General features: G+C 52.6%; 1 protein-coding gene across 1 annotated transcript; it reads left to right on the top strand.

Moving 5' to 3' along the window:
- Positions 1-13,310: 13,310 nt before the first annotated feature.
- LOC122382983 (tyrosine-protein phosphatase 99A-like) lies at positions 13,311-58,178 on the top strand. The gene is made up of 14 exons (XM_043369010.1): positions 13,311-13,548; positions 40,768-41,076; positions 47,656-47,779; positions 50,858-51,039; positions 51,474-51,664; positions 52,290-52,404; positions 52,681-53,165; positions 53,809-54,065; positions 54,316-54,596; positions 54,726-55,063; positions 55,329-55,492; positions 55,670-56,258; positions 56,489-56,614; positions 56,767-58,178. Exons 1-14 carry the CDS (start codon positions 13,440-13,442, stop codon positions 57,577-57,579), a joined length of 4,083 nt encoding a protein of 1,360 aa, XP_043224945.1. The 5' UTR covers positions 13,311-13,439; the 3' UTR covers positions 57,580-58,178.
- The last annotated feature ends 13,911 nt before the right edge of the window (positions 58,179-72,089 follow it).

Raw genomic sequence — 72,089 nt, 5'->3', positions numbered from 1 at the left:
CTAGCGGTGTACCAAATTTGAACTCAATCGGCCCGGCCGTTCTCGAGATCTGGAAGCGTCACCCTGCACGTGCGCACGTGCAGTTGCACCCCAATCGTGGCACATGGAAATACATACTAAATGACTGCAACCTACTGATCGGTATCAAGCGTTATGCCAAATTTGAACACAATCGGTCCAGCCGTTCTCGAGATCTGGAAGCGTCACCCTGCACGTGCGCACGTGCAGTTGCACCCCTACCAAGACACATGGAAATGCATCGCCTGGAAAGTGTCTACCTCCATGCCAAGTTTTAGCGCAATCGGCCCAGTAATTACCGCGAGCTATTGCGCTTATTACAAAACAGGCACCTCTTGGCTTTGCACGTGGAACGTGCGTTAGGGGTCACCCATATGCATCGAGAGTAGCACACTATGTGAAAGAAGGGAAAAAGCTACCCCACACAAAAAACCGCACGTGTATCAGCCCAGTGGTTGCCGAGATATAAGTCGTACAAAAACGTCCCCACGGCGGCCGGCCGCTATTTAGCAGTAAAATCGTGTCGCATCCTTCTATGGGAGGTATCCCCGTCACCTGTTCGTATACTGTCTGAGCAAAGGCCATACGTTACGGTCCAAACTCCATAGTGAGGCGGACATACGAATTTACGAGAGTTTAGCGACGAAATGATTCACTTAATTGTTAAGTAATGGGTACCATTAGACCATAAATTTTATCTAGCATCTCACCGTAGATGCAGTAAAAAGTGCTTTACTTTTCAATGTATATAAAGACTTGCTCAGCTCAATCAGTTCACTCTGTATTGGCTCAAGCCGTATCATGCGAACGCAATACAAACTAGAGCACCGACAGCGCAGCGCTCCCCAACTCACTGCTCGCCCAGTCCACCCGGGCCGCCGCCACGACGGCCCCCCGCAAGTAGGCATCCCGCACTGCACCGACAGCCGCGGGCGACCAGCTGACCGGCCAGCTGACCGGCCAGCAGCCGGCGGGCGGCAAGCCGCGGATGGCCGACCCGCCGGCGCGGCGAGGGAGGGGAGGGACGCAGCTGAAAGACCCGACTACATATATATCAAAGAAACATTATATGTAATCATCGATGACGCGACATAAATCTGCTTTATTGGGTTTAGCGGTGTAGTCTGTGATGCCATCACAATGAAAATAGCCTAGTTTTGTAGAGCATCAAATTCTGATTCATACCATAGATCAGAGGGCTGTTCACGGGCCCTGTGTGCGGTCGGACCGCACATAGCCTCCAAGCTCCGCCCACTGCGTCCCTACGTCAGCCTTCCGTCACCGCACACAGCGATCGCTGTGGCCGGTCGGGACTGGCCACAGCGGACCGTCCACCGCACGCAGCCGTGACGTCAGAACCGCCTACCCATCCCCTACCCCCACGCCTGCTGGACGCACCGCACACAGCGCACGCAGCAGTGTGCGGTGCCCGTGAACACCCCTCTGGTAAACAGGTTAGTTCACATTCCCGCCGCTATGCGGGCGGCGGCGGCGCCACCTGTCCTCGTGTCCGCCTGACACCGTAACGATATAGGTCTGAGCTCAAATCTCGGTAATGTCGTGCTTTTTTACTATATTTCTCAAAAACGGCACCACGTGCAATAAAGTTGTATATATCATTGGAAAGAGCATCAAAAGTTGTATAACCTATCAACTTTTCACTTAAATATATCTCAACTGTAAAAAGTTATTAAGCAGCAAAGACGCTCCCATTCACTTTCCATGTTAAAATTTTTCATTTTTAAACGAGCCTAAAAAGAACAAACGAATTTGCACAGCTTAAAGAAGCATAACAACATGTTCTATGGTCTTTTCTCAACAAGTCCTGAAAGTTTAAACAAAATCGTATCATATAATTTTGTACAATGAGCGAATGAAAAAGTCTCTGCAAAAACGCCCATTGACTTAACATGGGGAGCGAAAAAAGTTCAACTTTGACCTCGTGCAAAGACACGTTACGAAGTTCTGAGGGGTATACGGCGCACACTAGCGTGTACCCAAACGTGTTTGCCATAAAATGCTGGGATGAAAACCACCCCTTCCTTGGCTCGTTTTCCCGCTATTCGCGATTGCGCAAAAAGTGTCCCAAACCCCCATTGACTTACTATGGGAAAAATGGAATCGCACGTGCCACGTGCCACGAGGTTTTAAGCGAGTAGCGACCGGTGCCATCAGGTAGATCGCCTCCGGGAGCCCATACACTGAACTTTTTACGAAAATCGCAATGCACGTTTAGGCCCCGGTCAAGTTGCCCCAATTCGCGGCCAGACTTGCAAAACATAGCCCGGAGAAGGACCGCTCCGGTTGTTTTTCAATAGAAAAACACAATTCTAACGAATAGTGTTTGTCTTTTCAAACAACCTGCGGTTACCGGCATCTGCGATGCCGGGCTCCGCATCGCGGGACCGCAGGTTGTTTGAGCAAGCACCTTTGTAAACGCAGCAAAAACGCCCGCCGCCAAACGAGAGGATGAGCCTTGCACGTGTAGACCGGAGTCGGTGTGCTACAAACTGACGTGCACGGCACCCTACTCGCTGATCTATAGCGGTGTGCCAAATTTGAGTGTAATCGGCTCGGCCATTTTCGAGATCTGGAAGCGTCACCCTGCACGTGCGCACGTGCAAGCTGTGTCCAATTGCATTGTGCATGGGACCCTATTCGCCGGTCTCTAGCGGTGTACCAAATTCGAGCTCAATCGGCCCAGCCGTTTTCAAGATCTTGAAACGACCCCTCCACGTGCGCACGTGCAGTTGCATCTCAACCTTGACACATGGAAATACATACTAACTGACTTGTGCACGGCACCCTACTGATCGATCTCTAGATGTTTGCCGAATTTGAGTGCAATCGGTCCAGCCGTTCTTGAGATCTGGAAGCGTCACCCTGCACGTGCGCACGTGCAAGATGGGTCCAAACTGACTTGCGCACGGCAGTCGGCACCCTACTAATCGGTCTCTAGCGGTGTACCAAATTTGAACTCAATCGGCCCGGCCGTTCTCGAGATCTGGAAGCGTCACCCTGCACGTGCGCACGTGCAGTTGCACCCCAATCGTGGCACATGGAAATACATACTAAATGACTGCAACCTACTGATCGGTATCAAGCGTTATGCCAAATTTGAACACAATCGGTCCAGCCGTTCTCGAGATCTGGAAGCGTCACCCTGCACGTGCGCACGTGCAGTTGCACCCCTACCAAGACACATGGAAATGCATCGCCTGGAAAGTGTCTACCTCCATGCCAAGTTTTAGCGCAATCGGCCCAGTAATTACCGCGAGCTATTGCGCTTATTACAAAACAGGCACCTCTTGGCTTTGCACGTGGAACGTGCGTTAGGGGTCACCCATATGCATCGAGAGTAGCACACTATGTGAAAGAAGGGAAAAAGCTACCCCACACAAAAAACCGCACGTGTATCAGCCCAGTGGTTGCCGAGATATAAGTCGTACAAAAACGTCCCCACGGCGGCCGGCCGCTATTTAGCAGTAAAATCGTGTCGCATCCTTCTATGGGAGGTATCCCCGTCACCTGTTCGTATACTGTCTGAGCAAAGGCCATACGTTACGGTCCAAACTCCATAGTGAGGCGGACATACGAATTTACGAGAGTTTAGCGACGAAATGATTCACTTAATTGTTAAGTAATGGGTACCATTAGACCATAAATTTTATCTAGCATCTCACCGTAGATGCAGTAAAAAGTGCTTTACTTTTCAATGTATATAAAGACTTGCTCAGCTCAATCAGTTCACTCTGTATTGGCTCAAGCCGTATCATGCGAACGCAATACAAACTAGAGCACCGACAGCGCAGCGCTCCCCAACTCACTGCTCGCCCAGTCCACCCGGGCCGCCGCCACGACGGCCCCCCGCAAGTAGGCATCCCGCACTGCACCGACAGCCGCGGGCGACCAGCTGACCGGCCAGCTGACCGGCCAGCAGCCGGCGGGCGGCAAGCCGCGGATGGCCGACCCGCCGGCGCGGCGAGGGAGGGGAGGGACGCAGCTGAAAGACCCGACTACATATATATCAAAGAAACATTATATGTAATCATCGATGACGCGACATAAATCTGCTTTATTGGGTTTAGCGGTGTAGTCTGTGATGCCATCACAATGAAAATAGCCTAGTTTTGTAGAGCATCAAATTCTGATTCCATAACGACTCTCGCTAGTCCATTTTCAATTGTAAATAAGCCTTTTATTGCGATGCAAAGTCCCGAAATGGTGCCGACGGCGGCCGGTCCCCCGATGGTACCATACCATAGATCAGAGGGCTGTTCACGGGCCCTGTGTGCGGTCGGACCGCACACAGCCTCCAAGCTCCGCCCACTGCGTCCCTACGTCAGCCATCCGTCACCGCACACAGCGATCGCTGTGGCCGGTCGGGACTGGCCACAGCGGACCGTCCACCGCACGCAGCCGTGACGTCAGAACCGCCTACCCATCCCCTACCCCCACGCCTGCTGGACGCACCGCACACAGCGCACGCAGCAGTGTGCGGTGCCCGTGAACACCCCTCTGGTAAACAGGTTAGTTCACATTCCCGCCGCTATGCGGGCGGCGGCGGCGCCACCTGTCCTCGTGTCCGCCTGACACCGTAACGATATAGGTCTGAGCTCAAATCTCGGTAATGTCGTGCTTTTTTACTATATTTCTCAAAAACGGCACCACGTGCAATAAAGTTGTATATATCATTGGAAAGAGCATCAAAAGTTGTATAACCTATCAACTTTTCACTTAAATATATCTCAACTGTAAAAAGTTATTAAGCAGCAAAGACGCTCCCATTCACTTTCCATGTTAAAATTTTTCATTTTTAAACGAGCCTTAAAAGAACAAACGAATTTGCACAGCTTAAAGAAGCATAACAACATGTTCTATGGTCTTTTCTCAACAAGTCCAGAAAGTTTAAACAAAATCGTATCATATAATTTTGTACAATGAGCGAATGAAAAAGTCTCTGCAAAAACGCCCATTGACTTAACATGGGGAGCGAAAAAAGTTCAACTTTGACCTCGTGCAAAGACACGTTACGAAGTTCTGAGGGGTATACGGCGCACACTAGCGTGTACCCAAACGTGTTTGCCATAAAATGCTGGGATGAAAACCACCCCTTCCTTGGCTCGTTTTCCCGCTATTCGCGATTGCGCAAAAAGTGTCCCAAACCCCCATTGACTTACTATGGGAAAAATGGAATCGCACGTGCCACGTGCCACGAGGTTTTAAGCGAGTAGCGACCGGTGCCAACAGGTAGATCGCCTGCGGGAGCCCATACACTGAAATTTTTAAGAAAATCGAGCCACAAGTTTAGGCCTGACCCAAGTTGCCCCAATTCGCGGCCAGACATGCAAAACATAGCCCGGAGAAGGACCGCTCCGGTTGTTTTTCAATAGAAAAACACAATTCTAACGAATAGTGTTTGTCTTTTCAAACAACCTGCGGTTACGCCTCCGGGAGCCCATACACTGAACTTTTTACGAAAATCGCAATGCACGTTTAGGCCCCGGTCAAGTTGCCCCAATTCGCGGCCAGACTTGCAAAACATAGCCCGGAGAAGGACCGCTCCGGTTGTTTTTCAATAGAAAAACACAATTCTAACGAATAGTGTTTGTCTTTTCAAACAACCTGCGGTTACGAGTATGCATTAACATGGGCCGGGCGAAATCTACAAAACTCAGTTTACTAACCACTGCCTCCCGGGACTGAAAGCTATTTACGTACTGTGAGATTCACATCTTCCCAGCTCATCCCATTCCAACCCATCCGCACCCTCTCCCTGAACCACCCGACCTCTGCCACTTGATCTATTTGACCTCGCTCGTCACGCGTCAAATCAGAACGCGGTCAAAAAACGACCCCTGCCAGTCAGTATCAGCAGGGGAGCATGCATTCGATCATGGCCACGGCACATGATTCAAAGCCACAGTTAGAGAGAGGAGATATTTCGGTGAGAAAGTCGAGATGGTGAAGTACCTAATAGGAAGAGAGATACGTTCTGCCCGAGGGCTGGAAATGATCTTCTACATGTGTGCAATGTGCATGGTGTGGGCGCCAGGATGGCTCGGGTTTAGCCCAAACTCACCGGCTCTGCTCCCGCAGGTCAGTAATATGAGATAGTTGCTCAGCTGAAAACACAAAGGTCTGATGTTGTGTTTATTTCCACCGCTGTAATTAAAAAGTTTCATGTGACGGAAGGACCTGTATCACATGCAGTCAGTGCATCTGCTACTGATGTAGAACACATTTGACATTTCCACCAAAGAACCAGCCAATCGGATTACATGTAGGAACCTCACTGAGTTCATTAGACATTATTGGTATTGATTAGTAGGTTAATTACAGCTTTAAGGTCTAAATAAAATTCTGTTCAATAAATCGATGAATAAATGCATTTATTCAACCATGCCACAAAATGTGTTCATGTTTACGCAATTACCTCAGCATTTGCCCAAACCAAACGGAACACAGCCTCACACAAACTCAAAAGTTGGACTGTCCCCACCTGCATCAGAGCTATCTATCCCTCCCCGCCCCAGCGCCGGGGGGGGGGGGTAGCCTGCGGGTCGCCATGCGGCCACTGGCTGGCGACCACCGGGCCACGCAGGCTGATGAAGTCCTGTCCAGCCCGCGGTGATGGTCGCGTGGGGACAGCACTGTCCCCCGACGGAGCACAACTCACAAGTTGGTGGGTCGGTGACCGCAGCGCGTGGCTGGCATAGCTCGTGGCTGCCACAGCTCTCGGTAGCAGTCTGAGCTTGGATTTAGGTGTGGTACTGCATCGGTGCAACCGTGGAATTTGTTGCAACTTTGTTAATTTTAGAAATAAGTATAATGCTTGAACGGAAAAACAGAGCGACGAAGTTGCAAAAAGGCGCTCGAAGCTGGATAAAACCAACTAAAGCGATAGCGCATGTTTGCCCGCAGCCAATACTGCCCTGTCTCTTGTATCACCGGACAGTAGTTCACTGCTGTCGGCCGTGGCGGTCGCCAGTTTGGGCCGTTAGCGCGGGTCAAACAGTGGGTCAAACAGTGGGTCAAACAGTCGGACGTCCCGCCGCCCGGTAATGAGTTGGCGGAGTCGGACAGCCGTCAGTCGGCGGCCCGGGCGGAGTTTATTCCGCCGTCACTCCGCCCCGCACTCCGCCCGCAGCTGAGCCGACGCCCGCTCATCAGACTCGCCCCAGTCAACACCCGCACAGGTGGGCAGAACAAAAGGATGCGTCGGCTAAGTGGTGCCGCGTCCGAGATGAGCTGTTATGCAGGCCGCGGGGGCGTGAGATGGTTTATAGACTGCAAAGTAGGTAAGTAAGTATCTGGCCACTCTCGGCTGCTCTGGAGGGAATAGGTATATGAAAAGGGATAACAATCGATTTTCCTGCAATTAGTGCCTGTGAAATTTGAAAATGTTGTGTCTCAGACCTCCGCATAAGTAATCATATCCTCTTTACAGGCACCGAAACGCGGGCATCAGATTCACCGCAGCGAGCTTCCATGACTGGCAATGTCACGCAGACGTCAGCAGTCAAAGACAGATGTTCACCAAATTAGCGTCACGCTCGTTTTGCATGGATAAGCCGGAAAATCCTGCTTTCCTCCCTGAATAAATGCATTAATCTTCATAATGATCGCTTGTGGAACGAAGATGAGACGCTTTTAATCGGCTTTCTCGTCGGTTTTCACCTGGAGGAGACGTCACGCAGCTTAGCAGTGCCTGGCCCGGCGTCACCTGACTCTTCACCTGGCCCTCATAGTTCTCAGGCTCATGTCAAGGTCAGAGGCGGCCTGTGCAGTGAAGACACGGCAACGAGCGTCCAAATCCGTTTCGGCTGACTGAGCTGCGGTCAGCTTCTGTTGCCACCGCCGCCCATCTTCCGCTCCGTTTTCTTTGTGACATGTGCAGAGGAGTGGCCAACCACCGCAGGTGAACCGGGGGATTTTTTTCAGCAATTGTGCAGTAAACCGCTTACCATAATCTGGAAATATGGCTGCGGAGATGCGGGCTTATGGTGTGGATTTATGTGGTCATAGGGTTGTTTCGGTCTCTGCAGAATTTAAGATGTGCTTCTGCCTAAAGTCAGCGCCTGCATTCAGGATGTTTGAAGACGATTTGTGGCTCATGCCTATAAAAATCAAAAGGTTAGGAAAAGACCCTGCATGTTCAGAAGGAATCAAGGAAAAGCACCAACCAAAGCAAAGCGACCTTTCCTTCACGCATAAAACAATTCGATGCCAATGGAGAACTGGTACCTATGGGAAATAATAACTTACGATAGGTAATTAAAAAAGAAATATATCAAGACAAGATGATGATGTAAATAATAAACCAAATTATTACAAATGCATTCAAATATATTCAAAAAGACACACAAAGCTTTCGGTTCATGGAACCTTGATCACTGTGCAAATATTCACTGTCATTTCCAGTCACCGTGCAACCAAGTCACTGTCAACCAAGTCACTGTGCAAGGTTCCATGAACCGAAAGCTTTGTATGTCTTTTTGAATATATTTGAATGCATTTGTAATAATTTGTTTTATTATTTACATCATCATCCAACCTGTCATGGATACTCAATATCAAGACAAGCCAGAATGCCATATACCTAAGCCTGAACACGATACTTAGGTACCTACTGACAAATGCCTTTTGATGTTTCCCATTGGAGTGTCAAGCATATGTTTACTTTGGCTGAACGAACCCCTGTCATTGCTGTGTGTGTCTGCTGGTTCGTCCGTCGTCGTCACTTTCTCCCGGGCGATGTCACAGTCCCTGGCCCCGAGAAGACCCCTGACTTTATGACGCCATTTTAGTGCTATCAGATCCACAAGCTGTCGGCGCTCTGTCCTGTCGGTATTGTTCTGGCGGGCCGTCCCATTCGTTACCTGATCACGTCTCTCGTCTCTACCCAGTGCCATCCTGTCGCTCTCTATCTCCGCTCTGTTCGCACCATCGGTCTCAGACAGTGTCTCTGCGGCATTTGACACATCTCGGCCGTCTCTCGGTCCGTTTTTCTGGAGCCGGTTGGTTTTCCGGGGTATACACAGGCCGGACTGGGGCGATCCATCATCAGCAGACGGAGGGAAGCAGCACAGGCAGCATGGGAGCGGCCACGGTAACCTCCGTGGCTCACCGATGGCTCGGGTTGAACTGCACAGTGCACAGGGTCGCAACTTGCAGTCCGTACACTGGACAGTGGACATTGCACTGTGTCAGACTGGCATTGGAACGGTATAGGTCATGCGTTTATCGACGGATGCGTGAATACGGTGTCAATTGCCAACCCTAGATGAACATTTAACAGGCCTGGGTCACGTCCGAGACCCACCAAATTGACGCTAAACAACACTGACTGGCCTTCGCTATAAGCTAAACACCGAGTGTCAGACGGTGTCACGGCTGAAGCCCGGGTGTCAGCCCATGTCACCGGCTCTGACACGCTCCCGACCACACGCTGCTGAGTGAGCGTGATTTGACGGACAGAGGTGTCCCAGATCCCCTCAGAATGGTGAGCAGGTGTCCGCGCCGGCCCATACATTTATGCATTGGCGATCAGCCGACCACGCTCTTAGTGCGCATGAAAAAATGCCGCTTGTTAATTTGGTAGGCATCTGCCGCGGACAGCTGGCTGCTTTCGACTCGGTTCGGATTTAATGTGACAGCAGTGATGAACGCCGTGCCGGCCGAATCGACCGTAAACCGATTACGGCGGCCGACGCCAAGGCGTAACCGAGCGCTCAGATCCGTCAAATGTAAATACCTGCGAGCGTGAACTGGACGCCCGATCGGCGAGGGTTCCCGCGCCCTGGGTCGCAGCCTCCCGCCGGAGATGGACAGGCTGCTGGAGCCGTGACGCCCTCCGTGGGCCGCACCCGCCTCCCGCCGGCGGCACAGACAGCTCAGCCGGGGTCAAGTCAAAACTCCGTCCAGCGCCTCGCCCGCCGCCGCACAGTGTGGCCAAACACCAGTTTAGCGCGAATTAAATCCCAGCGCTGCTCGGATCCGTTGAAAATGGTTCCCTGGTTTACAAATTGACACTTAAACCTATGTGAGACCTTTTACGATGCATTATAAATGCTTGCTGACATATAATGGCATAGTTCCGCCTCTAAAAGTAAGGAGAACTAGCTTACGACGGGTGATGTGCTTACCAGGCCAGGGCTGTGAAGTCGATGGAGTTACTCCGACTCCGACTATACGGCTTTCAAAAGTCAATTTCAACTCTGACTCCGGGCAAAACTGTCGACTTATACGATCGACTCGGACTCTGACTCCGCACCCATGGCAAGTCCACGCAGTCAATGGATTTTCGGTGACTCAGACTACGAGTCTTGGTCCGGATTCCAAAATCGATTCCAATTCCCACTCTGTCTGCAGGGTCAGAACTGTTGACTCCTAACGACTCCGACTCTGATATTGAAATCCTGGAATTTAACCGCAACTAAGAGGCATAAAATTGTGGGTCCCAGCAATGATGGGCATGTTAGGAGGAGGAATCGTTTACGAAATTCCCATCATTTCTCTGGTAAATTCTTATGATTGTCCAAAGTTTGCTTGAAAAAAAATCAACATCTGATTATGTTTCTGTGTGAATGTTCCTGGTGAAGCACATGAATCGGTAGATGGTTGCTGAAATACACGCACCGATAGGACTGAACCTCAGCAATGGGAGTAAAAACAAAGACTTACACCATAAGCACCTTCATGTCATTAACCCTCGCCCGTATTGGTGTTTTGCTAGCCGCGAACGTAGGTCGGGTCAGGTCAGGTCAGGCCAACCAGTCCTGCCGGGTATTCATAATTAATAGGTGTCAACCGCCAGTGACAGCTTCGTTGCATGTTACGAAGGCACCAAAACTTCTTCCTAAATGTTCAAATGGTTACTTAATTCGAAATCAGCTCCAAAAACTAGCCTGGAAACATGTAAAACTAAAAAAGGTGAACCAAGGTCATCAAAGGTCATTGAACTGACCTGACCTTCAAGTGATCTTGACACCGACCATAATGCATGGGACCAACATCCCCGCGCGGGGCTGGGGGGGGGGGTAAATTTTACCCCCCCTCGCGAATTTTTGCGATATCTCAAAAACGGCGGCGCGCAGCGCCGCCAAACTTTCAGTACCTTTTCTTACATCAATTTGACACGTTCCCTGAAAATTTGAGCGAAATCCGTCGGAAATTTTTTGAGAAATTGACGTTTTAGTGACGTCATGTTCGCCATTTTCGCCTCAAAAACGGCAAAAGTTCAAACGCCGCTAACATCTTCATTTTTAAAGGAATCAAGACGTAACAAAAAAGGTTATACGTAATTTTACTTTGTCTATCAAATGGCTATCTCGGTTTTTTGAAAATTTTGGATTTTGGCCTAAATTTTTTCAAAAAACTGAATTTTTTGGGAAAATCATTATAAAATCCAAAATTTTGAGTCTATCGATAAAACCGGAATATATGTCAGAGAAGTGGTCTATGTGCACCTACATACCAAATTTTAGAAGAATCGGTTCAAAAATGTGGGAGTTATTCAAAAATTTATGACGTCACGACACACAAAATTTTTGAAAAATGACTTTTTTGGAAGTACTAGACCTCGTACGGAAACAAAAATAGCACCATTCGATTCGCCGTGAAAAACTGCATCAGATAGACACCTTTTTAGGCCTTAACAACCAACTTCAAAATTTGACCTCACTTGACCTGACCTTGACCTGACCTCGACCTGAAATTCATCCAGAGGTGGTCCATATCACTTATTGAGTGTGCCTATTGAATTCTATGAGTAAAATGACCCATAAAACATGTGTCGCACATGCCCTTTTCTATATTTTGTTTTTTGGTGACCTGACCTGACCTGACCTGACCTTGACCTTGACCTCTGAATGATATTGTATGCAACGAACATTGTCTTGGTAGCCTAAGAACACGTTTTGGGCGATCAGTCTCAGTCCATGACTCCATTCTTCGGCAACTACGGTGCAAGGCCGATACTGTAGAAACTTGCAATTTGTACCCTTGACCTGACCTTGACCTTGACCTCAAACTTTAAATTAAGTACATGTTTTTAGTAGTTCGTGATGAGAGCTTTCGATTGGCGTTTGAATTTTCCAAATCGGACCATTAGTTTGGGAGATAACAGGGGGGGTAAAATTTACCCCCCCCCCAGCCCCGCGCGTTCGGCTGGAGACCCCAGCCCCGCGCGGGATAATATCACATGTTTAGACGCTTGAAACCACGAAAAGACTGCAAACGCGCGGCTAATGCAAGCAAACATACGCCCAATCGCGCTTCCGGCCAAACATGGTCTCGAGAAATAGGTCACAGGTCAAAGGTCATTGGGGTCAGGGTCGTGAAATTTAATGGGTAGGTGTAAAATTGACAAACTCGAGGGTACTGAAAATTTCGTCGCGATCGGCCGCTTTTTACATGAGCTTTTTGCGAAAAACCGAGAGGGGTCCTTTCGACCCCCACCCTCACCCCCTACATGGGCGAGGGTTGAAAAATTGTCAAGATTTATTCATTGGCGACCATATTCTGCAATATAACAAGTCAGAAATACAGCGGTTGAGCCATCCGCGTAACGTTACGGAGCCGCCGCCGCGCCCACCCTGAAGCCGGACCTCCCCGGGCGGGCCAACCCGATACGTTCAAAGCTGAGCCAAAGGCCGGGGGGCAGGTTGGGGCAGGGTTTCTTGAATGGATCATGTCCAGAAAAGTGTGGCGAATCTTCTCATGGTAGATTTGGCGTGGAGTTTTTTGGCCATTTTCTTATATCTCTACGTTTTTAAGATGGACAGTGTTTTCAGGGGATGTTTGAAAAGGTCATTTTCAAATGAGCATAACTCATCGGTTAGTCCAAGGATACCTATAGAATTCGGGTATACTATCAAATATAGGCGCAGTAGTCATATGCCGCTCCAATTATTTCCAAACCTTTCCGACAATTACGCCAAAATGTGTTGTAAACATGACGCGGGTTTTCGACGATTTCAGCACAGCCGGGACCGGCATTGCGTAGGTCCACTTTAGCTAGCTTTTTGAACACCGAAAGGAAGACATTGAACCAAAGTATTGTGATATTGACATACTTTGGACAATTTCCTATCGACTGATAGTTATAAAAATTCAAAATTCCAAAATTCGTTTTTTGATTAAATTCGCGCTAATCTGGCATTTGGCCACACTGTGCGCCGCGCCGGACCGCGAGGCGTCTTCGGCGGCCGGCTGGCAGTGGTTGCGATTTTGTCCGCCGCGCGGCGCCACGGTCGCCGGTGCGGTACCGACTCGGCGCTCGGGAGGAGGCGGTCAGTGAAGTGGTTGGACGGCTCGGGGGAGGGTGTGCGAGGACTGTGTGTGTGCTGCTCGTGATGTGCCACAGCGCAGCCCTCTGACCGAGTGTCACCACGGACGGCAGCTGCGCCTGGACTGAGATGGCGTTCGCCGGAGCGCCCCGCTGTGTGGGGACTGAGAGGGACATGTGGAGAACCTGCTGCATCGTGCTGCTGACGCTCGTCACTGCTGTCATCGGCGCCCCATTAGGTGAGTTCATCAGCCGGTCAAATCTCTCAGTCAGGTGGAATCCTGTGCTGTCTCGTGGTCCGCCATAAACAGCCAATCAATGCCATAAATCACTTCCATTGCAAGATTGAGACGGCTGCTGTTTTTAAATGAGCCAACCATTCATTCAATGCAGATTGGCCGGGAACATTACCCCGGTGCATGAAGCGTAGCTTACTAGCGCTCGCCCAGCCGTGGTGCCGTCATTAAGCCGCCAAATGGCGAGCCGAATGAGACGGCCTTCTGAACTGAGTGGTTATTGTGCTGCGAAATGGAAAGCACTGACTGTGACTTGCTGCTACTGGTTTACATGACAGTGGTGTTCTAACGACAGATCAGTGTGCACCAAAACGTTGAAGTTTGAGCGAAACGCTTATAAATAATGATAATATTGGTTCTCGGCAGATTGCTTTAACCACCAGCACTTCAATTTTGCTGTGATAGTAAATTATTTCTGAGCGAGGTAACTAGTAGAGTGCATTGCTTTGTAGGCAATCTTTTTGCCATATACAGGCGATTCAGAAAGTAGCCGAAGCCGAGGGAATTTATTCTGAATTCATTACGAGGCCATGCTCAGCATTGGCAATCAGTTCTGGCAGCAGCATGGGACAGTCAATATGCCATGATAGACCCAGGGTCATACCAAGCAGGTCAATTCGACACAGGCGCAATTGGTTTGCGGTACCGAAATGAATGGACTTTCTGTGTACTGTCGGGTTACTGGTCAGTATTGATGGTTATATCACGTTGCTTTATTATGTTTTGACTTTTGAAGCGCTTTATTCTTTAATGATTTGACCTTGGCTTAGTTTGAAACCCATCGGATATTGCCTCCGCGTAGGAATTGCTATCAAGCAATCATTTTAAATAGTAACATTTAGGTATTCCACACACATATTCCCATGTTTAAGATGTAAAAAGAAGACATTCTAAAACATGATAGGATCTGAACCTGACCTACCCCTAAACGGCATGCATTAAATAGAGCCTGGTAAGTTATTTCTATTATATCAAAAGAAATGCTCTTGCTGAGGACGACATCAGTCTCGAAGACGTAAGTGGATGCCCCACGAATCATTCCTGCCGGAGTAAATCCAAGTTTAATTATGCTTCTCGGTTTTAGAATGCAAATTTCTAGGACACATTTCCTAGAAGATACGTATCTTTCTAACGGGACAAAGCTCACGGATGTGATGTGTTGTTTCAATTACGTGTTCCAGCTGCATAAGCACACGTCCGTTTCGTTTTGATCCTATTGAATAAATCTCCTTTAGGGCTGAGTCTCGTTCGCACCTTTGATGCCAACGCGAGTACCGCGCCGAGCATTGTGTCTTGCTGTAAACTGTGGAATAACGAGACAGGTATGACAGGAACAGAATTATTTTGGCGCTTAGCCCACAATAAACGACCCATTTTTCTGCCCTGGCACAATGACCATGTCATATAACGTCACTAAAATAGCGGAATGCCACTATAGGACAAAAATAATAACGTCGTTTTGCGCCGATACTGAGGCCCCAGATGGTGACGCGCAGCTGCATACACTGGCTCCGAGTATCGTAGTATCCCGGCTAATGTGCAGCCACTGAATAATTTTCAATCGATCGGCTGTTGCAGACTGCATCGCAATATCGAAATAAAACCATTAAATCCCAGACGAATAAAAACTGCAAGACCACTTACTACTCAGAAGACACGACACACCGCAAAAAGCATCACATCAATGCGCTCTCTTGAAATTCATCCCAACACATATAACGCACCAGACACGCCCCGCAGCACACGCCACACACCATCCCAAGCCGCACAGCCCTCCAGGCCGCATATGCCCGCATATAACACTCGGTATCACCGCAGCTTCCAGCCCCTCCAGACACGATATTTCATCGACCGCGGCGGCACCGGCGGCCCAGATAGCCCAACTCTGCCGACCGGCTGCCGTCGACGCGTCGTATCTCCACCGACGCCCGCGTTGACGCCCCTCTGACGCTGCGACACGACCCCGTACGACCCCGTACTAGTGATGTCAATTTCAGAAATTTTGGAAACCAATACCAAACCGATACCGACCAAAACCACTGAGAGTATACCAAAACCGAACCGATTTTCAGAAATAGGGGGAAATACCGACTAGATACCGAAATCAGGGAATTATCAAACAAATGCTTCAAACTTTCTCAAGACATATGATAACCCTTGAAAGGTACCTAATACTTTGAAATAAGGTAACAAAAACAAATCAGGCAATCTGTTAATTATTTGCATTGCAAAAAACATTTATAACTTATTTTGTAACTATTAACAAATATTCAGGTCAGTTATTTTACTGGAATGTGGATTCAAGTCAACTGCATGAGGTGTTAGGAAAATAATTTGAACCCTGAATCTTGTCCATGCCTGAACCATCAAACCTTCTTTCAATTCAAGTCATTCATTTCGAGTCCGGTCAAGACAGGGTTAAGTGTGTTATCATGATCCAAAAGTGGTGACCCAATTGACAATGATGGGCTACACTTTGGGCTGGCTACACCATTAATGTAAACAAAGCCCATGATACCTACCAGGGATGCGGAGCCGGAGCCGGAGCCGGAGCCGGAGCCGCCGGAGCCGGCATATTTTGCCCGGAGCCGGAGCCGGAGCCGGAGCCGTGAAACAATATAGCCCGGAGCCGGAGCCGGAGCCGGAGCCGTCAAAAAAGGGGGCGACTCCGGCTCCTTTTCTTAAGAGGAAACAATTATTTACCTAGTTCGGTTTGACAGTACAAGGCGTAAAACAATGTGGTATTCAAAATAGCCTTGTTATGCAAATACAGAAGCAAAGTGTACCAATCCCATCGCCTTTTTTCTTCCACCCGTATTTAATTGATCGCAGGGGCTGTGCTGAGTAGAAGCCGGAGCCGGAGCCGCCGGAGCCGGAGCCGCCGGAGTCGGATCATTTTACTCGGAGCCGGAGCCGGAGCCGGAGCCGCCATGACATTTCACCCGGAGCCGGAGCCGGAGCCGGAGCCGAATTTTTTCTCCGGAGCCGGAGCCGGAGCCGGAGCCGTCTGAAATTTCCACGGCTCCGCATCCCTGATACCTACAGTTAAACCCAAGTAGCATGGTGATTGGTGACGATACTGACGCAGCCAATTTTTCTTCATAAACAAATGTGTAACACAACAAAACTTGATAAATAATTACTTACGAGGCACACTGATAGATAGCAGACACCACTGTAATGATATCGCGATGAAATCTAAGTAAAATGTCCATAATTTTACGGAAGCACTGACAGACGTCACGTGTCATCTCTTCCATAATGGCGGCCTTACAGGCGGCGGCCATTTGCATTAATGATTAAACTTTATAAAATAAAGTTTTTCTTTTCTTTTTTGCTTAAGTCCACTTAAATCAAAATTCCTTGTATATGAAAAGCGATAATGTGAACACATATATATTGCACAAACCGGTTTCGATATCACTTCATCAGTGTGCAAATATATAAATAAAACACTCAAAATACAAAACGGAGACGAAATAGGTACAGCACGTACAGCAGAGCAAATTAATTTCAAATACATTCATATGACCTCATGTGATTGAGATCCCAAGACGCTTCCGCACCACAAGAACGGCTAAACTTTTTCCCAATCGTATGTCACCAGCTTTGGAATTTACACACAAACAAGATTCAATGAGGGACGATTCAACCGTTTTTCTATCGGACCTACTTAACCTATCTCGTATGATCTCAGTGCGATCCCAATCAGGTAGACTACCACACTTTTCGGCATGTTTCACCATTGCATTGTTAATATTGTGGTTCCTAAAATCTCTCTTGTGCTCCATTAACCTGTTCTTAAGCCCTCTCGACGTTTCACCGAAATAAGGTTGTGTACACCCCTTGCACGGTATTTTATACACTAAACTTGTTTCACTACGGTCACACTTTTTCTTTTTTGCTACAACCTGACCAATCTTCTCCCCAGCCTTTTCCACAATCTGAATATCGGAGCACTTCAACATCTTTGATAATGCTTCACAATTCTGTGACCTGGGTACAACAACTATGGCGTTCTTTGTCTTTCCGTTTGTTTCGTTTCCCGTCCTATTCTTGATCCTTTTTGCCTTATTATAGCATTCAATTATAAATGCCCTGGGGTACCTCAAACCTCTAAAAACGTCAGTGATATGATCACATTCTTCCTTCAGATTTTCGGGACTACATATTCTCATCGCTCTGAGGAAGAATCCAATCACTACCCCCGATTTCGTTCTCCTGCTATGAGCTGAAAAGAAATGAATATAGTGAATATAGAAAGGTAAGAAAATCTTGTTTGTGTGTAAATTCCAAAGCTGGTGACATACGATTGGGAAAAAGTTTAGCCGTTCTTTTGGTGCGGAAGCGTCTTGGGATCTCAATCACATGAGGTCATATGAATGTATTTGAAATTAATTTGCTCTGCTGTACGTGCTGTACCTATTTCGTCTCCGTTTTGTATTTTGAGTGTTTTATTTATATATTTGCACACTGATGAAGTGATATCGAAACCGGTTTGTGCAATATATATGTGTTCACATTATCGCTTTTCACAAACGTCAAACTGTCATACCACAATTCCTTGTATAAATTTTGACATCTTTAAATTAATTCAAGAAAGTTGTAGGCCGCTTTTGCTGAAACATGAAGCACCAGAAAAACATAGTTGTTCAATTATTTTCAATTAATTATTGAGCTATATCGGTTCCTCAACCTGGCGCAGCTGCGACATTGAAATGTTTTAAGATGTGTTCAGTTTTGAAACTGCTGTGTGCGAGTCAAGCCAAAAGCCAATCATATTTTATAAGTGCTTATGATAAAATTGCTAGCGATCTGTATCTGTTGAGAGAGCAGGAAAGAGAATTGAATTGAATTGAATTGAAAATTGAAGAAAATAAATTATCCACAGGATCATGACAGCATCGCTCACTACAAGGCTTTTTGAAGTTCAGCGAAGTTGAAGATTTGTGGGGTGATGCGGGTGACGATGAAGTGACAAATGCTGCCTTAAATATTTGATGATAATGGTGAAGCTAGTGCTGTATTAAACAGGGTTTTGGATAATGTAATTGCATTGCAGTAAAATGGAGAGGAAGACAAGGTCAAGATCAATCACAGACTCCTCAAAACATAGTCAAATTTGTTGCTAATAAATGCTTTGGAAATTTTGAGAAAGGTAGTTTAAGTATGTTTTCCAGCATACAGTGAGTTAAACATTAATTCATGTTTATGTCTTGCACATTGGCTTTCTTTGTAGGATAATTATCCTCATGGTATTGGAATTTGCTAACACTGATAAGTTGCCATTTAACATTGGTAGACTGAATGTATTTGATATAACAGTTGATGTGTTTGCCCATTTGTTAGGACATCAGGCATTTGGGAGAAATGTGTCATGATTGCCATTTTTCTTCATCCAGTGTCATTTAGCAAAATCAAATTTGAGTTCAGAAGGTTTATCAAAAATGCTTTCAAATATTTTATGACAGTAGTTGATTTTCATGATACCGACAAAATACCAAATGCTTTTGGTATATAATACCGAATACCAGGGATGCGGAGCCGGAGCCGGAGTCGGAGCCGGAGCCGCCGGAGCCGGCATATTTTGCCCGGAGCCGGAGCCGGAGCCGGAGCCGTGAAACAATATAGCCCGGAGCCGGAGCCGGAGCCGGAGCCGCCAAAAAAGGGGGCGACTCCGGCTCCTTTTTATTTTTTGAAGAGGAAAAAATAATTGACCTAGTTCGGTTTGACAGTAGGTACAAGGCAGTAAAACATATCGTACTATTGGTCTCAATATAAGTGCCCAGGCGACCTGTAGTTTTGATGCGGTGAATACCCTCATCCTCGCCACAATGCGAGTGGGGGTGGCGCTGGCTGGGAGGAGGGGTGCACTCGGCCCGAGTTGTGGCGAGGGTAAGGATATTCACCGCATCAAAACTACAGGTCGCCTGGGCCCTTATCTTGAGACCAATAGTACGTCATGGGCCATCAAGTGAATGAAAAAGCCGAATATCCCCAGTATCCCACAGTACGCAATCAACTTCCTGTCTGCTCCTCCCCCCCCCCTCACGTCTATTGCATCCCCAGAACATGAGGACCGGTCATCAGGTGACGGCCATTGTTTTGAAGCCAGTGCAGTGGACTGCGACTCCCAGCACCGTCTCTTCCCACCCCCCCCCCCACCCCCCAATGCAGCCGAGATGGGTGTCAGCTTACGATGGTTCAGTGAACTCCGATTTGCGGCGACTGCGTTTCCAATGCCATCGCTTCCTAGTCCTTTGTTCTGCCAGTTCTCTCCGAGGTGCGTTTGCGCGGGGACGCGGTGAGCCGGTCATGGCAAGAGTAGGTAACGCGTATAACTAATCCAATTTTTCTTCCACCCGTATTTAATTGATTGCATAGGGGATGTACTGAGTCGGAGCCGGAGCCGCCGGAGCCGGAGCCGCCGGAGCCGGAGCCGCCGGAGCCGGACCATTTTACTCGGAGCCGGAGCCGGAGCCGGAGCCGCCATAACATTTCACCCGGAGCCGGAGCCGGAGCCGGAGCCGATTTTTTTCTCCGGAGCCGGAGCCGGAGCCGGAGCCGTTTGAAATTTCCACGGCTCCGCATCCCTGCCGAATACCGAATCGGTATTGGTTCGGTATCGGTATACCGAAATTTTGGTAACCGATTGACACCACTACCCCGTACGATCTCCGTGCGATGTCCGTGTAGCTCGGGTCCGGCCGTGCCGCGAGGCCGATAGCGTCGCCGACGGTTGCTCGCTGCTGCTCACAGTCGCCAATGAGCCTGTTTGAGAGCAGAGACAGCAGTGAGTGGAGGTAACGGCGCGGTGACGATGGCGAACGGCTGTAGTTGGGCCCTGAGAGCAGGAGCGGCGCCAGGGGTCGCACCGGGGTGGGACGCATTTTTAGAGCATTCCGAATGCTGCAGTCTTGAAGTATTTTAGAATGTTTACTCTCGAAGGGAAAAGTTGTGGATATGCCTACATTACTGTACCGTCCAGAGATCTAAAGTGGGTTTGTGACTTAAAACGTTTACATTCTTATCACGCCCATTGGTTTAGACATCGAAATGCCTTCGCCTTCTTTTAAGTTTTGCTAGAGATGATTCGGATGAGACCAGGAACAATCATCATTGCTGGTGACGTCAGTGACACCAGGGCTTTGGTAAATTGGACCGCACTACCGAAGCAAAACACGATCAAATAAGCTCCCCGACAAAGCCGGATACGACTGAAAAAGACGTGGCGTGCAATGCTGAGAAATCGTACCACACAAAGCTATATTTGCTGGTGCGAGCGGGTTCATTACGCGCTCGCCACCCGTCTATTGATGCTCTGAATGGCATCCCACTCGGCAGCATTCGGGAAAACAAGCACACTCAGAGAGCTCTGTGTATGCGCTGCATGCGAATCTGACATCATTTCCGGCGGTGACAGCGGGAAGTTGGGTACGAGCTCCGTTCCATTAGGCGATGCGGATATGGTGCCGCTGATGGCGCAGGTATCTCTGCCGGTGCGCTGGTCTCCATTACTGCTGTGCTGTGCTGTACAGTGCATGTGCTGTGCTGTGCTGTGCTGCGTCTGTGTGCGTCTGTCGATACCGGCGATGACGCGCGTCGGTCACGACTCTGCCCGGCCGCGCGCCGGCCGGCCGGAGCCGTGATGGATGACGTCCATCCCGACCGCAGCCGCGGCGCGACCGAGCACACGCCGCTGACCTCAGGGAAAGTGAATTCCCCACTTGGGTCAACATGGACACCGTGTGTGCTCGGTGGGAGGCGCCGGCGCCGGCGTGGGCCCCGGCTGTGAACGGCGCGCGCGGCGAAAGTGATCCGACCTCTCGGCGCGCCGCCTCGTCCCGCCCCGAGGACAAATCATCGTGGCGAGATCAGAGCCGGCCGCTGACAGATGCCGACCGCGGGCCGCCAGATACGAAACCAGAGTCATATTTGGACCGGGTCGCCGGGTCGGCGAGAGATGGTCCGAGCGGAACGCGGCCTGACCGGGGCTGCCACAGACCATTCCGAGCGACCTCGAGAGGTCCGTCATCCGCTCAAACATGCGTGATCCGCCGAGAGCCCCGAGAGCCAGGTGCTTTTTATCCCGCGACAGAGACCTGTTGCATTAATCATTAGCATAACCCTCTTACTCAAAGATGAATATCAACTACCTCCAAGCGGCCGCCTCCAACCGAGAGCCTTGGGCCGGGCGAACGGGGCGCCGCATCCGTTTCCAATTCTACCAACACGATCGGACACTGGAGACCCTGTGTTTCTCAGGGCGCCTGAGAGCGAATTTTATTTACCGCCACGCCTGGGGCCACTCCCAGACTGTTTGTGGGAGCTCCAACCCTTGCCGGGCATTTGGTGAGAAGTTTTCAGCAGCTCGCCGACCGCGGCGCCGTCGCCCCGGGGTGCGTCGGTGGCCGACCGGTGATTGCCCACAGTTCAAACAGAGCCGCGAGCTAGACACGAGCGGCGAATCAGTGGCGACCACTTCCGGGCGCGGCGAGCCAGTCCGCGGGAAAATCACCCCCGAATCCCGGTAATGCTCCGGCTATCGGTCGGAGCTCCTCAGGCAATCATAGGCGAGCACGGGGCGGGCAAAACCCGATAACCAAGCGGCTGCTGACGTGAAAAGAGGCAAGATTATTCCGGGAATGAAGGTGACGGCGGCTTATAGATGAGAGATGCCGAGATACGTCGCTTTTGGTCAGCGGCTCGGGCTTTGAGAAGGCGGCAATGCCGTTGATGACGCTCGAAGGTGTGAATCGGACATTGTCTATTTGCTGTAAATCAGCCAAGGATGTCCTTAAATGGCTATCAACTTTGACAAATGCGAGGCTTGGAGAGGCGAGTTGTCCGGAGCTTTGATCCCCTGAGTATCTTATTTCAAATTAATACGACGAACAGCACCAATTAGCGGCCCTATCATAAAGTTAACTGCGCCGTAATGATCTGTCGGCTACGCACATGTGAACGAACGCACCCCCGGGTGGGAGGGTACCGTTCGCTGCGGTGAAGAAATGCATGGAGTGGGTCGATAAGGTGATCTCGCTTTCCCCGAACCCCTTCCGCAGACGAAAGATATATGATGTTTCCTCTTGCCTTTTCAAGAAAGCCACAAGAGCCGTTTGGTTGAGCATTCCCTGCTCATATCTCCATAAGATCTCCTTTAGACCGGACTAAAAGACAGATTTCTGACATCTGAAAGACGCAGATATCAATGACAAGAGTGTGGTTTCATTTTTCATCCCTGGCTCGTTTTCCACAACATTCAACCCACGTCCAGTGGCATGACCGGACCAATGGTCTGAACATGAAAGCACGCACAGCCATTATTTGCCCGGACGAAGCTCGATAAATGTCACAACAACTCTCGTTCTAAGCGTGGTCCCGTCTACTCTGTCGTCTTGTGGTGATCTCAGTCAATGCACAGCCCTCAGCGCGGCCCTCGTGTGTAACTACCCTGGCCTGCAACAGCGCGCGGCGTGGCACGGTCTGGCCATCAGCAGCGTGTCCGGAGAGATGTAGTCAGCTAGTAACGCAGCCTCCCCAGCCACTCATTACCTCTCAGAGACGAGCATTAATCACTGGCGCTGACCTCAGCCCGGAGAGGTCAGCCCCGCGGCCGGCGACCATGTGAACTGCCGCGCCCCGAGTCTGCATTGTCCGCCTCCGCGGCGGGATCGAACTCATCCGGCACTGACGCGGCGTGTCAAACAGTCGACCGCACTCTGCAGGAGTAATCACCTGCAGTGAGCGCCGAGCGATGAATGCGAGCCCACCCGGCCGAACAACAGCGGTCGCCGTGTGAGCTGAGATCGATTCCACCAAACACTGCACGGTTAGTGCGTCGTGAATCTCGTCGCTCGGTGAGCTGTCGTGAACTCGCCAGCCGGCCGACGGACTGCCCGCAGCGGTGCCACTTACGCGCTAGCCGCGTGTCGTAAATTCCCCGGAGGACAGCTCGTCCAGAGCGCACGGAGGACGTGCACGGCGCTGCCCACGGTGCGCGTGCACGACCGGCTGTGCACGGTGTGTGATGGCGGCTCCTCGCGGCATGCACAGCGCGCACTGACGGGTGAGCTGACGGCTGAGCTGATCCTGGCTGAGCTGACGGGGGAGTAAAACACCGGCTGACCGTCTGTGACAGTCGCTGTCTTTTTGCCATCGCCGGGCTTCCGTTGTACCATCAGATAGGGTTGTTTTTAGACTGGCGATGGTCGGATAGGTCATGGGACCGGCAGGTGACGTCCAGCGCCGCTGCCTCCCTTCTCTGCGCGGCCAGTCGACTGTAACAGGTGGCAGGCGGGCGACCCTGGCTCCCCGGCGGGCGAGCCGCTGTAAACGTGCCGACATCGCCCCGGGCCACCGACAACCGCCCCGTGAAGGCTCCGCACATGTCTGCGAGCCGTACTCAGGCAATCAAGGAGTCTCATGCAGTGAAACCGCCGAGGTGCAGTCCTGGGACCTCTGCGAGTTATGGCGCTTCTGCACTCGCCCGGCAGTCGGCAGCCAGTCGGGCAATCTGCTGTTAATTTCTGGAGCGATTCTTCGCCGTCCATCACCGCGGCCGTTCGCAGCCGGGGGTCTGTGGCGCCGGAAGTTTTCCTTCCTGAGAAGCGCGAGCCGTCGCCAACAGACATCCGGCGACACACTTGTTGCAGACAAAGCCGCCGCCGCCGCGGCCGCCGCGTCCCCTCCCTCCGCCGCGCGCTGCAAGAACGCCGACCGCCACATCCTCCTCAAAATTAAACTATTCGCCCCGGATGCTTCCAGTCATCGCGAACGGCGGCTTTCGCGGCCGCAAATCGCCTGTGAGTCGCTTAATGATAGTCGGGCCGCCCACACATCGTTCACACGCGGCGGCGTGTGCGGGTCTCCCCCCCCCCGTCCGCTGAACCGGCCACCAGGCACACAGAGCTCCGAGTGCGCACTTATTAGCCTCACTTTAACCAGAGCCCGACTCTTTGAGTGAGCTCAGCTCGTCCGTAAAAAAGTCACACCACCGGCCAAGGTTACTTTACTCACCGTCCAGCGATTGAGCTCGTACGGTCCATTGGGGATTCCTGATGAGGCGGTGAGCTACTGAAATGCCTGCTAAGCAGCCGGATGATTGCCACGGATGATGTGGCCTTTCGTGGGTGGCAGTAGCATCACCGGCATTAACCCTCGCCCGTAAACGGCGATCTGCCACCTTCGCCCATGCAGGGGGGGGGGGGGGGGGTTGGTGCGACCCCCCCCTTGGCGTTTGAAAACGGAGCGTCGTAGAGCTTAGCGGAAAAGACCAACGGATTGCCCTCGCCGAGATCTCGCGATTGGTGGTATATTTTTTGGTCCTAGGTCAATATTTGACCTACTTTTGACCGGTCAAAGGTCAAATTTTCGGAAAAATAGACTTTTTTCAACTTTCGGTGGCGATTGCGGCAAAACGGTGGAAGATATCGACTTGAAACTTTCACTATCGTGTTCCTTGATCAATTTTCTATCGTTTGGCATGTATTTCGTTTCCCTAGCTCTAAAAATGGCGCGTTGGGAGCGCCGGAAGTCGGCAAGGTCACAGTCGGCGGCAGAAATTCGAAAAATCAAAATTTAAATTTTTGAAATCTGATTGTATTTTTAGATTTGGGAGGTCCATTTTCTCCCGATAGAAGCTAATATTGCTGCATATTCCCATTGAGGTGACAAGAATTAGCAAAATAGTGGTTCGGGCGCTTTTCAAAAATAGTACCGGACGCTGTTCCTCTTATGACGTCATAGCTCCGTGACCTGACCTGACCCGGTCAAGTTTCTTATACCATATGATAGCCAATACTTGCCCCAACATGCATGGGAAGTTTCATCACGATCCATCAACCGATGTCCGTACCACCGGCAGGAAACCTCGGGCGTTGGCACTCAGTTTGTGAAAATCCGGCCGGAGGCTGTTCCCTTTGTGACGTCATAACTCCGTGACCTGACATGACCCGGTCAAATTTTTTTTTTATCAAAAGATGCGCAAGGTTTGCCCCATAAGGTACCCAAATTTTGGCGGCGCTGCGCACCGCCGTTTTTGCACTATTTCCGAAAAACCTCAGGGGGGGGGGGTTGCACCAACCCCCCCCCCTACATGGGCGAGGGTTAAGTTGTTCTCGTTATGGTCAGTGTCGCCTTAGCTGGGGACCGGGAATCATTCACTGTCAGTGCAAGGAATGGATAAATGCCAGTTCAGACTAGCGTCAAACGGGACAGATTATTTATTATTTGTCGAACTATCATAATCATGAGCCAACAATAGCTGTAACTATATATAATAGCTGAGCAATATCCACTAAAGCTGCATGAATATCGGTTGCATGAAGGATGCGAGGATACTGCTCGTTTAATTCTCTCCGTCTTCCTTATTTACATCACATTCCATAGTGAAAGTGTGCCACCTGTCCTTAAAAGACCATTGCACTAGCCACAGACCTCTCACTCGTGCAATCTTGCACTTCTCATCACGTCACCCCATCCCCATCACCACCGTCCGGTCACCTTCCGTCATCGTCCCTCCCCTCACCTGCCTCCTCGGGGCGCCGGCGGCGGTGGCGTCCCTCCCAGGCGGCGGAGCCTCGGGGCTCGCGGCGCCTCCCAGACGGGCGCCGCAACTGGACCGGCGCCGCGCAGCCTTCTCACCATTAGAGCCGCTTCCTGCCGCCGCGCTGCGACCATCATTGTCAGCCACATCGGCAAATTACCACGTAATTCAGCCGGGTGGCGCTGACGCGGCCGCCGCGTTTCCCTCGCGTTTCCCGGGAACAGGAAATGTATTCCGTGTGTCCGGTGGTGTCCGGTGGTATCCACAAATCCGTATGTGTCCAGAATTACCCACGTGCTGTGAAGGGTGCGCTGGCGTCCGATACTGTACGGCGCTCTTCGAAATTCTTTGGATTTGTTCAGTGGTCGGTCTGAAGTCACGAGGTACTGCCGTCGACTGTCATTGTCCCTTGTTACATGTCTCCTTGTTACGCTCGACTTGTGCAGAACCAAGTACAAAACTGTGCAGAACTGAGTGCAGCAAACACAAAGTGACACGCCTGTCTGGCCGACCGGCGGCCCGGCGTGCGCTGCGGCTGATCCGGGGGCTGTCCATTGTCACTGGCGGCGACCCATGGGATCCGGCCAGCGCGGCGGGCCGGGTGGCTCGCCGGGGTGGGTCGCCGGGCCCTCCCGGGCGGCGGCAGCGCTGGGTGGCCGCCGCCCGTGTCCGACGTAATCCGCCGGTCGACCGGCGAGAATTAGGGAGCAGCCGAATGGCTAATGCTCAGCGGCTCGGGTAATACGAGCCCAGAGGCCACCGGCCGACAATGATGGGCGCCACGGCGAGGGGAGCGCGGGGTCAGTCAGTTGGAGCGCCGGAGAGACCGATTAGCGCGCAGCGAGGCCGGCGGGAGCACAGGAGTGCGGAGGACGCGCACCACCGCTCGCCGGACCCCGCAGTCGCGGAGAAATGGGAGCAGGAAAATTCGCCACACCCGGTGGCTGAAGAACTCAAATCGCTACTCTGCATTGATGGCCTTTCGATGCAAAATGTCTGAATTCATCTCAAAGAAAAGAACGCATGAGATATTCCTATGCTGAAAAGTTTCCTGAAGCTCTATTTCTAAGTTATAGAACAATATCTTCTGACGACATACCTAATACGAACGACTTTATTACGTTAATTCTTTCCTTTAAAAACTCTGTAGCGAATCTCGTTCTATTTTTATCTGCCAACGACTTTGGCCGAGACCTGCTCTGGGGCCGAGTCAGCAGCTCAGACGCGGCAGGGGCGGCGGCTGCTGCGATAGGCCGTCTCGCCGTATTGCACCTGGGTGCAGTGTAGCCGTGGACGCTCGTAACCGAACTGTATGACAGAGCCGCCCTGTGTTGGCCGGGTCGAAGGCAGTAAAGCAGCACTGACCGGCCGGACGACCGACCCTGGCGACACGCGGTCAGACAGAGAGGGGCTGGCGCCCGGAACGGGAGGGTCACTGCTCCGTCAACCCTGCTTACCCGCAATCATTACTGGACCCTCTGGGGAGATAGAGCGTGCACTAGACGTCCCACCACCGACAGCAGTTCCCGCTGTAAGCATTTCTGTTGCCCGAACAGTGTCTTTAGTAACTCCTGGGTGCCCACTAGCTTGGCGTCTGGCAACGCTAGGGTCATTGTTTCTGTGTCGATCACAACCCGAGAAGCTCCATCCGTGTTGATGGCGGGGCGCATTTCCGCTCGGCCAGCGGCACGCACACTTCCGCACAAATGTCTCGCAGTCTCGCATACGCTACGTCGGCACTGTCCGATCCTCCGCGCCCTATCCCGAAGAAGTCATCTAGATAATTGCGTATATACACGTCCGATGTCTGATCCTGGAACACATAGGCGCAAGCATGTGGCAAAATCATTGAAAATCCGTGGACTGCGTCTAGCCTCAAATGGCAGACAAACCTGGTAGTATAGTAAACCGTCCCAACAGAACCCCAGTAGCGCCCACTGGCCGGGCCGGACAGGTATAAGTTTGAATGCATTTTTAACATCGGTCTTGAACGCTGTCCCGGCGCCTCCAGCTAGGAAAATCAACCGCACGGCCTCGTCGAATGATGTGTAGTGTACGTCACACGAAACTCGTCTGGGTTTATCCCGGCGTTGACCCCGACATCTCTCGACTGTGATAGATCTAAAATGAGCCGCACTTCGCCATTAGGTTTATCGCGCGCACTCAACGGGCTCACTATCATGTTCGGCAGCGGTGGATCACGGAACGGTCCCCGTGTCGTACCGTCCGCGACCTCTCGCCGAATGGCTGCCGTCACCCCGGCACGGCGCCGTGCGGCGGACTGATTGCTTTTCGCGAAACGGCCCCGCGCCGCACCGCGGTATCCAATGTCAGCCCCGTGCCGGAACCGTCCAACGACAGTTTCTCTGGCATCGACCATTTTCCACCGCCTGTCGCTTGGCTTCCACCCTTCTGCACTGTCGACGGCGTAGGATCATGTACGAGTCTAATTATGAATACGCCCCCGAAGTCAAGCTTAGGAATGTTTAATCGCAGTACCACAGCCTGCCGTGCCGGGCTATCTGCTGTTTGCACTTGCCTGACCGGCCCGCCGCGCCGACGCCGCGGTGTGCGTTATGAGTCACGCAAGGTCGTCTTTCCGCGCGTCCGCCCGCTCGGCCGCACGTTCCCTTATCCATGTCGCCGCACCCCCCCCCCCCTCTCTCTCTCTCTCTCTCTCTCTCTCTCTCTCTCTCTCTCTCTCTCTCTCTCTCTCTCTCTCTCTCTCTTCCTCTCCCTCCTCTCTCTCTCTTCCGCCCTCTATCCTCTCCTTCTCCCTCTCTCTCTCTCCTCTCCTCTCCTCGCCCCTCCTCTCCTCTCCTCTCCTCTTTCCTCCCCTCCCCTCCTCTCCGTCCGTCCCAGGCCATGGTCCCTGCCTTGTTTGTCGGTTTGTCGGCGGTGTAGCTTTTATCACCGCTACGGCCGCCCAGGCCGTAAGCAAATAGCACCACTGGGTCCACAGATTCCCCGCATGTCCGGCTTTCGCGTTTGACGCGAGCACTAGTCAGCGAGTTTGCCGCGCTGCGTTTCTGCTGGGCTATACGCGTTGAACTTGGCATGTCTGGCAGGCGCCGCTATTGCGCCAGGTATATATCGATACCATACCGAGGCCGCGATGACATGCACACGCACCGACCAGTTGGCGACATGTTGACCCTGTTAATGTCATCTAGACCGCCTTGCCGACGCCGGGTCTAAGCCAACAGAAATGTGACGCCCCCACCACGTGGTCAGAGTATAACCGGATCCAGTCATTCCAGCCGGTGGTCCAACCTACATGCACTAACCGTCGCGTTCACTGTCTTGCTGGGGGGGGGGGGGGGGGGGGCCGGCGCCGGCCGAGACGAGACGAAACGAGTCGGCCGTTTGGGGTGACGTCCTTGAGGCTCGCTTTGGCGGAGCTTAATGACGTCCCATTGGCGACCGAAACTGGTCTGATGTCCTGGGCATTCCAGCCCAATCAGGAGCCGGACGGCAGGGGGAGGGGGGGGGGGGGGTCCAACTGACCCCCTCCCCACACGCTAGACGCAACAGAACGCCGCACACGGGCGAGGGATATGATAGGTGTACGGATCAGGCTCATTCGAAAGCCCGACCCATCAGTATCGCAAGCGGCGCCGCCGCCGCGACGGGACAGTGACGACCTGCAGTTGTGCAGTTACATCCCGACTTAGCGTTGGAAACGGTCTAACATGAGCCTTCTTGCTGATACGTGCCCTGGGGAAAGACCGCAGTCGACACAGCCAGCCGGGAACCGCCGCGGCACGTCAGCGTGGCACTCACCATATCAATCCGCCTGGCGCTCAAAGCCAGCCGAAATCGGGGCGCCCGGGGCACCCGGCTAGCCGACATACAATGCATCTCTGCACGGCGGCGTGACACCGACTGGGGCGGTCTATTCTGCGCACACACCCAGTCTGGAATCCATCACTGCACCGCAGAGTGACACTGACTATTTCGATCTACCCGATGCACATGTCCAACCAAGTGTATCTCCCTCCCCCCCCCCCCCCACCCCCACCCTCCGTTATGACCGGCCCCTCCCCAGAACCCAGCCGCGGCTGGAGACCGCTCCCAACGCCCCATCTCCCCTCCCTGGGCCTCGGCACGGCCGACCTGTTTGTCTTAGCGCGCAGCTGCGTGCCCTCAAACTCTCCCTCTCTGCTCTCCCACCCTCCGCTATCGTCCCGACCGGACGTAAGCTCCAATATTTGCTCAGCCGCGACAACACCTCGCTGACGGCGCCTCGTCTTTATCACCTCGGCGTATGCCGTCTAGTGGTGTTAGTTTCAGAAAATGTATGTCCAATGTCCGTCCAATTCCAATGCTTACGTCGATTTCCGTCCAAAATGTTTAAGCCAGCCATTTGTCCAAAGATGTCCGAAATCTACGCCATAGTTTACACTTAACACTGTTATCTATTTTTATTAATGTATTTTTAGCAGCTTTAATGTGTTAATCATCTCAAAGTCTGAACTTTCTATTCGCCAATCAGTGTTAACCACGATTGCTTTATAAAAATGCTGAGGTGTAGCAATGATTGTCCAAAGGTGTCCAAAGCCTGCGTCATTGTCCAACCGAATTCCGAATTGGACATTGGACAAAATCGGAAATCCACAGATTCAAGCTACGATTAACACCACTAAATTGCCGTCTCACCCAATGCCGTCGCGCCCCGATGGAGGCCACTAGCTACCCGCCCCTCTCCTACACGTGCCCGCCTGTTCTGGATCAGTTCGCACCATTACCTGCCGGGTAGAACTCGCGAGTTACGTCACGTGTCAGGTCATACCCGTCGTCGGGCCAGATATGGCTCGACGGGGACCACAGTTGCCAGGTCCTCCTGTGCACACGGCATGTACGAATCAGGTCACACCCGTCGGCCGTGGCCATGACACGACGGGGACCACAGTTGCCAGGTCCTCCTGTGCACGCGGCATATACGGATCAGGTCACACCCGTCGGCCGTGGCCATGACACGACGGGGACCACAGTTGCCAGGTCATCCTGTTCACACGGCATGTACGGATCAGGTCACACCCGTCGGCCGTGGCCATGACACGACGGGGACCACAGTTGCCAGGTCCTCCTGTGCACACGGCATGTACGGATCAGGTCACACCCGTCGGCCGTGGCCATGACACGACGGGGACCACAGTTGCCAGGTCATCCTGTTCACACGGCATGTACGGATCAGGTCACACCCGTCGGCCGTGGCCATGACACGACGGGGACCACAGTTGCCAGGTCCTCCTGTGCACACGGCATATACGGATCAGGTCACACCCGTCGGCCGTGGCCATGACACGACGGGGACCACAGTTGCCAGGTCATCCTGTTCACACGGCATGTACGGATCAGGTCACACCCGTCGGCCGTGGCCATGACACGACGGGGACCACAGTTGCCAGGTCATCCTGTTCACACGGCATGTACGGATCAGGTCACACCCGTCGGCCGTGGCCATGACACGACGGGGACCACAGTTGCCAGGTCATCCTGTTCACACGGCATGTACGGATCAGGTCACACCCGTCGGCCGTGGCCATGACACGACGGGGACCACAGTTGCCAGGTCATCCTGTTCACACGGCATGTACGGATCAGGTCACACCCGTCGGCCGTGGCCATGACACGACGGGGACCACAGTTGCCAGGTCATCCTGTTCACACGGCATGTACGGATCAGGTCACACCCGTCGGCCGTGGCCATGACACGACGGGGACCACAGTTGCCAGGTCATCCTGTTCACACGGCATGTACGGATCAGGTCACACCCGTCGGCCGTGGCCATGACACGACGGGGACCACAGAGTGCCAGGTCCTCCTGTGCACACGGCATATACGGATCAGGTCACACCCGTCGGCCGTGGCCATGACACGACGGGGACCACAGTTGCCAGGTCATCCTGTTCACACGGCATGTACGGATCAGGTCACACCCGTCGGCCGTGGCCATGACACGACGGGGACCACAGTTACCAGGTCCTCCTGTGCACACGGCATATAAGGATCAGGTCACACCCGTCGGCCGTGGCCATGGCACGACGGGGACCACAGTTGCCAGGTCATCCTGTTCACACGGCATGTACGGATCAGGTCACACCCGTCGGCCGTGGCCATGACACGACGGGGACCACAGAGTGCCAGGTCCTCCTGTGCACACGGCATGTACGGATCAGGTCACACCCGTCGGCCGTGGCCATGGCACGACGGGGACCACAGTTGCCAGGTCATCCTGTTCACACGGCATGTACGGATCAGGTCACACCCGTCGGCCGTGGCCATGACACGACGGGGACCACAGTTGCCAGGTCATCCTGTTCACACGGCATGTACGGATCAGGTCACACCCGTCGGCCGTGGCCATGGCACGACGGGGACCACAGTTGCCAGGTCATCCTGTTCACACGGCATGTACGAATCGGGTCACACCCGTCGGCCGTGGCCATGACACGACGGGGACCACAGTTGCCAGGTCATCCTGTTCACACGTCATGTACGGATCAGGTCACACCCGTCGGCCGTGGCCATGACACGACGGGGACCACAGTTGCCAGGTCATCCTGTTCACGCGGCATGTACGGATCAGGTCACACCCGTCGGCCGTGGCCATGACACGACGGGGACCACAGTTGCCAGGTCCTCCTGTGCACACGGCATATACGGATCAGGTCACACCCGTCGGCCGTGGCCATGACACGACGGGGACCACAGTTGCCAGGTCCTCCTGTGCACACGGCATATACGGATCAGGTCACACCCGTCGGCCGTGGCCATGACACGACGGGGACCACAGTTGCCAGGTCCTCCTGTGCACACGGCATATACGGATCAGGTCACACCCGTCGGCCGTGGCCATGGCACGACGGGGACCACAGATGCTGGCCTCTCTAGGCGCACGGTGTCGTGGTCAGCTAGATACCCGCCCCTCTCCGTCACGCCCACTTCTATAGCGCCCGTCGAACGGTCCCACCCCCCCCCCCCCCCCCATCCCGTCTCCTCGTGGCCGTTCTACCTAGATTCTTCCCCCCCCCCCCCGCAGCCTATCGCTGCGCCCACCTGTCATCCTGCGTCCGTCTCCTGTCGCTCCGTTGATGTTGTCCTGTTATTCCGTACACCAAACCGAGCACTTATATCGCGTTCGTCGCGCGCGCCGCGCGAAAAACACTCCGCGCACCCCTTGTACACCGCGGCTCGGCTCACACTGCGCGTGTTATCGGCCGACCACGGCGGGGCCGCCGCCGTCCTGTTTGTTCTTCTCCACCCTTCTCGTTATCGCCCCCCCCCCTCCCCCTCCCGCTTCCCTGGACCCCACTGGCTCGGTGTCGCGTCGTGTCACCTCGGCCCGCTAATCACGATTCAACGTCCCGTTAATGCTTGATTGAGGCAGACACTGCGACTAATTCCGGTCTCCTTGTCCCCGCATTGGCCATTGGGTGAGCTTGAGTGAAATGTGTCGTGTCAGTGAGTCTGGGAGCCATATGAGGGATGGTCATGGCGGGCTAGGGTCGGGGTTGATGCAGCACAGCTTACACAGAGGACAGCTGCTGGTCATGACACCAGCAGCTGTGGCAAGAGAGAGAGGGAGAGAGGGAGAGAGGGAGAGAGAGAGAGAGAGAGAGGCGGGCGGAGCTTGACGTGAGCCCTTGATGGATAACTTGGCTGGAAAGAATCGGGGGATTGTGGTAAAGGCGACCTGAAATCAAGGTAACCGACGCTCTCTGCTCACCTGGTTATGACGTCAGGATGATTCTCGGGGTCTGACAAACTGACTGGATTTAGCCGACACAGTGCAGGCTCTTAGCCCTCGTTCTATAGTGCATCTGAGTCTTTTAGTGGGACTTCTTAGCTGGGACCGCGGAAAAGCTCCAGTTCCGTCGACGTAAGCCGGTGTCTGCGTCAGACGAATTCCATTTAAGTATCTCCTTCAGTATTATACCGTTTATCCAAGACCATTCTGTTCCGAAGTCAAGCTTTCTCGTGGATTTCTGATCTGCTTACAGCCCTAAGAGCCAGCTCCCGTCCTTAACATTGCATAGAGGCTAAAAGAGGGCATTTTCCATACCGGAGGCCTAACATTGCCTTCCCTTTTGGGACTTACTCGTTGGCATTGATTCTCTTCTTACGCCGAGTCAATCGAGCTTATGATTGTTTGCATGTGTAATTGTATCTGCGTATGTAACAGAGTGAAAGAGACTACAAGATAATTTGAGTGAGAGGGAGAGAGGGAGAGAGAGCAAAAGAGAGTGGGAGAGGGAGAGGGCTAGAGGAGTGAGAGGAGCGAGGGCGGAGTCCAGGCGGCTGCCCGAGCCCAGCAGATGGGAGGGTCACCGAAGGTCAGATGACCTGGCCAGATACCATCTCGGCCACAGGGAGGAGGGTCCGACACTTATTATCCTCCTTGGTAACGTACCGTTCGATATTTTACTACCCACTTGGTGTCCGACCAGATGCTTATCGATGAATGGCCCAGATGCCGACCATGATAAAGCTGATAAAGCAAATTAAGTAGTTTCTCGGCCAGAGTTGAGCAGAAACACATACATACCAGACTAAGCTGAAGTTATGCAGCAAGTTGATATTACCAATTGGATGGATTATGTGGACGACTTGCAGTAGTTCAGTTTCCACTCGATTGACTCTATAAATGTCTGCTGTGGGTAAAATACGCCTCGGATGCTTTTAGTGCAGAAAAATGAAATTAATCTCTCTGCCACGCTTCTAGCGGAAGCAGCGAGAAATCCGTGACTGGTGGCTTTACAATTTTATACACCGACTTACACATGGATGGGGCAAAAGTGCTCTGTTCTACAGCGATCTCCAGACGATGGCTCGATGTGATCGTGCTGGAGAGCTCGTCTCCGTACCCCATTACATCAATGGCGTGCCTCTGTGACTGGCAAGATATCACCACTGACCATGTTCCTGGTTTGAGCGAGAGCGTTCAGCTATGTTTCTGCTCTGAGCGGGCGGCGATCAGCTCAGCCGTCAGTGTTCGACACGTAGCAACATCAGTCACGACATGCCGGAGCTCTGAACATCGGCGGCGGTTCCGGCTAAATGGTCTGTCTGTCTTCGGCGCCGGGAGCCGCAGAGAGCCGCGGGAGCCGCTCCCCCGGACCCCCGTCGTGTGTGCTGATGTTGCAATCGGCCGGCGGCACCCCTCCGTCCCATACCGATTACCGAGCCGAGACGGCCCGTCCCCTGTCCTCATCCGCGCCTGTCGCGCTAGATGGAAGTGTAGCCATCCAGCGTCTGACACGCGCTAATGGCCTGTCCCGGGCCGCGGCGCAGCGGCCACCTGCGCCACTAACGCCGCAGCTAAGCCACATTCGCCGCAGTCGCCACGGCCCCGCAGACGTCTGCCCCATGCAGATGAACCACAGTCTCTGACGGGCCATCCTGTCGTGTCGCTATAGTGTCGCCTCCGCCGGCTGCAGCGTCTCGACACGGGTGATGTCGGATTGATGAACGAAATGACGCCGTCCGCCGGGCCTGGGACGATGCGATGGCGATATGCAGAGTCGCTGACACTCTGAGGTGATTGCAGAGGCGCGCGATGACGCGCGGTGCTCCGACCCTGTCGCGCGGCGCCAGTGCCGGCGCTGATGTGTTTTGAATGTGGACGCTGGCCGGCCGGCCCTGGCAACTGGTATATAGGCGGCTCGCACTGGCCATTCGTCAGCCTGCTTGATGGCACATAAAGCCGCAATCTGAATACGAATTTCCCAGTCGGTTTCCATTAGTGAATTTCTCGGACGCTGAATGGGCTGGTGATGTAAAATGATGCCCCGACAGAAATTGCCAACTAGTTGTATTGTAACGACGCATGTCACTGGCAGCCACACAAAAGGCGGCAGTAACAAACATCCAATCTTGCTGCTTCTTTTCCGGCGGACTTTCGGGAAGGTGAGGATATTGACAATGCCTGGTCTCACCAGCGAACCAATTAAGCTTTTCGTCTCTCTGCCCGGACGCAATCTTTCATCTCTGCCAATCAGAATCAATAGCTGCCATGCTCAGTTACCCATCAATATTGCGCGACAGTCACCGGCCAACCAATATAGGTAACACTGCGCGTCAGACCTGTAGTGCAAGTGTATTTGTGTGTGAGAGGAGTCTCGAAGAGCACCGCGTTGCTACGACCTTTGACCTTTATCGCACCCCGCTCTCGTTTTCCCGTGGTGACGGCGCTGACGCAGAAACGACGTCACGCCTCAATTAGCCACGGACCGGCGAGCCATGGGCGGTCGGCGAAAGGCGGACGGTGCGGCACAAACAAAGCCAAGATGCTATCGCGACATCGCCAGATCGCGCGGCAAGTGTTGCGTGACCGTCACAGGTCACTGGATTACAGCGAGAGCGCAAAGACGACGGTTTATAAGTAACGGGGACGGGCGGGCGGTGGTCGGCGGACAATGGTGCAGCAGTAGTCCTTCTGTCTAGTGACAGGACCTCTGCAGCCCACAAAGGGCCCACGACACGACGCGATGGGCCGAGACAGACCCGAGCAGACCCCATCCGCGGCCAGACCACCGTGTCGGCAACGACGCGCCGCCGCCGACGGCGCTCCGTCGGCCGCCTCCGACCCCGGCGCCGCAGTTAGCGAGAGAGAGAGACGCCCGTAGTGGACGGTGAATGGTGGCACACAATGGCCCCACGCCCGAATACACGCCAAACACAGGGTGGGGAGCCGCGAGTGGAGCTCAGCGCGGTGTGGTCTGTGTCGCCTGACTGGAACGACGGCGGGTCTGGGACGAGGGTGGGGAGGGAGGAGTTGGCGACAGCGCTTCGACAGCGCCAAGGATAACAAGGAAACTTGTGGGGATGAGACCAAGCCAACGGCTGCCAGCTATCACATTCGGTAGCCAATTAGAAGCTGTTTATGTGACTTCTGAGATTTTAGCTGTTCAATCGGTGCTGATGAAATACGAAGACTTTTCCCGAAGACACGCTGCAGATGAGCTCAGCTCAACGGCGTCATTTTGTGAAAAATCCATTGGGGTCAGCAGGGCCACGGCGCGTGAGGTTCAGCACCAATCGACGCAGCCGTTGCTGTAATGCCGGCACGTCTCGTCATATTGAGCCCATGAGACTGGCCGAACGAGCCAAGGAAATGAACAGACCCGCTCGTGCATTTAAATGCCGCCACCAACATTATCACCGGCACATTTTTCTTCGGCAGCCTGTAAAAAGGCGGCCTCTCACGACTGGCAGAGCTCACCCCAATCTGGTGGGCGGTGTCTATGTGCTCTCGGACGTCTGCCCAGGATGCTAGATGAAATGCAACAGCCTGACGTGATCACCTTGACAGCAATGTGACGTCTTCATCACGTATGAATCTAACGCTGCGGTGGGATACAGCATCAGCCACAGCGCCGAATGGCCATCAGATGCAAATCAGCGCGATATCAGAACCCGTCGGAACATTCACTCTGCACACGTGAGACAGGTATACTGCCATCGCAGCTGGTCTCACGGGCTCGGCGGGACCACCGTGGACGCCGTGGTCCGCGGTCCGCGGTCTGTGGTCCGTGGTCCGTGGTCCGGTCCGATCACCATCCCTCACCGGCGCTCACCGCCCCCGGGTGGCGCCGAATCGGAGCTCCCTGGTGACGATCAATTGGGTCGCGGGCTGACCACCGCGGCCGGCAGGGACGGACGACACGCAACACTGCCCCGACCATCCATCTCAGTGGCGCGCGCGGCGCCTGGGGAGCGGCGGTGGCGGCGGTGGCGGACGGCGATAGCTGCCCGCTGGACGCTCCCGTTTCGCCCACCGACCGCCGCCGGTCTGTACTCCCACCGCCCACCCACGGCTAACTCCCACTGCCCACAGCCCACAGTCCGCCGGCCACAGCTCATCGCCGCCTGACTCAGCGACCAGTCGTCCGGTGTCGAATATCCCCCCACCCGACTGCCCATCTCCGCGGCTGCTCTCTGCCAATTCGGTGGTTTCCTTCAGTGATGCTCCAGTGATCACCAACTCTCGTGGCCACTGCCGCCACGCCTCAGTGGTCGTCTTACGCTGCCGCGAACTCATTGAGTGACATTCCAGTGGTCCCCTCAGTGATTCTCCTGGGTCACCAATGGTTCACTGGTGCCACTCCAGGGAGGCTGGTGCGTGCCTGAGGGTCTGTCTGCGGCCGGGGACGGTCGATTCGGGTCCCTCTGTCGGACATTGTTCGGACGGCCGGATACACATGGATATGTTTTGATATCGTCCCGAGGAGACTCCGCTGACGAGTCAATATTTTCACAGCTGCCACCGCTCGTCCATAAGGCCCCTGGCTCCCATTGATAAAGCCCAGACGCCCTAATGCCTCATTGTTCCGCGGCTGAAGTATTTCTGTAACATCATTTCTGGATGGTGCACTTGATGGCAATTTATTAGTTTAGCGCAGTTCTGGAGAAGAAAAGCCAGCTCCATGTAACCATTACTGCTAATCTTCTTCAGCCAGGCGCCTTTGGAGAAGCCATTGCCTTAGACGCTCGCCCTGAATAAAGAGAATAAAGCTGACAACGGAGGCTAGAAGGAAGCCGAAATCATGTTCACTAAAGTTTTAATTAGGTTTCGAGTGCGAGACGAAACGTAAATCACTCTCGACTGGGGTATTTGGTAGCTCATTTGTTGGATTCAGAACCTGCGGAGTAATTTATTCGGAAGCGTGCTATGATCGAACAAGTCACAACAGCCCGTCAGGTGGCACGGGAGCACGCGCCGCGTAAATAATCACTGACGCGGCTCGCTCGCGGCGGGCCCACGCAGCTCTGCGGGACGCGCGGTCAGAGCTGGAAATATGACACAGCTGCCGACCCACGCCCGGCACACACGCGCTGCTCGCGGCAGGGAGCCGCCACGGCGTGTGAGCGAGGGGGTAGCTCAGCAGGTACACAGTCGACCTGCAGAGTATTGCACCAGTCGGGAGTGCGATACTGCCGTGCGCCCAGTAACTTTACCATTGAGTGAGGGTGGTATATTGGGAATTTCAATTATGTGTAGGCACCGTATTTCGCCTTGGAGATGTAATGGATTAATACTGATTGATGCGTCTCTTTGGTTGCTCCCTGCTGGCCCTTACGTCCTCTGGTGACCTTTTGCGCCCTCCAGCGTCCTCTCTGCGCCCTGAGCTGCCCTCGGCCACCCTTTGCGGCCTGAGCTGCCCTCCGCCACCCTCTGCGGTCTGAGCTGCCCTATGCCACCCGGCCCGTCCTAGTGATGGGTAGCGACCCGTCGCAGAGCCGTGTCCCCATTCGTCTCTCCGTAATCGCAGGGACGGTTTTTGCCTGGTGCCACCACCTGGACTGACTTGGACCAGGGGACGCGGTGTGCGGTGCATGGGACCGACCGAGATGGGCGCGGGGATAATAGAGTGAACACTGAGCACACGTAAGAAACGTGGCTGGAATGCCAGGGCAAAAGAGATGTGCATCCACACGCGACCAAATTGCCTGCATACATTCTTGGATGTTACAGCAAAAAACACTGGCTTTTCCATGTGCTGGTCATTGGCATGACGCCTGACTCAGGTTTGCGATGACTCACCTGCCCGCGGCTCGGAATGTGGTGTACTGTGCGGGTGTGGTGTCCGGTCATCGATGGCGCGATTTTGCGGTTACCGTGCACGGTTTCTCCAGATTTTGATCAGCTCAATACGCCCTGTGCTGCAGAGACACAGGCCGCAGAGGTGGCAGAACATTTGTTCTGGTATTACAGCTGCTGAAGTGACTATCTGAAGTGAGATACCGAGCAGTAGGGGATCAATTCGAGCAGATGGCTTGGCTCCCGACATGGCCTTGCTTTTACAGCTTACCAATATCTCGCCGTAACGATTTGCTTCTTGCGCTCAGTAGTAAAAATGTGTCACCAGATGAGGAATTTTAGTTGGGAGCAAAACCTCTTATAGGCAGCTGTTTTGAGAATATCGCCTCGTGTGACAGGGATTTTGTGCTCTGTGTACCATTACAGACGGATTACACGCATAATAGACAGGATGCCTGATACTAAAGCTTGACTTAAGCCAAATCCGGCAGCTGCAATTCTAGGCTCAAGTATTTTTTTTTTGTCGACTGCAGGATTACAGTGGCACATACACAACAGCAAAGGAAGAGCTAAATAAGGCTTCAGTTTTCAGGCATCTTTGTTTAAAAAAGTCTAGTTTAATGTTCAAATGTAAGGCCAAGCTGTGGTAATGAGATTATGGTATTAGCTATTAAGCAAATGAGCTGGAGCGGTTAATTAAGCATACGAGCCGGATTTCTCAAAATGTGTCATTCCACAGGTCTTTGCCAATCATGTTGAGAGCTGAACATTTCATCGTCGAATAATGCGACTCGATTATTTATGTTAGCACTATAAATGATATAAAGTAACTCTAGTTCGTGTCGAAATCTTCTGCGAAATCCTCCTTACAATGCATGCGGCGAGCGCGCGGTCTCATGAGGCGTATTAGGCTTATCAAGACACGTCTTATTGAGGCTTGAGCACGACTCCCTACATGGCGTTCCGTGCCGTATGCAGTCGACTGGCCGTGACCGGCGCGACCCCTCTGACCCCCGTGACCCTTCTGACCCCTGTGACCCCCCTGACCGGTTCTCTCCGCCGTTGCAGACCCGGAGACCGTGATGGCCCGCGCCGGTACCCGGCTGGCCCTGCCCTGTCCGGGCCGGTCTGCGGTGGGCGCCCCGCTGCTGGTCAGCTGGCTCTGCAGCGACTGTGGCCGCGGCCCCGGTCAGGTCACCGTGGCAGAGTACAGCCAGGACGGCACCGTCTCCCTCCTCATGGACCCCAGCCGCGTGCAGCTGGTCCGCCACTCGTTCCAGCTGGTGCTCGACCCGACTATGATCAGCGACACGGGCACCTACGTGTGCAGGATCAACAACGACCCCGCGCCCGACTTCATCAAGGTTGTCGTGCAAGGTACGCTCCTCCGATTGTCGTCGGCGCTGCTCCTCGCGCACGTTTGTCGCCCGTGCCCTTTGAGATGAAGCCAATTTCGCGGCTACTCGTCGGCAGTTTTTAGAGGTTGTCAGAAAAGCAGTGAGTTCTTACCGGTAGAATCTCTGCAAATGATCGATGTAATTCAAGTTTATCCGTGCGTAATGCTTTTTTATCTGCAATAAACGAGCAATTGAGGTTTTCTCAAAAACCATGCAGCAGTACAGATCCGTCTATTGATCTTTCTTCTCGGTGCCAGTCATTTGATTTGAGTCACTTCTAAAGCATCTTGGTTCATAGAAAACAGACCTCAAGCGCCCTCAGGGAAGTCCCTCGAATGCCTATTGGATACAATAGGTCAAAGCGTTACGACGTCATAAACCATTTTATACCAAACTTCTCGCCATGCTCCGTGTAATCAAGAGAGAAACTCATCTCTAATCATAGTCGGGGAAACGCGTCAGGGAATCGGCCGATCGCGTGTCGGCGGCTGCTTTGTTACACATCGATTTAAATACCGTTCTGCAATCCCACGGCGGCCGTTCCGAGCGGCCACCGGCCGGCACCCTGCGGCCCTTCCCATGGCCACTAACGGAACCGGAACCGAGCTGCGTTTTTAGTGCAGCCGCCGACACGCCACCGGTCGCTCCCACGCGCGTCCGCAGCGACGCTCGCCGACACATTCCTGCGCGCGGCTCGAGACGACGCGCTGTGAGAAGTTTTCGAAGGCAGCGACCTGTCGTTGAGACGGCTCGACGCGGTGAAGTGTACATAAGGTGGAGGATCTGATCATGAGCCAGGGCTGATAGTTTGCAAGACCGAGCCAGGGTCGGTCTTGCAAACCATCAGCCCAGGAGTCTGTGAGAACTGGGGTCATCCCTACGGCGCACTCTGCACTGCCGCCGCTGTGATGGCCATGTAAATCAGTCAGCCGCCCACTGTGCGCCCTCACGATCGGCTGCGGTCATGGTCTGACCACCGTGCGCCCCAGGAAACGGTCCGCGGCTGCCCTGTGAGCCGCCCCTGACCGCGCTCGGCCACGCCGGGTCAGGGCAGTCAACGGCGGGACGCTGGAAGACGCTGGTGGACTTACTTTTCTAGCGATGTCCGCTCTTCACATGTATTCTAATGTTAGATATATCCGTCCATAACGAGGTCCTGTTGCTGTTTTTATGGTTGACTACGCATGAGAGCGCATTGGAGCAATAATCAGCTCCGGGATGCGACAGTCGCCGTCATGAGCGTCTTATGAGATACGTGCACCAATGCAGCGACCTGTCAATAATGTCTCAATGCGTCCTCGGCAACATGAGGCTTGCGCTAGTCGGCAAAGGACAGCAACGCATCTATATTTGCCGATTTTTTTTCTTATATCATATCGTGGGCGCGGTAAATGCCCCATACAATGTTCGTGATGTTCTGAGCTTTGATGGGCATTCAACAGAACATGACCATTCTCTGCTGGTTTAACCATTCCAGCTAAATTTCCTCAAAGTGTAAGTGATGTATTGTACTGCACAGAGGAGCTGTGTTTCGAGTGAGAGAGCGTCTCGCCAATGCCCTGAAGCGATTGGCGCCTCATCTCGCCGCATCGCTCGGGTTCCCGGCGGGGACGGACGAGATTGCGTCGCCTGTTTAGAGTCCGGATCGGCACCCTTCAGGATATTGATCTCACGTGACCGGTCCGGTCGGTAGCCGGGTGCCAGGGCTTATCCGTAGGCCACGGCCAGGGCTGCACATGACACTTCAATGATTCAGCTTTCTGACTTTTCAATTGCAAGCCATCGACTTAGTTCACTACCGACACAGCGATAAGCTGTCAGGGTTCTAAGATCAGTCAGCTCTGACCGGGTTCAAGCTCAGAGTCAAACCGTTTGCTGGACCGGGCCAAGCTGCATATTAACCCGCGAGTTGCTGGGGGGGGGGGGGCGTTAAACGCCCCCACTTTTTTCGCCGGGCCATAGCATAAAAACGGCGCGCCGCAGGCGCGCCAAATTTTGGGTACCTGTAGGGAATTGATTGAAGTTTATTGTGACAAAGTTTCAAAAAAATCGGTCGGAAAATTTTTGAGATATCGAGGTTTTAGTGACGTCATGATTTCTGAGTTTTCGACCAAAAACGGCATATGTTCAAAAAATCATATAAAATCACAGAATAGACATACAGACATGCCGTAAACGCCATTAGACTGCTAATACCATGATCAATCAAATGGCTATCTTCGATTATTGATTATCGTTCCGTATTTTCCATAATCTTGAACTGAATCTTGGCAATTTTTCGTGACTACTTCACGACCATGATACATGCATTTCTTAAATTGAACTTTTTGAGCCAAACACGTACTTATATGATAAAATGAATGTCACCATCGTGTTCTACGCCCCAAATTACCTATAAAACATGCGTCACAGGCTGCGAATATCAGTTTTGATTTTCGGGGATATGTGCCTACCCGGTTGACCTGACCTTGACCCTGACCTATGCTTGACTGACCCCTACATGGAGCTGACACTCTTGTAGGCCTTATATGATGGATTGTGCACCGTTTTGACAGAGTTTATGACGAGAGGCGCCCATTGCGAAGTCCTGAAGTCCATGCCACTGAAAGCCCGATTTCAGGTGTTTGACCTGACCTTGACCCGACCTGTGACCTCAAAATTCAACTTTTAAGTACTCATCTGAAGCGTCTCGTCGCGCTCTTTCGTTTGCCGCCTCGTGCGTTTCGCTGCGCCTATTGGTTCTCGAGTTATCGGCTGGGGGCGTTTAACGCCCCCCCCCCCCCCAGCAAACGGTGGGTGGCGAAATACCCCAGCAACTGCCGGGTTATAGAGCATCGCACAATATCTTATGGCATATGTAACAATCATAATAATTCATGGGCAGCGAAGCGTCAATATCTACGAGAACGACGTAAAGCTGCAGCATGATATGCTGCCTCTCGCTCGTTACATTGAAGGTAACGAGCGATAGACAGCATCCATGGTCTGACTTTACGTCGACTATATCTTATAGCACAACGGGGACTTTTTGGTGCCGTGTTATTCTGTGCACGGTGCGCTTGGATAGCTCTATTGCTTATTTTTCCAGCTGCTGCATAATTGGCCATCGTTATGGGCAAAAGAGAAACTTACATTCACCAGACCATTGCATTCTTTCTGCTATCATTGACGTCAGTTTCCTTTTCTAATATGTCTTTCTCAACACCCGTCGGTCGATGGTTAGACGGTCGCAGTGACGCCTCTCCCAAGACAGCCGCGCTCTGCGCATGACCCGGCGTGCTAGGCGTGTCGGTTATCTCACGTTCCTGTCGATGGCCAGTCCGGTGCAGCCGTTTTTGTCCGACGGGCGGGGCGGGCTGGAAACAAAGGTGCACCGGCCGGGGTCACGACCCGCGGCCGGTCCGAAGATGTGCTGAGGGCTCGCCGAGTTATGGCCCTGGGGCGGGGGATGGCCGGCCCGCCTCAGGACTGGCATGAGCGAGGCACGGGAGACGGCCGCGCTGACCGGCGTACCGAGAGAGCCAGCAGAGCGGCTGACCCCGCAGATAAGCGTCCTACACTGGCCGCCACTGCAGGTCACTCCCATTACGGCGCCGGCGCTGACGTCCTATGACCGGCGGACGCTGCTCGGATTGGTCGGACCGGTCTTCCCCTGGCCCCGCGCGGCCCGAGAGCCGACCGGTAATTTGGTCGGTGCGCCGCAGGTGCCGCGGGAAGTTTCAGTCAAAGGTCAGAGTTCATACAAGTTCGCCTTTGACTGGGTTTCGGCACGTTCATTTCGAGCCTAAAATGCCGGCCAGACTGCGGACGTGTTTCACTAGAGTTGGTGCCCGCGAGGGCGCCGGTCTTCAGTCTCGGCCATGTTATAAACTTGGCTGCGATAAAGGCGAGCCGTTTCTTCCTGCCTGGAGTTTCTCAATAGAATGAATGCATTTTCTCTGAACATTACCATAATTACGAAAAACCGATCATCGGGCGAGGATTCTCTCTCCGAAAATGTGCCAGCCATAGAGCCCGTCCTGTGAAAGCGGCGCCGGACCTCACAAGCAGTTATTGATGGATGTTGGTTATGTAAGATCTCGACTCTCGTCGCATCGTCTTGCGTGGAAGATGCTCGTCTCGGACCCTTTTCAATATTCGCGCCGCCTCATTGGTCTGCTCTCCGACTCTCATCTGTCTCCCGTCTCATTCCATCCACCCATCTCGGTTTCATCCCGGGACCTCTCCTCGCCGCTGCGAGCCGCCTCTCTCGCCGTGTCCCGAGACGGACTGACCTTCTTTCCTCGTGTTCTGGCGCGAGCCGCCCTCGGGACGGCGTCTTGTTAACTCTGACGGATCTGTGACCTGCCCGGGTCAGGCCGGTCGACTCGGCGCGCGTTACTGGTAATTATGCGCGTTACTGCGTGTAAATATTCGTGTTCCAACAGCGGGCCGGGGCGCGCCTCGGTGCCGCGCCCACCGAGCCCGGCAATCTATGGACTCGGCCGACAAACGAGCCCTGAATGGGGAGACGCCGCCGCGGTCTGAAACCAAGCTCCCCATCGGCGGACAAAGGCCAGGATATTACCCCGGATAAATAACGTTGAATATAGTGGCGGAACGGGTCGCCGTCTGGCCACTATTCCAACCATACCCACTGGTAGACGCTCGCGACGCTCAGGCGGCACTCATAGGGCGTCGGCGCCGCTCATGGCGCACCATCGGCGCTGATGGCGGGCGGGTGACGCTCATGACGCGGCAGAGGCGAGGGCGGCGCGGGCGGTCGCTGGTGGCATGCTGCTCGCTCCTGAATCGTCCAGCTCGCGAGCCCGGCCCGGCTGGCACGCTAATTTTGTCCGACGGCGCTGGCGGCGCGAGTGTGCTTATCACAGACCCAGGATGGATGGCGCAGATGTGCCGTGGATGGCCTCACCTAATCACCGCCGACAAAATACGATCCCCGAAAAGTGGGAGAGTGGCGAGCGCGAGAGCGCAACGGAAAGTCGATGAAAAGCAGCGGTTGTGGGGTGATATGGTGTGGTAAAAGAGTTGGACCGTAGCGCTTCAAGAGAAAATTCAGAAGAGTTGACGAGTTTTCATTTCCAAATTCCAATCCACATAGGCCTTTCATTTAATCTTCGCATGAATAAGCTGTAGAAATGCATGACATTTTTACCATTTTTAATGACACTTACCTTTGTAGTAACCCGATCTTTGACGGCCACGGGTCAGCTTTTACAGTCCGGCAGAGCATTTGATCATCCGAACGCAGCCGTTTCTTCCGTAGTTTCACCTCGCTACAACGTCCATCGGTGGTCTCCCCCTGGGCATATTGCTCTCATTTAGCTGTCACCATAACTCGACTCTTCACGGCAAGTAAAAACCCCGGCAGAGGGAAGGAATTTGAAGGCTGGTAATTGCTACCAAACGAGCCTCACTGGACACATAGCGCTACCAGACCGCATAACTTCCATCATTTGTTACTCGACTCGGGATTTAGAATGATGATTATGTCATTATGTTGTCGTTAATGCTAAGCAGACCCATAATGCACAGAGCTCGAATGAAATAATATTTCCGAGTGCCGCTTCGTTAGTTGCCGTAAATGCCAGCATGTTTTAATTATCCTTCCACTTATGGATGACTTAAACTCCAAGAAAAATACTCTTACATCCAGAATGTTCCTAACACCAGGAAATTTGACCAGAAGTCGAGATAATGAACTCAAATTTAGCATCACCGTAATACGGTAGTTAGGCATCCACTTAGCTGCTTTGGCATGCTGGACAGGCTGGGCTGTTGGCCGGAGGCGGGACGGACCTCAGAGCACCAGTCTAACCACCGCGCAGAGCCGGGCAGGGCGCGCGTGAGGTCCCACCCGCCGGGGAGCGCCAATAATGAAGCCTTTGATGCCTCCATTAATCAGGGGAGGGCGTCGGGCGGGGACGGCGCGGCCCCGGGTGGTGGCAGGGCCGCTCGGCGCTCGGCTCTCGGCGGCTCGGCACCCTCTCCGATCCGCTCCCAGCCCGGCGGGGGTCCGGGCCGGTCGGCCGCGGCGACAGCGGCCTCATTGTGTCGGTGTGCGGCCGTCAGCCACGGTCCGTCCCGCCACTGTCAGCCCGGCCGTCCCCCGACCGTCCCCCACCGTCCCCCACCGTCCCCGACTCGCCCCTTTGCCGGCTGGCTGAACCCACGCCTGTTCCTTTCGTCCCCGGAGCGGGGCCATACAGGCTGATTTTTACCCTTGGCTGGCGGTATTGAGATGTCACCTGGGACCGGGCACAATGGCCGCCATAATTTGGGGAGACCAGTGGGGGTGACCGGGCTACCCTTCCGCCTAATTTATTCTGGAGCGTCCGACAGCGCGCCCGGCGGCCCACCCAGGAGCGGGGCTGGCTGGGACATACCAGTCCTTCCCATACCGACCGGCACCCTCACCGGTCCAGCACAAAGTCGTAACAAAACGGCCGGGATTAGACAGCTGTTACATCGTGTTTATGGTAGGCTAGCCCATGATTGAGCGCTGTTAGGAGCCGCTGAAATGGTTCTCTTCATCACGCCTGTTTTTCTTCCATTTCAGATGTGCCTGACGCACCTGGCAAGCCGCTGGTAGGCGGGTTTACATCGACGTCTGTCAACATTTCCTGGGCACCGAGCATCAACAGCCGACGGACGCCCGTGCACCACTACGTGGTCCAAGTAAAGTAAGTCACCAGGCTACGGCGCTTTAGATGTCAACGACGCCTCAAAATCGCCACCTGCGCTCGCATGTAAAGCTCGTTCACATAGTGCTTTGAAGAAATATGCATGCGAAAACACCACAATGTCCCAGCCCATTACGCCAACGGGGTGCTCCGCAAAACCATTACACTTCATCGACCTCAAAGTGAAGGAGATAGGCATTAGCATACTTTAGTGAAACCACGCCCCATTATATAAACCAGAGCATATCGCTTCGGAAACGAGCGGTCAAGTGACTGGCGTTATATAGGGCGCCACAGTGACCGGCCAAATCCTGCAGCCGCGTGCACCGAGTGTGCTGTTTTAGCGCCAGTCGGTCGGCACAATGCCGCTGACACAGGGCGTCACCATTACTCGGGGCCGTGTCGCGTCGCCTGGGGCCTGGCGGCGGCGTCCGGCGGTGCCGAGCCGATTTAGTGCCGCCGCGCGGGAGGCCGCGGGCTGCCGGCGACGGCGGCCGACGCCGTAAATTTCGGCACACGGCTCGGATTCCTTTGGCGCGGCGCTCGGCGCCGACGGGCCCGCCTCTGTCTCCGCATTAGCAGAGCCAGAGGACACGGCGATGGCCCGGGCCGAACGGGTCCCGACCGTCGACGGGGCGGCCGCCACCGACGGATTGATTGCGCCGAGCCGCGCCCGAGCGCAGCCTGTCGCCGAGTCGCGGTTTCATTCGATTGTTCTGTCGCCATGGCCGGGCCGTGGGGACTGCGACTCCCATCGGAGATGGAGCTGAGCCGTAGTGAATGTGGGTTTCGTGAGTTTAACAGGTCAAGAGTGGAACTCCATGGCGCCTGGCTGGGTGTTCACAGGACAGAAAATGGGATTAAACCTTTTCAATTTGAATAAATAATAGTCAGTTAACTTTCCTTAATCAATTCAAAATCGCCTACAAGTCCTTTAGCATAATGAGAGAACTATGTTGATGAAAAGACTGTAACTAATGAGGAAACATTAGTGTGTCTTGCATGCTAAAGAATCATGCCCATTTATTTGCTGGCTCCATATACTGCTTTACAGCTAAAAGTCAGCGGACACACGATAGTGACAAAGCCTTGCATGTCAAAGGACCAACAAAGTGAATGAGCGCAATTATAACTACAATTAAAATTAGTTTTGGTCGGCTTAGGCTTGTCGGTTGGATACCCGTGCATTATTATGATTCTACTCTTACTTATATTATATGCTACGTATTTTTAAGACGCTGGTCGAGCTTTGGTTTTGCGACGTGATCACCGTCCGACCGTGCCCTCTCCTGGCATTAGCTGGTGTCTTACGGCCAGCGGGCCCGCCGGGCTTGGCAAAATGCCTGCAGTGGTAGACTGTGCCGCAGGGCTTGGTGACTGCACGCGCGCACAGGAAAGGAACCGCGTTACCGTTTGCCAGACTGCTAGTAAACGAAATGAATAGCGTAATGAATATTATAGGACCCCGTGCTGCTTTTTTGAAACAGGGCTTTTGAAGTCGCACTTTGAAGCTGAAAGATCAATACTTAATCGTGATCATGCAAAATATTCTTATTAAGTTTTCATTAACGAGTTTGCGAAGGCGCAGTGCGCACGAACAATTCATTTGATACAATATGGAATACATGTGGTCACAAATCACACTCCTTTTATAACTCACAATCTGTTATCACACGCATTCACCTTTGGTTACCCCATCATTACCCCGTTCCAGCAGAGGGCTGGCCTGCGGTCGCCCACTGTCTGAGGCTCTCTAACTGCGGTGATTCACATCCGAAAACGGCCCGCGTGCGTTCCCTTCTCACGGTCGGTCGGCGCACCCCGGGGGCGGCTGGCCGGCCCGCACCGCCGACCTTGTTCGGCCGATAGCCGGTTGAAGCGCGCCTTCCCACGATGGCGGGTGGCGCGCCGGGAGCGGCCACGTACGGCTCACGCCCCCCGGCCACCCGCCCGAGCCGCCCAGCAAAAAGCCGGCACGCTGATTATTCATAGAGATCGCGTCTCGGCGCGGTGCAATGTGGCCTGAGGCGGGTGGGCGGATTCCTTCTGGCCCAGGTGGAGTACGGATGTCTCATTAATAATGGGTGCCTGGACCGGGACCGCCGACCAGGCTGGAGACGGTTCGGAAATGTCTCGCTGGAATTCCGGGTCCTGGAGTGGGGCAGGGGGAGGGAGACGACTAGATGTCTTTTAATTTTCGACACACGTGCTAAAGATGCTAGTTGGAGAGATGAAAGGTCTGGGAGCGTCTGATATGGCTCTTAGCCAGACTTATTGTCAATAGAAGCCAAGCTAAGCTTTATTTTGCCGGAGATGTTTGGCGAACAAACATGCATTCATTGTTGAGGATTTATCTCTGTTATTTATTAGTGTGTTTTTATACTAATTTCGTATTTTTCGTGCATATTTATACTTATTTCTAGACAAAAAGATAAAGATGACCCAACTTTGTTAATTACCTAGGCTCCCATTCAACTTGCCAGAAATTGGAAGCATGTGGCCTTTGACTTGACCTTTGCGCTGTGATTTGATTTCATCGTGCCAAACGTGGTTCCCAGCATTATCTAACACAGAACAGCTTTCGAAGAACTTTGTAGCCGTTTATTACCATTCCCATTCATCAGTTAGTGGTGTTCAAATGAAGCTATAAAACTGCAATGATAACGGTGCATGACAGTCATGACTGGTCGAACAATATCCTATTGATGACCTGACTCTCAGAGCTCCCAATCATATGCACGGGATCACGACTGTTTGCTGCGGGATTATTTCCTATTATTTCAGTCGAACGAAGGCTCAGCCGATAGACAGCACCCAGGTCACGGGGTTAGCAGAGGCGACGCAGCCGATTCTCGGTACAGAATGTAGCGCTCAAGTCCGGGGTCATCGGTCAATCGGCTAATCTTCGGTGGTCTATGTCTCTGAGAGTGGCACAGTGGTACCCTGCACAGTGTTCAGACTTCAGCAGTTATGTGCTCTATGTTTAAGGGAGCCAAGTTTCAGGCGCCTGGGATCTATGTGTGCTCCGTTTTAGCATCTGTGTGTTCTGTGCTAACAGCTCTGTGCTCTGTGTTCCAGGGAAGGCGAGCAGGGCACCTGGGACCTGCTGGGCGGCATCGTCACTCCCGACAACAGCACCGCCTTCACTGTCAGCGAGCTGAAACCGTTCACCGCCTACAGCTTCAGGGTGCTGGGCGTCAACGATCTCGGCCAGGGGGTGCCCAGCAATAGCTCCTACATTATCAAGACTCTGCGGCAACGTGAGTCGAACGGCGTCCCTGACCGCGGCGCTCTGCTTTTCGGTCACGTTTTGGTCAAACGGCGCGGCCGCTGATATTTTGTGATTGCCGGCGCGGCAGTTATCTGCTGTTCAGCCTCAGTGGCGTTTTGATTGCATTGGTATTCTGACCTTCAGACATTCATATAACTGGCTGTAGTTTTATGCAGGCTGCAGTGCGGCGGCGCCTCTGACGCGCTGAAATGCCCCTGTCGCCGCCGCCTCCATTTGAGGCGCGCCGCGGCCGGGCGACAGTCAAAAGCCATCCAATATGATTTTGAGGCTGTGGCATCTCCCGCTAAACAATACCGGCTGGCGTCAGCCGGGCCGCCTGAGATTGCCGGCCGGTCGGCCGAGTATTTCCCAGTCACGTATGTGCCGGTCGGCGCGCGTGACGCCCCGTACCGCCGCCCGCAGTGCCCGGGGAGCGGCCCGTGATCGTCAGCGCGCACAACGTCAGCGCTGAGAGCATCGAGCTGGCCTGGCTGCTGCCGGCCTCGCTGGAGGCCATGAACGGCGAGTTTCTGGGGTACCAGCTGACCTACCGACCGGCGACCTCTGACCCGGCCGAGTGGACCGAGGCCGACCTCCACGGCACAGACGTCACGGTGAGTGCGCCGCCCCCATCCCGCCCCGCCCCGCCCGGCGCCGGGTCGGGTCACGCCGGGTCGGGTCAAGAGGAGGTGCTCGCTCGTCCTCGAGGGTAGGCCGGCCGGCGGGAGGCCGCGAGCCAGACGCTTCATCACACCGGCCGTCCGTCAGAATAGATTACCGATAGTCGCCGCTCCGACAGAGGCGTGATGGAACGAAATCTGACGAGGGTGTAAATAGCACCGAGGTGTTTAATTTGAAATGTTTTTATTTGTCCTCCGATCGACGTCGTGGTGTGTCCCTGATTTATTGGATAAACATTGAAACAAAGTGGAACGATAACTTGGGCTCGGCCTGATGGAAAAGTTCTGTTCGGCATCGATCGAATTGTATCATCGTGGGCCGTCGCAGAAGGCCGTGGCGTGCCCGCCGAGACGGCTCGTCCACGCGAACACCACAGTCGTCTGAGATGCGTGCCTTTTCTCGTAAGGCGCACATCGTTTCCACGCAAACATTTAAAATTGTTTTATGCAGGGATTCTCACTGAAAGTTGTCACTTTCTCTGCCACCTAATGCTTAGGATAAGAGGCAATTAAATTGGATGGATCCCATTACAATGTGTTTGTTCTATGTATTTCACAGAGCTTCGCCATTCAGGGCCTGGAGCCCTACACCGAGTATGAATTGCGGCTGCAGTACCGCAACATGCTTGGCCTGGGCGAGCCAACCGTTGTCAATGTTTGGACCGCCGAAGGAGGTAAGGCTTCCTGACTTCTTTATAACGCTACGGTGCATGAATATCCCCGAGACTCGCTGAAAGCCCGAGGCAGAAAACATATTAATGTTTATTATGTTTATTTACCCGACGACTTAATGGACGTTGGACACCACACACGCTAAAAGCAATGTATAAATAAAATGAGTACTCACCAAAAATCCGTGCTGTTTCCACTCACACTCCCAATTCAGAGCACAAACAATGCATTACTCGGCACTATTTTACCATCTCACACCGAACGGCTCTCTCCCACAGAGCCCAGGAGCCCAGAGCGGCTAACATCCAACGAAATCGGTGACACCTGGGCGCATATCACCTGGTCCCGTCCCACCAAGCCGGGCGCCAAAATCACCGGCTACCACGTCTACTACGAGACGGACGACAACAGCGACCGCAAGCAGGACGGCAGGCTGGTGGACAGGACGGACGACATCATCTCGTACAACCTGACCGGTCTGGCGCCGTACACCCGGTATCGTGTCTGGGTGGTGGCCCAGTCCCGGCGCGGCGAAGGCCAGCGTTCCAGCCCGCTGGAAGTGCGCACGGACGTCTCCAATCCGGGCACTCCGGCGATCAGTAACATCACGTGCAAGGGCGGCAGCTCTGTGTACGTCCACTGGAAGCGTCCGCGGCAGCTGCGCGGCGCTGTGGACTTCTACCTGGTGCAGTACCGCGCCGAACAGAGCAGGCAGTACGAGGAACTGGTCATTCCGACCACCGTCGGACGTCAGGAGGAAACGGTGAGTGCAGGGAAGGGGGAGGAAAGAGATTCAGTGACTGAGAGATGAGGGACGGGAGCCGTATCTGTGAAATAGTGAAGAATGAAAAACCGGGAATGTGAGAGTGAGATGAGTTGAGCTATGGGATTTCAAAATACGTCAAAGACGGAGGGGATGTGGCGACTTATACATAAAGCCTTAGCTCACGAGCCCAGGTTACAGGGAGCGAGCGAAGAGTAAAAGTGAAAACACCAACGTGTCTTACGTATGCTCTTAGGAGCGTCACTGAGGCAGCCCAAATAAGGAGCTTATGCTGCTTACGTTAACGGCGAGATCAAAGGATTTACGGCAGGAAGGGGATCACGTCAAGACCTATTTTATTTGTTTGGCGAACAAAGCCTTTACCAGCTGAAAAGCTGTTGCAGTGTCTTTGTCCAAGGACACCATAAATTACACTGGGTGTGCAAAATCTTCAGCCTCATAAATTGGTATCAGGCTTCACCACAGCGCTACTCTAGATAGTTATCAAAATTTATAAGTAAACTGGCAAAACATGAGGCGTTAGACTCAACATTTAAGAAAACTTCACTTCAAAGACGGATTCAAAGAAGTTTTATTCGCACAGGTAAATGTGCCGGAAGCTGAGCCTCGCTCTCGTTCGCAGATGTTCCTGCCGAACCTGACTCTGAACACGATGTACGAGGTGCGTGTGGTGGCCGGCACCAACTCGCTCTACCAGCCGCGGGTCACCTACCGCGGCCTGCCCTCGGAGTCGCACCACGTCTACGTCCAGCCCAACTGCGAGGCCATCCAGCAGCAGCGTCTGCGCGGCGTCTGGCGCCTCAGTCCCGGGGTGGTGGCAGGAATCGCCTGCGGCGCGGCGGCGCTGCTGCTCGCCACGCTGGCACTCGTCATGTGGAAGTGAGTGGATTGCTGAGTGTTTGGCGAGGTGTTTCTAGGAATGTACATATAGCTGGTGAACGCTGTGTGAGGTGTGGGTTTCGAGAATTGCGAGATTGTAGCGGATATTACTGGCATAGGCGTGATTTGACATGTTGATGTGGAACTGATATGTTTGCTGGAAATGGCAAATGCGATTCTTACGAGGATGTGTGCCTTCGCGTAAGCAAATGTCGAGAATTCCAGCTAAGTCCGATCCCTTTGCTTCCAGAAAATATTTCCAAGCTGCCTACAACCACCTCGACGAACAGAACAAGACTCCGTCGGTGATCTCGACTGACTGGGAGAACGACTCTCCGGACGGCGGCGGAGGACCCGTCCCCGTCCACCTGTTCCCCAAACACGTGAGCCGACTGCACGCTGACGGCGACATCGGCTTCAGCAAGGAGTACGAGGCCATCCAGACGCAGACCCTGCTGGACGGGTACACCTCTGAGTTCAGCCAGCAGCCGGAGAACAAGGACAAGAACAGATACCTCAACATCGTTGCATGTAAGTACATACTCCAAACGTGTTCACTGTTTCCGATGGATTCTTTGAAAACATTTACAAGCAGCCATTTTCCGTTCCAAATGCCAACTTCGCAACCAGGTCTTCATCAGTTATCTGTCTTTTTTTCAGACGACCACACTCGGGTTCCCCTTCGGCCTCTGCCTGGTCAGCACCGATGCGACTATGTCAACGCCAACTTCATCGACGGTTATGAGAAGCCGCGCGCCTACATCGGCACCCAGGGTCCGCTGCCGGACACCTACGGCACCTTCTGGCGCATGGTCTGGGAACAGGATGTGCATATCATCGTCATGATCACCAACCTGATGGAGAGGGGCAGGAAGAAGTGCGACATGTACTGGCCTCAGGAGGGCTCCGAGACCCATGGTGTCATCAAGGTGACGGCTGCTGGGGAGGACGTCATGGCGACCTACACCATCCGCAAGTTCAAGCTGCAGCACATGAAGGTGAGGGCTCGAACTGAATCATATGAACACGCTAACAGGACAACTATGATAGATGAAGCTTTGTGGCGCAGCCATCTATTCATGGTTATGTATAAGCGTTCCATGGCAGCTTACTTGAACCATCAATGCGTTTATTCTAGACTTGCTTTATATTGGTTTGGGGGCGAGTTCTCTTGAATATTACTGCACATTCCTTGAATAGAGAGCACTTAAAACCTGAGTCACGTTTAGTATCTCTTACGTAACTGTGCCCACATTTTTTCAGGCAAAGAAACCACGAAGGTCTGCCACGAAGACGGTCTACCAGTATCATTACACCAACTGGCCCGACCATGGCATTCCTGAGAATCCGCTGCCGATCCTCAGCTTCGTCAGGAAGTCGGCGGCCGCTAATCGGGACGGCGCGGGACCCATCATTGTTCACTGCAGGTGAGTTTTTTTCTGGGAAGCAACGCTACAATTAACTTTCCTTTCATGTTCCTTCCCCTCATTTGAAGAAACCGGGCTACAACTCTTAGCGTAAAAATATATCGGATCCGCTTAGCCTAAGGGACATAGTTCCGGCCTCTCTTCTGACCAGTAGGTTTCCTCCTCGTTCTTTTGCAGTGCCGGTGTGGGTAGGACGGGCACCTACATCGTCCTTGACTCCATGATGAGGATGATTCGAACTCGTGGCGAGCTGAACGTCTTCGGCTTCCTCAAGTACATCCGGACGCAGCGCAACTTCTTGGTTCAGACCGAGGACCAGTACATCTTTGTCCACGATGCCCTGTTGGAGGCCATCGAGAGTGGCGAAACGGATATCCATCGTAGCTTCCTTAGCCGCTACCTGCACAACCTGCAGACCACCGAGCAGGACATCTACCCCTGGTACAACCTCGACAGACAGTTCAAGCTGATCACGTACGATCAGGCGACTGACTACGACATGACATCAGCGCGGCACCCAGTCAACTACCGCAAGAACCGCAGCATGGAGCTGCTGCCGGTCGAGTCGTACCGCGTCTGTCTGACTCCGAGGCCCGGCGTGGACGGCTCCGACTACATCAACGCCTCCTGGCTGCTGGGCCACAGCAGGCTGCAGGAGTTCATCGTGACGCAGCATCCGCTGGTCGGCACCGTCTCCGCCTTCTGGCAGATGGTCTGGGACCACAACGCGCAGACAGCTGTGCTGCTCAGCCCCGTGGACGATCAGGTGAGGATGGGGATGAAGTCACATCAAAATATTTGATTAATATTCAGAGTATTTCCTACGTAGCATCCGGTCTGAACCTCGTGTAAGCTTGTTGTAAAGAATGAACGTGTGTAATCAAAGATGATATATGGAAGCATCTATTCTTTATTCGGGAATCTCCCGGAAACCAATAGAGGAGCTATGACTGAACAAATCGGTAGTGTAATGTGCAACGATTTGTCTTTTTACAGGAGTACTGCATCTTCTGGCCTCTAGAGAGGGAGGAGATTGCCTGTGATCAGTTCCGGGTCCGGTTCACCTCAGAACGACAGCAGGGCCCGTTCGTCATCAGGGACTTCACGCTGCAGTCGTTCACGGTGAGTCAACTCGTCGCAATTACTTGGCGCATCCAACCGGTTTGGCAGAATGCTTGTCGATCGTCAACATGATCAGAACATGTTTGTCAGATGCTAGCTGATTATGAAACAGGTTTTTGGGTAATTAACGAGCGCCTCTTCACTTATTTCAGGACGACTACGAGATGCCGATGCGGATCATCCAGTGCTCCGACTGGCCTCTCAACTGCTCCCCGATCGGCCACGTATTTGATCTCATCCAGCTGGTACAGCGCGATCACCTCGAGTACCAGAACGGACCGTGCGTGGTGGTGGACCGGTTCGGCGGCACCGAGGCGGCCACCTTCTGCTGCCTGACCACGCTGATGAAGCAGCTGGAGTACGAGTCGCACGCCGACGTGTACATGTACGCGCGGCTGTACCACACGCGGCGGCCGGGCGTGTGGAGGAACCAGGACGACTACCTGTACCTGTACCGCACCATAGAGTCGCTGGTGTCAGGTGCTTCCAGTCCACTGCCGCCGTCCCCGACGGACGCCACCGTGGCCGGGATCCAGAACCACCTTCCTCTCCAGCAACAACAGCAGCAACAGCCGCCGCGGTCTCAGCAGCAGCTTCTGCACCAGTCCCAGAAGCTGCTGCACCAGTCTCAGTCATCGCTCCACTCCCTTCAGCCTCATCAGCTCCCGCACCAGCCATCCCCTCAGCAGCCGCAGCAGCTGAAGCCGATCCTGAAGAACTCCGCCGCCAGCCTCCAGCAGTACCACGCTCAGCAGGTCACCAGCGCCTACCCCGCCCGACACGCCAGCACGCCCCTAAAGGGAGCCAGCGACGACTACGTCCACCCCAGCCCCTCGCTCGCGCACCCCAACGGCCACATCCCCGGCGGTCACGCCGCTGCGCACGGCAACGGTCGGCCGTACCGCATCCCTCCCGATGGTCGGGAGAGCACCGTGCTTGATATCGAGCACTACGTGAACGCGTGAGTGGATGGGCCGTCTGCGCGTGTTACAGAGCCCGGCGCGGACCTGAACGTGGCGTGGCCGGACGTGGAGTGGACGTGAAGTGGTCGTGACGGGGACGTGATGGGTACGTGATGGGACTATGACGTGCGTGTGAGGAGGGCGTCTTTGATAGACTGCTGTGATACCGCGGTGCGATCTATTGGTTGATGGGAAATGGAACTTTGTGCAAAAAATAATGACGATGTTATGTAACAAGGCACATGTTGCGCTTTTGAGCGATCGGTCACGTGACTGTTATCGGTAGTGTGTTGGTTCTCCGACTGTGTTGTCATGGCAACTGTACGCAGGAGCGGCCGTACCCTCGGTATCGCCTGCTATTGTGATCTGACCATGCTTTTCGCCACGTGATGTATGCTGGGCGAAAAGGCGAATGGTGCTGCCGCGCTGAACGCTAATATCAACTATCTGTCCATTTAACTCGCGATGCCTGAAAGTACAAAGTGGTCTTTTAGTTGTGAAGCTAGATATTGTGTATTATTATTCAGTGCTGTGCTGTTTTGTATAAACGTACGATCACGATTGTTTGCTTTAGTGTTATGTAATAAATCGCTGAAAATTAAGCACCGGACTTTTGATACAAAGTATCTTGAATACTTCTGAAGTAAAAACGGTTCAAGTAACCATCAGATCTGCGTGATAACCGTTTATTCATGGCTCTATTAATGACTTGCAACGATAATTCTTGGAATATGAACTTCCCAGTCAATTGGCATTTTGATGGGATGAGCGATTAAACCACTTCTCAGAACATTAAATCCAGAGCATATCCCGCTAATGGCATCAGCATATTTGCGACTGCATTGGGCGCAGTCAATCTGAGGCAGCTTCGGCGCCCAGCCCACCGGTTCTCAGAGTCCTGAAATTACACTGACTTTCCAGACACCGAGTAATCGAATGCACCGGGTCTGAGCTCCGGTCGGTAAGAGCTGCAGCCGGTAACACGGACTCTCCAACCGTTCATTACCGTTTTGAGACGGACATTAATCAGTGGGCCACGACCCCAGCGGCGCAGGGGTCACCCGTCACGTCCTCCCAGCCGAGCACGGGATAATTAAACACCAGCAAACACGGATTTAATTGCAGCCTGCGGCGATGGTGGCTGTGCGCGCCTGCAAAAGACGGCATTCGTGACAGGGACGGCGTGCTCGAGTCGCAAAACAAGCGGGCGGTAATGTCATTCCAGCGAGGCACTTCCAGCTGTTTTTACGGCGGATCTGACATTTAGGAGAGGTGCTCGTCACATTCTACAAAACACGCGCGCTTATCGCCAGGTGCTGATGCTCGTGGCTCGTGCCAGCATGACAACTTCTGAACAAAAACTGCCGATGAATGCGCAAATGCAGTCGCCGGCCAGTCGACTGTAACAGGTGGCAGGCGGGCGACCCTGGCTCCCCGGCGGGCGAGCCGCTGTAAACGGGCCGACACCGCCCCGGGCCACTGACAACCGCCCCGCGAAGGCTCCGCACATGTTGGTGAGCTGCACACCGGCAATTTTCGCCAGGGATGAGAGGGTGCCCCACCCTACCGACCGGGAGAGCGGGAAAGTGATGTGGCTGAGAGAGGGAGAGAGTGGGAGAGAGAGAGAGGGATTGGGTCACTGGTGCAATCGAATTGCCATGTGGAAGCGAATGTTCAGCCTAGGAAGTTTTTGTAGCTCCAGCCTTTTGCTAGCCTCCAATTTCACGGATTTCATAGCACGAGGGCAGAATTGATCCCCTTGGATGCGTGTAATTAATACTCATGTAGGCTGAGTTGGCGTGTTAAAAGGGACCCTCCCACCTTCAAAAAAGTTAATGAATTGGCATGAAAGTGATGTCCCTTGGTTCAGAAAGAGCGAAAACGAATATCTACCAAATTTCACCGATAAATATTCACTGGTTTTCAAGATATTAGGCTTTTACTTTTGTTTACTTTTTGGGATCTCCCCTGTTACTAGCGACTTTATTTGGAAGCAATAATTTGGCAGCCCTAAAGTGCGGCAGACGTTGCGCGCAAAGCAGCGTATACCACCACGTGTTAACGATGGTTTTAGTCTAAGATTTAAAAATCGTTAGATCTCCGCTGACGTCACAAATTCTAAGGGGGCATTCCAATGCATTAGCCCCTTAGAATCCGAAAACTGCAAGTTTGAAATTCCATATCTTCGAATTAAAGCATTTTTCGATGTTGTGAGTGTCCAAACCGGTATTTGCAGGTCATGGCCACCAATTTGGCTATCTCAACTCAAAACTAATGTTAAGGTGGGAGGGTCCCTTTAAACCGCGAATGAAGGAGCATCAATCCCAGGAAGACCTTTTCAGATTGGGTGCGCAAATGTGGCAACAATTGACAAGTATTTATTAACAGGTGACTGCTTCAGGTGTCAATATGAGAAAACCGTTTAAGAGTGTCTTCACTGTTCTCTTCTGTTCAACCTCTCTGTTTGGCTGTTGAAGTTGAGACTATTCATGCCAGTGCCACTCCGCAGTCCACACCATTGTGTAACTGGCTAAACCACAGCCCGGGTCTGAAGGGGCAGGCCAACATGAGTGAGTGTGGCTATAGCGTGACCTCACCGGTCAGTCCTTCAGCTGGCAGCGATCAGGAGCCGATCATGTTACACAGCGCGGCGCTGACGTGCTGTTACTCGCAGCTGCGAGCATTCCACACGCGGTGATTGCTGATTACGCTTTGTAAGCGACTGGCCAGGACATCTGCCTCGCGTGCCGTATAGGCTGTGTTGCTTCAGTTTTCTGTGGCTTTCCTTGTTGGTGCCGATGAGCTGATTTCAGATGAGCTGTGTAGACAGCTGCTGAACACTGATGTCGCGTGGACTATTGTAGGTACCGAGGAAAATGGATTTTAAATTGACTGATACAGTACTCAAATGCAGAGTTTATGTTAGAACGTCAAAAGGAAACGGATGTACTGAGCGCTGTGTAGGTTTTCGGCCCAAACGCGTGTTATACCTTTTTCATTTACACTTAAATCGCATTCAATTTTGTCGACGATCGAACTTGATTATAGGGTTTTCTGGTTTATCATGCATCGCTTTCATGAGTAAAGATGTCATAGCTCAGGGCATACATCAATAAATCAGTATCGTATCTTTAAATATTTAATCCATAGCACAATCAACACGGCACCATATTAACAAGCAGGTATTCCATCACCTTTTCATAATTGTTTGATCACCAGATCACCGCATCGATCATCAACTCTAACAAACATGTGATAATATGGAGCGTTTCCAGCTCAGAGAATAATTGTTTTGATCAATACCTGGGATATTGTCTTAAAGTGATTTGATACTGCTGGTATACTAGCAAGTGTACCTAACAAGTTACATGCATTTACCGCTCTGACTGTCTCCAGATGCACAGTGCACCCATGCGCATCGTGCGCTTGTGCATCTTGTCTCTGTCTTGTGTACCGATTGAACAGATCCTATACCAGTTCTTTATGGCATTTGCTGGGAACGAAGCATTAGGTATGGAGCTCGCGACTTCTTTCAGCCGTTCCCGTCATATTACCTCTATCGGACAGAGCGGGGGAGAGATAGAGGGGAGAGGAGGAGCGTCTGACCGCGTCGCACGTCCTTGGGGAGCCTGGCCAGCGAGCCAGACTATTACTCTGCAGATAGGCGGGCTGGGGGCTGGGGCACGGACAGGCGCCCGTCCTCGCACTGTCAGCGGGTAGACATTAGAGATGTCAATCGGATACCAACTTTGTTGGTATACCGATACCAAACCGATACCAACTTGGTATTTGGTATTTCAAGGCGAATGTATTTGGTATTTTGTTGGTATCATGAATCCTCTCTTATGTAAAAGAGCCTGAGAACTTGGTAAAATTTTGGTATTTCCCTCATATTCACAAGTTGGTTCGGTTTCGGTATTTTTCCATGTGTATTGTTGGTATTTGGTTTGGTATCGGTATCACGATTTTCCGTAATTGACATCACTAGTAGACATACTGACTGTGGAGTTGGTGCTAGTCACGCAGTAATTGACGTCCTGGGTAATGACAGCATTCGAGTCCAGAATTACACCGTCACTCCAGTCTTGAGTGACATTTTCCCAGGAGACGCACTTTCCGAAAATTCGCCGCCAACTTTTTCTGTGAGTTGGCCGGTGGTGGTTGCCGGGTTTTCTGGAAGGTGCGGGTGTCGGCCGGGTGTTGTGTGTCGCGGACTCACTGGTGAAGACCGGCTGGTTTGTCGGATGTGGGCGACAGTCGAGTGCAGTATCAAATGGCAGTCCGGCCGGAGACGAGAAACTGCAGCGGCCCCGACTGGAGACGGCCAGCGGCGCGGCGGCTCAATTCCATCAGAGGTCCTGAGTCGGCCAGTCACGTCAAGAGGAGCTGCCGATTTGCGTCTGGGGAGCAGCGCGCGCCACTCCCCGAATCGTGCCTAGGCTGTCAACGGCACTCCACGCTCGCTATCCGGAATGTGCAGGGGTCGGTAGCCACCGGCTGACGGCCGTAGAGAGCTCGCTGGAAAACCGCAATCGTGGTGACACGGCACCGAGTCAGTTCCTATTTTCCAATATCGTTTCATCTTCAGTACGCTGGTCTATTTTTCGTCACCTGAATTCGGCAAAGATCCATTGATTTCACGCTTCCTGTCGTTTGCTGTTGTCCGCACGTCGGTGGGTTTCTTTGGTCCGGTGATATATCGTGATATCGGACCAGTTGCCTCCACTGCTCGCGGCTCGGTGTCCCGTTAAATCATCGGCGGTCATTTCTTGTGCGGTCGCCGTCTGTTCGTGAGCCCGTGAGCGCCCATTTCGACTACCGGTAGAGCGTGACGACGGGCGGCGGCGGCGGGCCGGTGACCGCCGGGCGACGGACGATCGCTTCCTGTCCGTCCCTCCACGCCCTCCCATCCCTCCCCACTCCTCCCCGCCAATCATCAGAGCCGGCCGTTTCCGGGAATTAGCCGGTGGACTCACGACGCTCCCTCCTGCGCCACCCGCGCCTGATGGCCATCCACTCGCGCCGCCTTCACCAAACGCACCGCCTGCGCCCAAAACAGAGACGGCGCGAGCGAACACGGCGAGCACCTGATAACGACTGCCGCGGCGGATGTTCCGCAATCATCCGGCAATCTGTCGCGATTATCTCGCCAATTCCAGACGGCGATAATATGGACACCTGTCGGCAGAGGCTCGGGAGATTTATAAACGGCACTCGATGAAGAATGAATGTCGGTGTATTTCATCCGACGGTAACACAATGCGGCGGCGGCAAAGCTGCAGAGGAGCAGTGGTAAGGTCATGTTAATAATGTGCCGTCGAAGCGGCATCCGTACGACGGCCTGTGCAGCATGGATTGGCTTGCAGTCGGCCGCCTCTCCACCGCGGCGTGCACACCAATTGTGCACACCGAGCGTGCACAGCAGGCGTGCACGGCAGACGACCCCTGGTGGGCTGTGGCGGGTCGGTTATGCCGCGGGCTGCAGACGAGTCGGTGGGGCGGGGAGGGGAGGGAGGCGACCACAGACTCGCCAACGAGGGGGGAGGCGCAGCAGTGGCCAGTGGCCACACGGACTGAGGGACCGTGACACGCGACGCCTTGGTGAGCTCCGCCTCCTCACGGATCACGTTTCACGGTCGGTACCGGCACTCCCCGTGACATCTTCATCACACTCGTGGCATCACACTCGTGGCGGACTCGTGGCAGAAACGCCGCCGAAAGGTGACGACTCTTACACGAGATCGCCGCTGTAAACGCCTGCCGCTTGCGTCACCGCGCGCGTCCGTCGCGTGGAGACAAAGGCGAGGTACTTAGGGCGGCGGTTATCTCCGCACCGGCTCGCTCCTCTGAAGAAGGCGCCGCCTCCCTTCACTGACCTCCCTGACCCAGGCGCCGAAGTCCTCCACTCATGCGCGTTGCATAACTACAACAGCTTGTAATTATCACATGCTAACCGCAATGATTCAGCATCACCACGGGCGCCACAGGAATACAAATTGCCGGCGGATGGTTGTGCAGCCAAGGCTACCCATAAGTCCCGCGCCAGGAGCAATTACATTCGCCTAACGACCCGGCGGCATCCGAGGGTGGCCCGCCCGAGAGGCGAGCTGCGCGCCCTGCCGTCCACTCAGGTGCGGGTCTCAGGGCCTGCCGAACCGAGAATATGGTAGGGGAGCTCTATAGCTTCTCTGGAAGTGGCAGCGGTGTGGAGTGGTCGCTCTCTCTGGCTCCTGAACCTCAGGAACAGCCTTCTACCTGGAGTCGAGTATGTAACTCTCTCCTGACTCGCTCCCTCCATCCTTCTACCCGGCTCTCTCTGGGGCCGGGTCACGCGCCGTACTCTATGGGAGAGGTCATGACCGCGTGGCTCACCTGCAGATAAAATCGGACCTGTGCGCCCACCAAAACTGACACTAATTACCGTCCGGACGATAAAAACGGTAAAAACGCCTGCTCGCCCGAGGAAGCAGCGTGAGGTATTGACAAACGCATCTGCATGCTCATGACGCTTTCAAGCCCTGTAACAATGGCGGATGATCATCAATAACAAAAGCGCAACAATGCCGCCACTAACCGCTCCAATGTCTCCATAGGAATTCACATTTCGATGAATTTATGAGCAAGTAAAACAATAGGAGACGAAGCTGCTTGGATGGACGGAGAGAGATTCACGACATCTTGTGTAGGATTTCTGGGATCGTTAACGTCACCATCTCGGATGGCGAGCAATGGAGCCGTGCCGTATATTTCTGCTCAGCCCACCTTTGGTCGGGCTGATGGCATCCACTTACGGCAACCAAAGCGGGCCATATCCACTGGGGCGCGCCACAGCCTCCGCGCCAGCTGAGTCATGGAGATGACATTATTGTCCGCGAATCCTTTCATCGAGTGCCCGGGCCGCCTGGGCGATTGTTCCGCTCCGTCAGTTCCATCTTTACCAAGTCAGATTCTCCGAGGCCTGGTTTGAGGCTATAACGGACCGCAACGTTCAGGTACGAGTACTTTGTATTCTGAATATGTTGTAGATGTAGGATATCATAAATTAGATGTTTCGCAGAGGTTTTCTATTTTATCCTTCCGTCTTTTAAGACCTGCTAATATTCTTCTTAAGTTCTTACTTCACAGAATACACTCTGATGCGTGCAATACTTTATGCATTTTAAAAATGTTACAACCTCACACCGGATTTATATGCAAAAGATGAGTTATTTCAACTATACGCATTACGCATCGTACATATGTACAACGGTTGGCAAAGACAAAATCAGTCAGAGGCAGAGACAAAGACAGAGACATGCTTAGAGACAGAGACAGAGACAGAGACAGTGACAGGATAGAGACAAAGACAGAAACAGAGACGGATACTGGTCCGAAGGATTATGCAGACTTGTCCGGCTTGATTCTGAGATGCCGCAACTGTGGTGAGCGACACCACATCGGTCGTTGGTTAGATCCAGAGAACTGTCAATCCAATTGACAGGCTCTGACAGGCGTCAGAGATCTTGACAGGCACTGACGGGCTCAATTGGGAGTGTCACCGTGCGTTGACGCCCCGTCAAACACTGAGGCGTCCTGTCGGGTTCTGTCATAGGGTGACGGGTGTGATGACACCACCCTGTCGCTGCTGCTGGACCAGGGACCTGTTGACCGTCACTACACTACCGGTAGAGACAATGCCAACAGGGAACATCAATCGCTAGTCAGATTTCCACAACGGTTATGATTGGTTTTCGAGATTCACATGCTGAACTCAGAGGAAAGAGTACTCTCAACACTCGTCAAGTACTTCAGACCTGAACATACCCCATCTCATTGTCAGTGTCTTCGCGATGTAGTGGATTTTGTCAGGAATGAAGATAGGCCATATATTGAGTGTGCTGAGCTGCTCGTCTGCGTGTAGGCATTAGAAGTATCTCACCAGCCTCTCCATTGAAATGCATGCTTAGTCCGGTTACATAAAATGCCTGACAGAAACTGCAACTGATACCTAACCTCAGGCATTGTATGTGTGTGTTAACTCACATTATTCAGATTGTTTTCGGCTATCGGGTTCAGATGAAAGGCCATTCAGTGAAGCATCATTTCAAAACAACCATCGCAGCTGCTGCTCGACGTTCCATTCGTTCAGCGCCGCCTTCAATAACCAGGTAGGACGCAGCTGTCTTGTTGACCTCAATATTGTTGATGCCTGTAAGAACGATTTTGCAACAATGCGTTTTTTTATAAATTTAGTCCGAATGGTTGAATGGGTGGATTTGAGGAATCAGAGCCCGCACTAAGCATAGCTTGTTGTGCTGACCCTGTCCCACCGCGCAATTCCAGTTGTATGGCAGAATTTTGTCCGAACGTTTAACGTGCCCTCACGACTGGACACGGTCTGGACACGTTTGATCTACGCTTCTCATAATCGGCTCGACAATAGCAGTGAAGCAATGGAGAATAGCAAACAGGCCTTTGAGGGGCAGCCGCAGGCCAGCATTTCGGCTTCTTGCAGCCACTTTGCATCGCACAACACACACAAGCTCACATAGATTTTCTGTATAAGATCCCTATGAGGTCCCTCCGCTTCTGTCATTCCGATCTTTTCGTCCGGCGCAGTGTCCACCCCGATCGGATCGCTCCCGACACTGACCGATCGCCGAGTCCACTGTAACAAGCCTACCGTCAGCAGAACGGACAACAGACGCCGCCGCTGCTTGTTGATCACTCGGGGATCCGCCGCCGCTCACTCATTTGCGGCCACATTTGTGAGTCTAAAAAACCGGTCTGCGGCGTCCCAAGTTCGCGAGGCACGCAAATTTTACGAGCTCCGGACGCGTCTACGCTTGACGATGCGGCTGGCGATGCGACTGGAGCGACGCGGTGTCGAGATTTCGACAGGGTGATAGAGGTGGAAGGTGTTGGCCCACTCGCGGCAGCTGCTGTCTCGTGCAGCTGTTTGGCGACCCAATGCTAGTGGCTACTCAAGAGCTGGCTTGGAGAGAAGCTTGAAATACAACAAAAAGACGACGTGAGCGTCTGAGAATATGCAGTCCTCCATTTGTTGTTTGGATGAACCAGCACAGCATAGCATCATAAACATATTGCAGTAGCGTTGCAAGAATGCCTATAAAAATAGACATTCATGAAATGAAGAATGCTATAAGGAATGATGAGAAATGCGAAAGTATACTCCTAGCCGAGGTCAAGGAATCATAAAGATTGACGAAGATTCATGAGCAATGTTAGGTATTTGTATTCTCTCAACCGTCTTGGGGACGCTTCTGTTAGATATCGCGGCGGACAGTGACCGTTTGTTTGCTGTGGGCTTCTGGTTTATTTACCGCGAAGCCTATTTACAGAAGACTTTCCGGAAAAGATATTTATGACTGTCGTGATAAACAAAACACCACATGATGTAACTGCGGTCTTACATCATCTGCTGAGCGGGGCGACGTTTGCGGAAGGAGCATTTTCATCATAATTATATTTCAAGCTAAAACGGGTATAGCAACTTTGCTAGCCCATTTTTTACGTTTTGTGCCTCGAAGCAACTTTCATCACAGCTGGCGGCCTTGATGCACGAAATCATTTTACGAAAAAGAGTACAAGATCACACAGAAAAAATAATAATCAAGCAACCCCTGTGTGGTAGGCAAACCCGCATTTTCAGGACTGGCATTGATACCCTTTTCAGCACCTTTTCGGTAGTTCTAACGATAAAAACTGTTTGTCTAAGAGCATTTTTATCCTTATCCCTATCGACCTCATATCACTATCGGTAACCGTACCTAGTGATATCCGTATCGGAAGCGGCGGTGACGATCGCGGACCGATGGCGCGCGCGGCGGGACGGCAGCCGTATCGGTCGCTCGGGACCCACACCGCTGGCCCGACCGCTGCACGCGACGGTAGATCGCTCTGGCACACGGAAGGCCGGCGTTTCACCGGGGAGCGGCACTGGCCGCTGGCTCAGGGGAGGCCGGGCTGTCTGTCGTCCGTCTGTCACTAAGCACATTTGGGGGAAGGTATGGTTACGATGAGAGAAGGCACGCAAAAAATGCTTCATTTATTGAAATGTTAGTAGAGGATATGTAAATATTTGTGATGCGTAAGAGGAGCTGGTAAAAAAAAAAACATTCACCTAATTTTCCGGCGGATTTCTTCCAGATGCATAGAATGGTCCATAACTGGCAAGCCAACCAAAAAAGTAGCGCCTACCTTCATTGATTGATATCCATTTCACTTCATTTTAGATTAGTTCTCATACATTGAGAAACGCACTTTAAAGTCACTGAAGGCTAGGTGTATTTAAAATGACAGCGTCCCTTTTTCGGTCGGGATTTGATCGCGCTATTGAGAGAGAAATTCCAATATGATAAAATCCTTCTTGCGACGATGGATCGCGAGATATGCCGTGATCGAAGAGCTGTCAAAAGCTGGTAAGCTACCCTACGTTCAACTAACGTCAGTAGTCGAACATTCCGCGAAAAATAAAAGTCTGTGACCCGTTGCTCTGTGTGGACATTGACGCACAGCCGATAAGAAGGCCGTTTTAAGGTAATTGTCAGCTCAATATGATTCAGTTGGCACAATGGACAGATCGTGTCATCATATAACGCTGGATCACGCCTTCTCGATTCAATGGGCACATGCTGACGACTGAACCTTGTCATAATTCTAAAACGTTCGGCCATATGTGCCAATGTATTCTTTTTCATATTATTCGGATAAACCAATAAGTTACATCCCATCCATTCACGGTAACTCCTTTGATTCACTTATTCAGGCGAGTTGCAGTGTTCATTTCACCGCGTTCAATATCCGCGCTTCACCGCGTCCATTGGGACTCACGGTAATACGGTATACCGAGTAGCACAGCGCGCACAGCGCGACATCCAGCAGTAGCTCCATTAGCTGCGTCACCGTGCAGGGCCCGAGCTGCAGGCGCAGCTCCCCGGCGTCCTGCAGCCATTGGTATTCCCGTCCGCGGCTGCTCAGACCGCCCTCCGCACCGGGCAGAGCCGAGTACCACCCGTGCGCAATTAACCGCGTGCATTTATACCATGGAGACATGGGTTTACAGTGAGCTGGTGACGGGGGTCATAACTCAGGACCGCTCCCCACCGTCTGCACCCGCTGAGAGAGCGGCGGTGGGATGCATGAGGGGAGAGGGGGTGTACGAGGGGGGTGTCTAGTCTAGGACGGACAGAGGTGCAGGACAGCAGCGGTCCAACCGAGGAATGTGACGCTGAGCTGTGGTTATAAACAGTAAGGCGGAATACTGATAGATTCTAAAGGTTACAAAGTGTTTTGGACGTTCAGTGCCCCATCCTGGCCATCATTCTGCAGACTCGAGAAGCTAGGAGCTCCAGATGGATACAGCTTAACTCCAAACAGAACAATTTAATGCGCATTGCATATGCATATATCATATCTAATTATCTGATACATCTTTATTATATATATGTTGCAGGCAATTTAGAAAATCAGTCATTTTGTAAAATGCCTAGGCATTTTACAAAAAGACGGCTGTTTGAAAAATGACTGAACGCAACCAGGCTTTTTTCAAAATGGCTAGCCATTTTACAAAATGACTAGGCATTTTGCAAAATGCCTGACCAGCATGGAACGTAGATCCCACTACAGATACTATGGCCAACAGTTTTTGGACGTCTTCCTATACCCTATAGGTACGTGTTCAGCCTGTAGCTGATCGATTTGAAGCTCTGTGATGACGACAATGCTGAGTAACGACCAGGTTGAGTTGCAGACTCGGCTGTAGCATAAAGCATTGTTTAGTTAAAGGGACCCTCCCACCTTAACATTAGATTTGAGTTGAGATAGCCAAAATGGGGTCCCTGGCTCACAATTACCGGTTTCGGCACTCACAACATCGAGAAATGCCTTAAATCTGAAATATTGAATTTCAAAATTGCAGCATTTTGATTCAGAGGGGCTAATGCTTAGGAATACCCCTCTGAATGTGTGACGTCAGCGCAGATATCTAACGCTTTTTAAATGTTTGACTTAAACGTTTTGTAGCACGCGGTGGTATATGCTATTTGCGCGCAACATCTGCCGCAAACGCCGCACTTCTAAAATAAAGTCGCTAGAAACAGCGGAGATCCCAAAAAAGTAAACAAAAGTAAAAGTCTAATATCTTGAAAACCGGTGAATATTTTTCGGTGAAATTTGGTAGATATTCGTTTTCGCTCTTTCTGAACCGAGCGACATCATTTTCATGCCAATTCATAAACTTTTTTGAAGGTGGGAGGGTCCCTTTAACGCTGTAAAAACTCCCAAGTACATCAACGCCGTTCACGTTCTGCCTGAAACTAGACCTAACAAAACCAGCCGGAGACCGGCCCTAGTCAATAGGCAGGCCCTGTTGATGTACAATTACATGTAAACGAATGAGTGTAGTCTTTGTTTGATTGTGTCTTTGTTTGACAGCTTTGAGTACCTACTTGCATGGTCCCAGTTAAAAATATCAAGCTCCACATCGGGAGAATCATCAGGTCGCTTGGCGTAGGACGAGAGCGTTGGTTTCAGAAGACACTAGCGCCTAAGTGTGTGGTATCGAATCCTCGCGACCTCTAATGGTTTTACAAATGCAGGCCGGCATAGGGCCAGTCGTTTGTTGACGCTCCAGATCGATCATTTTAAATCCAGCAGCGTCGCTGACGTGGGGGTTGGAAATGTCGCGGGCCTGCACTTCTCAAAATAGAGAGAGGTAGGTATGGACTTCCCACTGCTGAACTCCTCTGGTCATAATGCTGGACTCCTCGGTCCACCTACACGCTACCAAAACGTATATAATTAGGTACTCGTATCTACAACACACTGCTCAGTCATTTTGTAAAATGGCTAGGTATTTTGTAAAATGCCTAGGCATTTTGCAAAATGACTGGAGAGTCAGTCATTTTGTAAAATGCCTAGGCTTTTTGCAAAAAGCCTGGAAAATCAGGCATTTTGCAAAATGCCTAGGCATTTTACAAAATTACTGATTTTCTAAAGTGCCTGCAACATATACATCTTTTTATATATACATCTTTATTATACGTTATCTGATACAATCTTATCCCATTTGTAACCTTTATGTTTGCCAATGGAAAATGTCTCGAGTTGTGCCCGGAGGGGAACAAGCATTTTGACGGTGGATGCTGCACTAATAGAAATGAACTTCACTTCACTATTCACAACCACTATTAGCCCAATTGTTGAGAGGATAAGGGGCAGGGTTTTTTTAAGAAGTGAATTGAGGAAATTGAGGATGACGGTTCAAAAATCATCATTTTTTGCGACAACTATTGGCACAAAGCTAAAAATGGAAGACAGGATGAAGGGGAGCCAAAAAGGTTTTCACTTTCATAGCCTCACGGTTTTGGTCAATGGCCATACACTCGTACTATGTATGTACAATACCTACAGAACTGACGCATTCTTTAAGCTACTTCAGTGGTTGAGCGAAATCACCGCTGTGACGACCGGTTACGTAACTGGAAAATGATTGGTATGCCACTGCACCTGACACATAGTTCAAGCTAGGCATCTTTCCGAGGATATATTATGGCCGATATATTACTACTAAGAATTTGATGGTAATAAGCGTGCTACTCATGGACGTGCACACCAGAGCCAGCTTACTCGTCACAGCCATATATTCTATAACTATTAGTGGTGCCAATTTCATGAAATTTCAATTCCAATTCCGATCCAATTCCAAGAAATTGCCAAGTAAATTTCCAATTTTGTCCAAAGCGGGGGCTATTCCAATTTTTAACGATTTTTGCATTTTTTCCGTAAATTTTAAAAGTGTTTAAAAGCGTTTTAAAGGCCTCCGTTTTAAAATTTAAAATTTTAAAGGCCTTGTGTTCCGATTAATTTCCAAAAAAATGTTAAGAATTCCGTCCAAATTCCAAATTGGAATTGGACAAAAATTGGAATTCCAAGAAAAGAAATTCCGATTGGCACCAATAATAACTAACTATATCTTAAAATACACCCAGCGACGGTACAGACTGATCAGGTCTCTCGGCCTGCCATCACATACGCCTGATTCTCTGAAAGGCTTCTCGTCAGAAGATCATCTAGACATCAACGTCCCAACATTTCTGAACCATGCCGAAGCATCCGTCACATTCCTGCTAATGCTTCGCAAAGCTCTCTGAGAGACTCCGAAAGCCGTGCCCGACGATCCGTAACGCCCGGCTGTGCCGGGATTGCTCTGACAAATCTCCTTCTCCCGCTGCCGCTATAAGACAGTGTCAGTCTTCAGTCATCGTGAAAAACCGGTGAACTTGAATGAGCTCACATAATCTCGCATCATTCGTCACATCATCATAATTCAGAGAAGCCTCGAAATCGGAAATCGCTTGGTATCGTGTTGGAGTCAACAGCCATATACAACCAGATTTACGAAGAATTGGTGGCAGTCTGCCAGGGGTCTGTTTTCAGCCTGGCAGCGTTCTGTCCAGTGTCCGCAATATGTTGGCAACTTGACAGCATGCTGGCTGAACCCTGGCTGCGGT

This window comes from Amphibalanus amphitrite, unplaced genomic scaffold, assembly GCF_019059575.1.
Source record: "Amphibalanus amphitrite isolate SeventyFive unplaced genomic scaffold, NRLGWU_Aamphi_draft 000152F_arrow, whole genome shotgun sequence".
Classification (NCBI taxonomy): Eukaryota; Metazoa; Arthropoda; class Thecostraca; order Balanomorpha; family Balanidae; genus Amphibalanus; species Amphibalanus amphitrite.
Note: the sequence above shows the minus strand (reverse complement) of the source record. Positions and strands in the feature narration are given on the sequence as shown.

Excerpts from the sequence above, each read along its gene's own strand:
- LOC122382983 (XM_043369010.1), top strand. The coding sequence starts at position 13,440 with ATGGCGTTCGCCGGAGCGCCCCGCTGTGTGGGGACTGAGAGGGACATG. Across the intron at positions 54,066-54,315 it reads CTGGCACTCGTCATGTGGAA|AAAATATTTCCAAGCTGCCT; the intron begins GTGAGTGGATTG and ends CTTTGCTTCCAG. Across the intron at positions 54,597-54,725 it reads ATACCTCAACATCGTTGCAT|ACGACCACACTCGGGTTCCC; the intron begins GTAAGTACATAC and ends TCTTTTTTTCAG.